Source organism: Vicia villosa, linkage group LG6 (assembly GCF_029867415.1).
Source record: "Vicia villosa cultivar HV-30 ecotype Madison, WI linkage group LG6, Vvil1.0, whole genome shotgun sequence".
NCBI classification, from domain to species: Eukaryota; Viridiplantae; Streptophyta; class Magnoliopsida; order Fabales; family Fabaceae; genus Vicia; species Vicia villosa.
Window position 1 is genome coordinate 7762670 of NC_081185.1, and position 72089 is coordinate 7834758.

The 72089-nt window shown below is 33.6% G+C and overlaps 2 protein-coding genes across 3 annotated transcripts; one reads left to right on the top strand and one right to left on the bottom strand.

Moving 5' to 3' along the window:
- The first annotated feature begins 15469 nt into the window (after positions 1 to 15469).
- On the top strand, positions 15470 to 42673 carry LOC131608821 (ent-copalyl diphosphate synthase, chloroplastic-like). 2 transcript variants are annotated; one of them, XM_058880386.1, is made up of 15 exons: positions 15470 to 15585; positions 15791 to 15862; positions 15952 to 16055; positions 16171 to 16456; positions 16604 to 16787; positions 19460 to 19674; positions 25348 to 25468; positions 25559 to 25671; positions 31625 to 31851; positions 37947 to 38062; positions 38172 to 38270; positions 38364 to 38603; positions 41657 to 41780; positions 41943 to 42137; positions 42409 to 42673. In XM_058880386.1, exons 1-15 carry the CDS (start codon positions 15486 to 15488, stop codon positions 42637 to 42639), a joined length of 2427 nt encoding a protein of 808 aa, XP_058736369.1. In that variant the 5' UTR covers positions 15470 to 15485; the 3' UTR covers positions 42640 to 42673. The 2 variants fall into 2 exon arrangements, with proteins under 2 accessions (XP_058736369.1, XP_058736370.1); XM_058880387.1 differs by having other exon boundaries at positions 16174 to 16456.
- Positions 42674 to 46764: 4091 nt separating this feature from the next.
- LOC131611195 (CSC1-like protein HYP1) lies at positions 46765 to 53951 on the bottom strand. The gene is made up of 11 exons (XM_058883289.1): positions 53830 to 53951; positions 52103 to 52442; positions 51604 to 51753; positions 51263 to 51326; positions 50942 to 51151; positions 50190 to 50378; positions 49749 to 50047; positions 48219 to 48495; positions 47639 to 47914; positions 47309 to 47542; positions 46765 to 47169 (listed from the first exon to the last, which is right to left on the bottom strand). The coding sequence occupies exons 2-11, from the start codon at positions 52381 to 52383 to the stop codon at positions 46969 to 46971; spliced, it is 2181 nt and encodes a 726-aa protein (XP_058739272.1). The 5' UTR covers positions 52384 to 52442; positions 53830 to 53951; the 3' UTR covers positions 46765 to 46968.
- Positions 53952 to 72089: the final 18138 nt, after the last annotated feature.

A 72089-nucleotide genomic window follows, 5' to 3' on the forward strand; every position in this document is an offset into this window, starting at 1 on the left:
AAAATTGCATATGATAGTCCACGTTTTTGAAGAAGGGATAAAAATTCTTGAAATTGCATATGATAGTCCATGTTTTGGGAGAAGAGAAGGAAATTCCAAAAATTGCATATGATAGTCCAAGTTTTTGAAGAAGGGATAGAAATTCTTGAAATTGCATATGATAGTCCATATTTTTGGAGAAGAGAAAGAAATTCCTAAAACTGCATATGATAGTCCGTGTTTTTAGAGAAGAGAAATAAACTCCATAAATTACATATGATAGTCCATGTTTTTGGAGAAAGGAAAGGAATTTTTGAAACTTGCATATGATAGTCCACGTTTATGGAGAAGGGAAAGAAATTTAAAAATTTGCATATGATAGTCCACGTTTTTGGATAAGGAATAGAAATTCCAGAAATTGTATATGATAGTCCATGTTTTGGGAGAAGAGAAATAAATTGCTTAAATTGCATATGATAGTCCATGTTTTTGGAGAAGAGAAAGAAATTACATAAATTACATATGATAGTCCATGTTTTTGGAGAAGGGAAAGGAATTCTTGAAACTTGCATATGATAGTCCACGTTTATGGAGAAAGGAAAGAGATTTCAAAAGTTGCACATGATAGTCCATATTTATGGGGAAAGGGTAGAAATTCCTGAAATTACATATGATAGTCCAGGTTTTTGGGGAAGGGAAAGGAATTATTGAAACTAGAATATGATAGTCCACTTTTTTTGAGAAGGGAATAAATTTCCAAAAATTGCATATGATAGTCCACGTTTTTGAAGAAGGGATAGAAATTCCTGAAATTGCATATGATAGGCCATGTTTTGGGAGAAGAGAAAGAAATTCCAAAAATTTAATATGATAGTCCACGTTTTTGAAGAAGGGATAGAAATTCTTGAAATTGCATATGATAGTCCATATTTTTGGAGAAGTGAAAGAAATTCCTAAAATTGCATATGATAGTCAAAGTTTTTAGAGAAGAGAAAGAAATTCCATAAATTACATATGATAGTCCATGTTTTTGGAGAAGGGAAAGGAATTTTTAAAACTTGCATATGATTGTCCACGTTTATGGAGAAGGGAAAGAAATTTCAAAAATTGCATAAGATAGTCCGCGTTTTTGGAGAAGGGATATAAATTCCTGAAATTGCATATGATAGTCCATGTTTTTGGGGAAGATAAAGGAATTGTTGAAACTTGGGTATGATAATCCATATTCATGGAGAAGGGAATGAAATTCCAAAACTTGCATATGATAGTCCACATTTTTGAAGAAGGGCTAGAAATTCTTGAAATTGCATATGATAGTCCACGTTTAGGGAGATGGGAAAGGAATTCTTGAAACTTGAATATGATAGTCCACGTTTATGGAGAAGGGAAAGAAATTCCAAAAATTGCATATGATAGTCCGCGTTTTTGGAGAAGGGATATAAATTCCTGAAATTGAATATGATTGTCCATGTTTTTGGGGAAGATAAAGGAATTCTTGAAACTTGGGTATGATAATCCATATCTATGGAGAAGGGAATGAAATTCCAAAACTTGCATATGATAGTCCACATTTTTGAAGAAGGGCTAGAAATTCTTGAAATTGGATATGATAGTCCACGTTTATGGAGATGGGAAAGGAATTCTTGAAACTTGAATATGATAATCCACGTTTATGGAGAAGGGAAAGAATTTCCAAAAATTGCATATGATAGTCCACTTTTTTGGAGAAGGGATAGAAATTCCTGAAATTGCATATGATAGTCCATGTTTTTGGAGAAGAGAAAGAAATTCCAAAAATTGCATAAGATAGTCCATGTTTTTGGGGAAGAGAAAGGAATTCTTGAAACTTGGGTATGATAATCCATCTTTATGGAGAAAGGAAAGAAATTCCAAAACTTGCAAATGATATTCCACGTTTTTGGAGAAGAGAAAGGAATTCCATAAATTAAATTATGATAGTCCACGTTTTTGAGGAAGGAAATAAAATTCCAAAAATTGCATATGATAGTCCACGTTTTTGAAAAAGGGATAAAAATTCTTGAAATTGCATATGATAGTCCATGTTTTGGGAGAAGAGAAGGAAATTCCAAAAATTGCATATGATAGTCCAAGTTTTTGAAGAAGGGATAGAAATTCTTGAAATTGCATAAGATAGTCCATATTTTTTTAGAAGAGAAAGAAATTCCTAAAATTGCATATGATAGTCCGAGTTTTTAGAGAAGGGCAATGTTGGGTAATCTCGCGAAGGTTATTTACTTGTCCCAAACCTAACGAGTATGAGGTTTGAAAGCTTAACGAGTATGGGGCTTTGAGGTGGTTATCTTGTCCGTAGAGAGTGGCAATCGGCATGACCAGAAATGATAACAGAGGGATCCACATGCATATCGCATTGAGTCACACTTGAGTCGCACGTGTCTGTGTGAAATGTTATTGTTGGTGTGATTTATGTGATATGAATTGTGTGGAATGATGTTGATAGATATGCATATATGTGGATTTGGTGATTCATTTGATGTGAATTGTTGTTGTGTTATGAATGTGATATATGTGATTTGGAACACATGTGATATAGATGTGAATTTATATGTATTAATGATATATGTACATATATGTGGATATGTGAATCATGTTGGATCACTTAGAATTGAATGAGTTATGTTGTATGACATGAACATGTGAATCTTGATTAATTGCATATGATGCGTGTTTATGGGGAGAGTGATGAATTCTTGAAATGTATTCTTATTGTATTTTACATTTCCCATTATTATGTTTTCTATAAGAAGTTGAATTCTCACCCTTCTGTTTGAATGTTATCCTTTGTTGGTAACGTGCAGGTTTCATGGATAGTGATGCTTCGAAGGAGGATTAGCGTAGAGATTTAAATCTCTAGTAGGGTGTCGTGACTAAGTAGTCACTTGTGCTCTGGTCAGATGTAACACATGGGAGTTGGGTTTTATGTTTTTATGACTCGATGTTATTAGATATTTGTTTACTCATATTGTATTCGTATTTGAATATGTTATTCTGGTTAATGTGTGGCCTTGAGCCAAGATGTTGAGACATGGTGGATGATGTATGGGAATCATCCTATTTTGCCATTTATTTGATGAGATGATTATTCCGCTGTGGTTTGCATGTTGTTTTAAATTCCCGTGTTATTTGGAAATGACCATTGCATGTTTAAAGATAAAATATTTGTTCTATTTTAAAATATGTGTAACGCCCTCGTGAGATGCATGCTTTCTTTACTCTGATATACGCAAATATATGCCTTATTTGTTTAGTATAGAATTGGGGGTGTTACAAAAGGAATTCTTGAAACTTGCATATGATAGTCCACGTTTATGGAGAAGGGAAAGAAATTCCAAAAATTGCATATGATAGTCCTCGTTTTTGGAGAAGGGATAGAAATTCCTAAAATTGCATATGATAGTCCGTGTTTTTGGAGAAGAGAAAGAAATATAAAAAGTTGCATATGATAGTCCACGTTTTTGGAGAAGAGAAAGAAATTCCATAAATTACATATGATAGTCCACGTTTTTAAAGAAGGGAATGGAATTCTTGAAACTTGCATATGATAATACACGTTTTATGGAGAAGGGAAAGAAATTTCAAAAATTGCTTATGATAGTACACAATTTGGAGAAGAGAAAGTAATTCCATAAATTACATATTATAGTCAACGTTTTTGGAGAAGGGAAAGGAATTCTTGAAACTTGCATATGATAGTCCATGCTTATGGAGAAAGGAAGGAAATTCCAAAATTTGCATATGATAGTCCACGTCTTTGGAGAAGGGATAGAAATTCCTGAAGTTGCATATGATAGTCCATGTTTTTGGAGAAGAGAAAGAAATTCCAAAGATTGCATATGATAGTCCACGTTTTTGGAGATGAGAAATAAATTCCATAAATTACATATGATAGTCCACGTTTTCGGAGAAGAGATAGGAAATCTTGAAACTTAAATACTATAGTTCACGTTTATGGAGAAGGGAAAGAATATCCAAAAATTGCATATGATAGTCCATTTTCTGAAGAAGGGATAGAAATTCTTGAAATTGCACATGATAGTCCATGTTTTTGGATAATAGAAAGAAATACCATAAATTACATATGATAGTCCATGTTTTTGGAGAAGGGAAATGAATTCTTGAAACTTGCATATGATAGTCCACGTTTATGGAGAAGGGAAAGAAATTCAAAAAATTGAATATGATAGTCCAAGTTTTTGAAGAAAGGATAGAAGTTTTTAAAATTGCATATGATAGTCCAAGTTTTGGGAAAAGAGAAAGAATATTCATAAATTACATATGATAGTTTACATTTTTTGAGAGAGGAAAGGATTTCTTGAAACTTGCATATGATAGGTCACATTTATAGAGAAGGGAAAGAAATTCCAAAATTTGCAATGATATTCCGTGTTTTTGGAGAAGAGGCAAAAATTCCTGAAGTTGCATATGATAGTCCATATTTTTGGAGAAGAAAAAGAAATTTTAAAGACTGCATATGATAGTCCACGTTTTTGGAGAAGAGAAATAAATTCCATAAATTACATATGATAGTCCACGTTTTTGGAGAAGGGAAGGGAATTCTTGAAACTTGCATATGATAGTCCTCGTTTTTTTAGAAGGGATAGAAATTCCTGATATTGTATATGATAGTCCATGTTTTTGGAGAAGAGAAAGAAATTTCAAAAATTGCATATGATAGTCCACGTTTTTGGAGAAGAGAATGAAATTCCATAAATTACATATGATAGTCCACGTTTTTAGAGAAGGTATAGGAATTCTTGAAACTTGACTACTATAGTTCATGTTTATGGAGAAGGGAAAGAAATTCCAAAAATTACATATGGTAGTACACGTTTTTAAGAAGGGAATGGAATTCTTGAAACTTGCATATGATAATACACGTTTATGGGGAAGGAAAAGAAATTTCAAAAATTGCATATGATAGTACACAATTTGAGGAAGAGAAAGTAATTCCATAAATTACATATTATAGTCAATGTTTTAGGAGAAGGGAAAGGAATTCTTGAAACTTGCATATGATAGTCCACGTTTATGGAGAAAGGAAGGAAATTCCAAATTTTTCATATGATAGTCCACGTTTTAGGAGAAGGGATAGAAACTTCTAAAGTTCCATATGATAGTCCATGTTTTTGGATAAGAGAAAGATTGCATACGATAGTTCACATTTATGGAGAAGGGAAAGAATATCCAAAAATTGCATATGATAGTACACGTTTTTGGAAAAGGGATAGAAATTCCAAAGATTGCATATGATAGTCCATGTATTTGGAGATGAGAAATAAATTCCATAAATTACATATGATAGTCCACGTTTAGGGAGAAGAGATAGGAATTCTTGAAACTTGCATATGATAGTCCACGTTTATGGAGAAGGGAAAGAAATTCCAAAAATTGCATATGATAGTCCATGTTTTTGGAGAAGAAACAGAAATTCCTGAAGTTGCATATGGTAGTCCATGTTTTTGTAGAAGAAAAAGAATTTTTAAATATTGCATATGATAGTCCATGTTTTTGGAGAAGGGAAAGAAATTCCATAAATTACATATGATAGTCCATGTTTTTGGAGAAGGGAAGGAAATTCTTGAAACTTGCATACGATAGTCCACGTTTTTGGAGATGAGAAAGAAATTCCAAAGATTGCATACGATAGTCCACGTTTTTGGAGATGAGAAATAAATTCCATAAATTACATATGATAGTCCACGTTTTCGGAGAAGAGATAGGAATTCTTGAAACATGAATACTATAGTTCACATTTATGGAGAAGGGAAAGAATATCCAAAAATTGCATATGATAGTCCATGTTTTTGAAGAAGGGATAGAAACTCTTTAAATTGCACATGATAGTCCATGTTTTTGGATAAGAGAAAGAATTACCATAAATTACATATGATAGTCCATGTTTTTGGAGAAGGGAAATGAATTCTTGAAACTTGCATATGATAGTCCACGTTTATGGAGAAGGGAAAGAAATTCCAAAAATTGCATATGATAGTCCATGTTTTTTTAAAAGGGATAGAAATTCCTAAAGTTGCATATGATAGTCCATGTTTTTGGCGAAGAGAAAGAAAATCCAAAGATTGCATATGATAGTCCACGTTTTTGGAGAAGAGAAAGAAATTCCATAAATTACATATGATAGTCCACGTTTTTGGAGAAGGTATGGGAATTCTTGAAACTTGAATACTATAGTTCACGTTTATGGAGAAGGGAAAGAAATTCCAAAAATTACATATCGTGGTCCACGTTTTTGGAGAAGAGAAAGAAATTCCATAAATTTCATATGATAGTCCATGTTTTTAAAGAAGGGAATGGAATTCTTGAAAGTTGCATATGATAGTCCACGTTTATGGAGAAGGGAAAGAAATTCCAAAAATTGCATATGATAGTCCATGTTTTTGAAGAAAGGATAAAAGTTTTTGAAATTGCATATGATAGTCCAAGTTTAGGGAAAAGAGAAAGAAATTCCATAAACTACGTATGATAGTTTACGTTTTTGGAGAGAGGAAAGGATTTCTTGAAACTTGCATATGATAGGTCACATTTATGGAGAAGGGAAAGAAATTCCAAACTTTGCAATGATATTCCGTGTTTTTGGAGAAGAGGCGAAAATTCCTGAAGTTGCATATGGTAGTCCATGTTTTTGGAGAACAAAAAGAAATTTTAAAGATTGCATATGATAGTCCACGTTTTTGGGGAAGAGAATCAAATTCCATAAATTACATATGATAGTCCACGTTTTTGGAGAAGGGAAGTGAATTCTTGAAACTTGCATACGATAGTGTACGTTAAGGGAGATGGGAAACAAATTTCAAAAATTGCATATGATAGTCCACGTTTTTGGAGAAGAGAAAGAAATTCCATAAATTACATATGATAGTCCACGTTTTGGGAGAAGGTATAGGAATTCTTGAAACTTGAATACTATAGTTCACGTTTATGGAGAGGGGAAAGAAATTCCAAAAATTACATATGGTATTTCACGTTTTTGGAGAAGAGAAAGAAATTCCATAAATTACATATGATAGTCCACGTTTTTAAAGAAGGGAATGGAATTCTTGAAACTTGCATATAATAATACATGTTTATGGAGAAGGGAAAGAAATTTCAAAAATTGCATATGATAGTACACAATTTAGAGAAGAGAAAGTAATCCCATAAATTACATATTATAGTGAACGTTTTTGGAGAAGGGAAAGGAATTCTTGAAACTTGCATATGATAGTCCACGCTTATGGAGAAAGGAAGGAAGTTCCAAAATTTGCATATGATAGTCCACGTTTTTGGAAAAGGGATAGAAATTCCTGAAGTTGCATATGATAGTACATGTTTTTGGAGAAGAGAAAGAAATTCCAAAGATTGCATATGATAGTAATGTATTTGGAGATGAGAAATAAATTCCATAAATTACATATGGTAGTCCACATTTTCGGAGAAGAGATAGGAATTCTTGAAACTTGCATATGATAGTCCACGTTTATGGAGAAGGGAAAGAAATTCCAAAAATTGCATATGATAGTCCATGTTTTTGGAGAAGAAACAGAAACTCATGAAGTTGCATATGGTAGTCCATGTTTTTGGAGAAGAAAAAGAAATTTTAAAGATTGCATATGATAGTCCATGTTTTTGGAGAAGGGAAGGGAATTCTTGAAACTTGCATACGATAGTCCACGTTTAGGGAATGGGAAACAAATTCCAAAAATTGCATATGATAGTCCTCGTTTTTTTAGAAGGGATAGAAATTCCTGAAATTGCATATGATTGTCCATGTTTTTGGAGAAAGAAATAAATTTCAAAAATTGCATATGATAGTCCCCGCTTATGGAGAAAGGAAGGAAATTCCATAAATTACATATGATAGTCAACGTTTTCGGAGAAGAGATAGGAATTCTTGAAACTTGAATACTATAGTTCACATTTATGGAGAAGGGAAAGAATATCCAAAAATTGCATATTATAGTCCATGTTTTTGAAGAAGGGATAGAAACTCTTGAAATTGCACATGATAGTCCATGTTTTTGGATAAGAGAAAGAAATACCATAAATTACATATGATAGTCCATGTTTTTGGAGAAGGGAAATGAATTCTTGAAACTTGCATATGATAGTCCACGTTTATGGAGAAGGGAAAGAAATTCCAAAAATTGAATATGATAGTCCATGTTATTGAAGAAAGGATAGAAGTTTTTTAAATTGCATATGATAGTCCAAGTTTAGGGAAAAGAGAATGAAATTCCATAAATTCCATATGATAGTTTACGTTTTTGGAGAGAGGAAAGGATTTCTTGAAACTTGCATATGATAGGTCACATTTATGGAGAAGGGAAAGAAATTCCAAAAATTGCAATGATATTCCGTGTTTTTGGAGAAGAGGCAAAAATTCCTGAAGTTGCATATGGTAGTCCATGTTTTTGAAGAAAAAGAAATTTTAAAGATTTCATATGATAGTCCACGTTTTTGGAGAAGAGAGAGAAATTCCATAAATTGCATATGATAGTCCACGTTTTTGGAGAAGGGAAGGGAATTCTTGAAACTTGCATACGATAGTCCACGTTTAGGGAGATGGGAAACAAACTCCAAAAATTGCATATGATAGTCCTCGTTTTTTTAGAAGGGATAGAAATTCCTGAAATTGTATATGATAGTCCATGTTTTTGGAGAAGAGAAAGAAATTTCAAAAATTGCATATGATAGTCCACGTTTTTGGAGAAGAGAAAGAAATTCCATAAATTACATATGATAGTCCACGTTTTTAGAGAAGGTATAGGAATTCTTGAAACTTGACTACTATAGTTCATGTTTATGGAGAAGGGAAAGAAATTCCAAAAGTTACATATGGTAGTACACATTTTTGGATAAGAGAAAGAAATTCCATAAATTACATATGATAGTCCACGTTTTTAAGAAGGGAATGAAATTCTTGAAACTTGCATATGATAATACACGTTTATGGAGAAGCAAAAGAAATTTCAAAAATTGCATATGATAGTACACAATTTGAGGAAGAGAAAGTAATTCCATAAATTACATATTATAGTCAACGTTTTTTTAGAAGGGAAAGGAATTCTTGAAACTTGCATATGATAGTCCACGTTTATGGAGAAAGGAAGGAAATTCCAAATATTGCATATGATAGTCCACGTTTTAGGAGAAGGGATAGAAACTTCTAAAGTTCCATATGATAGTCCATGTTTTTGGATAAGAGAAAGATTGCATACGATAGTTCACATTTATGGAGAAGGGAAAGAATATCCAAAAATTGCATATGATAGTACACGTTTTTAGAAAAGGGATAGAAATTCCTGAAGTTGCATATGATAGTCCATGTTTTTGGAGAAGAGAAAGAAATTCCAAAGATTGCATATGATAGTCCATGTATTTGGAGATGAGAAATAAATTCCATAAATTACATATGATAGTCCACGTTTTCGGAGAAGAGATACGAATTCTTGAAACTTGCATATGAAAGTCCACGTTTATGGAGAAGGGAAAGAAAATCCAAAAATTGCATATGATAGTCCATGTTTTTGGAGAAGAAACAGAAATTCCTGAAGTTGCATATGGTAGTCCATGTTTTTGTAGAAGAAAAAGAATTGTTAAAGATTGCATATGATAGTCCACGTTTTTGGAGAAGAGAAAGAAATTCCATAAATTACATATGATAGTCCATGTTTTTGGAGAAGGGAAGGGAATTCTTGAAACTTGCATACGATAGTCCACGTTTTTGGAGATGAGAAAGAAATTCCAAAGATTTTATACGATAGCCCACGTTTTTGGAGATGAGAAATAAATTCCATAAATTACATATGATAGTGCACGTTTTCGGAGAAGAGATAGGAATTCTTGAAACTTGAATACTATAGTTCACATTTATGGAGAAGGGAAAGAATATCCAAAAATTGCATATGATAGTCCATGTTTTTGAAGAAGCGATAGAAACTCTTTAAATTGCACATGATAGTCCATGTTTTTGGATAAGAGAAAGAAATACCATAAATTACATATGATAGTCCATGTTTTTGGATAAAGGAAATGAATTCTTGAAACTTGCATATGATAGTCCACGTTTATGGAGAAGGGAAAGAAATTCCAAAAATTGCATATGATAGTCCATGTTTTTGAAGAAAGGATAGAAGTTTTTTAAATTGCATATGATAGTCCAAGTTTAGGGAAAAGTGAATCAAATTCCATAAATTACATATGATAGTTTACGTTTTTGGAGAGAGGAAAGGATTTCTTGAAACTTGCATATGATAGGTCACATTTATGGAGAAGGGAAAGAAATTCCAAAAATTGCAATGATATTCCGTGTTTTTGGAGAAGAGGCAAAAATTTTTGAAGTTGCATATGGTAGTCCATGTTTTTGGAGAAGAAAAAGAAATTTTAAAGATTTCATATGATAGTCCACGTTTTTGGAGAAGAGAGAGAAATTCCATAAATTGCATATGATAGTCCACGTTTTTGGAGAAGGGAAGGGAATTCTTGAAACTTGCATACGATAGTCCACGTTTAGGGAGATGGGAAACAAATTCCAAAAATTGCATATGATAGTCCTCGTTTATGGAGAAGAGAAATAAATTCCATAAATTACATATGATAGTCCACGTTTTGGAAAAAGGTATAGGAATTCTTGAAACTTGAATACTATAGTTCACGTTTATGGAGAAGAGAAAGAAATTCCAAAAATTACATATGGTAGTTCACGTTTTTGGAGAAGAGAAAGAAATTCCATAAATTACATAGGATAGTCCACGTTTTTAAAGAAGGGAATGGAATTCTTGAAACTTGCATATGATAATACACGTTTATGGAGAAGGGAAAGAAATTTCAAAAATTGCATATGATAGTACACAATTTGGAGAAGAGAAAGTAATTCCAGAAATTACATATTATAGTCAAAGTTTTTGGAGAAGGGAAAGGAATTCTTGAAACTTGCATATGATAGTCCACGCTTATGGAGAAAGGAAGGAAATTCCAAAATTTGCATATGATAGTCCATGTTTTTGGAGAAGGGATAGAAATTCCTGAAGTTGCATATGATAGTCCATGTTATTGGAGAAGAGAAAGAAAGTCCAAAGATTGCATATGATAGTCCACGTTTTTGGAGATGATAAATAAATTCCATAAATTACATATGATAGTCCACGTTTTCGGAGAAGAGATAGGAAATCTTGAAACTTGAATACTATAGTTCACGTTTATGGAGAAGGGAAAGAATATCCAAAAATTGCATATGATAGTCCATTTTTTGAAGAAGGGATAGAAATTCTTGAAATTGCACATGATAGTCCATGTTTTTGGATAATAGAAAGAAATACCATAAATTACATATGACAGTCCATGTTTTTGGAGAAGGGAAATGAATTCTTGAAACTTGCATATGATAGTCCACGTTTATGGAGAAGGGAAAGAAATTCCAAAAACTGAATATGATAGTCCATGTTTTTGAAGAAATGATAGAAGTTTTTGAAATTGCATATGATAGTCCAAGTTTTGGGAAAAGAGAAAGAAATTCCATAAATTACATATGATAGTTTACATTTTTGGAGAGAGGAAAGGATTTCTTGAAACTTGCATATGATAGGTCACATTTATGGAGAAAGGAAAGAAATTCCAAAATTTGCAATGATATTCCGTATTTTTGGAGAAGAGGCAAAAATTCCTGAAGTTGCATATGATAGTCCATGTTTTTGGAGAAGAAAAAGAAATTTTTAAGATTGCATATGATAGTCCACGTTTTTGGATAAGAGAAAGAAATTCCATAAATTACATATGATAGTCCACGTTTTTGGAGAAGGGAAGGGAATTCGTGTAACTTGCATACGATAGTCCACGTTTAGGGAGATGGGAAACAAATTCCAAAAATTGCATATGATAGTCCTCGCTTTTTTAGAAGGGATAGAAATTCCTGAAATTGCATATGATAGTCCATGTTTTTTGAGAAGAGAAAGAAATTTCAAAAATTGCATATGATTGTCCACGTTTTTGGAGAAGAGAAAGAAATTCCATAAATTACATATGATAGTCCACGTTTTGGGAGAAGGTATAGGAATTCTTGAAACTTGAATACTATAGTTCACGTTTATGGAGAAGGGAAAGAAATTCCAAAAATTACATATGGTAGTTCACGTTTTTGGAGAAGAGAAAGAAATTCCATAAATTACATATGATAGTCCACGTTTTTAAAGAAGGGAATGGAATTCTTGAAACTTGCATATGATAATACACGTTTATGGAGAAGGGAAACAAATTTCAAAAATTGCATATGATAGTACACAATTTGGAGAAGAGAAAGTAATTCCATAAATTACATATTATAGTCAACGTTTTTGGAGAAGGGAAAAGAATTCTTGAAACTTTCATATGATAGTCCACGTTTATGGAGAAGGGAAAGAAATTCCAAAATTTGCATATGATAGTCAACATTTTTGGAGAAGGGATAGAAATTCCTGAATTTGCATATGATAGTCCATGTTTTTGGAGAAGAGAAAGAAATTCCAAAGATTGCATATGATAGTCCACGTTTTTGGAGAAGAGAAAGAAATTCCATAAATTACATATGATAGTCCTTGTTTTTGGAGAAGGGAATGGAATTCTTGAAACTTGCATATGATAGTCCACGTTTATTCATAAGGGAAAGATAATCGAAAAATTTCATATGATATTCCACGTTTAACAAGACCATGTCAAAGTTCCTCTTGTATAACACTTCATTCAGAAAGAAACTGTTAACTAATCTTTTCAAAGTTTTCTTGTCTTTACTGGATGCCCTAGGTGGTATCTCATCCAGACTTCTTGAGTATGAAGGTCAAGCTCATATATCAGAGACATCCTCTCTAACATCTGGCATATTTCTCTAATCAAAGAAGCCCAATGTTTATGATCTTGTTCATTGGAAACAGATTGTTATAATGGAGTTGGAACAGGGAGAATATTGTGTGGATGTGAACTAACCATAGTATGTACTGCTATTAAGTAGGAGAATGATTAATTTTCAAGGTATTAGTAGTTGGCGAAGAAGAATTCCTGATCTGGTGTTGGAGATTCTTGAAGAGATGTATGAGATAATTTCTTGACATCAGTGTAATTGAGAATTTATTTTTCACAATATGTTTGACTGGTGTGTCTCTCAGATAGAATGAATATTGTTTACTTAAATTTGATATCACCTATCAAGTATATGAGAACATTGAACTCTTGTTCTGGTGTAGTGAAAGAGACCATCAAAGGGGTGCGTACTATGGAGATATATCAACCTAAGTGGGTGACTGGTTATTTGCTGAAGGATCATCCGAACCACCTTGGATGAACATTTCAGAACTTTGTTTGGAGCAAGGAGCAGTTGGTAATCCTATTAGGAACAAATGGAGCATGGTTTTTAAGAAAGGAAGTATAATTATCGCCTTCTTGTCATGGGAAGGTTCTCCTTAAGCTTGGGTCTCAATTATGTGGTGTCTTCACATGATAGAACATTTGTTTTGCAAGGATCATTGTGTGTTTAAGGTATAGGAGAAGCAATCTTAATCTAGACAGATTGATTCTGGCCTATGACGATCATTCAATATCATGGCTATTGTAGTCTGCTGAAGGAATCTTTTATTTGGAAAGTAGAAGGATGAAATCCATGAAGTTGATGTTTGAATTGATGTTACATTCAATTTCCAGTAGCTCATATAATAGGATATGTACCACACTAATATAAATATTAAAAAATCATTCAAAAAGTATTCAAGTCTAAACTCCAATATTTTATTAGCAACAGAAAAGCATCAACAACTAATGGTTTTACTTTTCAAACATGAGTTATAACCACAATAATCATAAAAAATTATCAAACATAAAAACTATCCAACAACAAAGATATACATATAGTTTCCTCCCAATATAAACAAAACAACCGTTCTCCCCCAGTGTTACATATCAGAGCAGATATCAACTCAACAAAAGCATAAAGAAGAGCACCCTCTCCCGCTAACTTCCACACCTCTACTCCTGAGAATCTGCATGTTATCCACGTGGAGAAAACATTCAAACAGAAAGGGTGAGAAATCACAATCATAAAAATAAAATTGCATAATAATATGTAAGTATACAAATATCACATATATGACTATCCAACCAACAATTCTCACTCCAAATATTCCAAACAATATATATATATATATATATATATATATATATATATATATATATATATATATATATAAGGCAATGCAATGAGACCAAACTCTATGACTCAATGCATGTGGTGCTAAATATGAATTCTCAGGTTCATTCGCTCCCGACTGTCACCATAGGATCAGAGCACACAAAAAATCGTCTTCATCACCATAGGTAACGCTTCATCGATTCTCACTTGGAACCAGCTACTCACACCCAATCCCCACCATAGGATTAAGGCTCAACAAAAAAGGACCACCGTCCAAACACCTTGCTGCATGATTTATGAATGACATGCAACTACAATAACACATACAAGGGCATTCCCCTTAATCAATTTGCCACACCAAACCAGATACTAATCATCTATTCATGCTTTACAAGCATTCAATATTGGTATTGCAACAACACATCATATAACCATACACCATTCATACATTCATTACATTACACCATGCAAATTATACACCACTTATCACCAAATACCAAAATCAATTATTTTTAGGTTCTCAAACTTATTTTTAAATTAAGTACATTGTGTTAGCTTTCCAACACTTTAAACGACACCTCAAACGGACACCCAGAACTCAAGTTATGAATTTCTAAAATTTTGACATAACAGTGGTAACCGATTACATCAACCCATGTAACGGTTTACATAAATTCCAGTAGTTGAGTATGCAATTTTTCAAAGCACATAAAAAAAAATAGATTGTCAATATGTAAGAGACAAGGTACTAACAGGAAAAATAACCACAAAATTTGTCAAATCAAAAGATTAATTGGCTGATATGTTTACCAAATCTCTCAAGGGTTCTCGAGTGAATTAAATTTGTAACTAACTCGAAGCATACAATATATGCGATCCGACTTGAGGAGAAGTGTTAAGAATCTATTATCAATCAATTAGTATTGATTGATATTCAATTAATCATAAATGTAAATTATATTATTACCTATTGTATACAACCTCTTTTACCTACAAATACATGTGTGATCATATTCAACACATAAATACAATTAAAACACATAAATTAAACCATAAACGTACACATCACAAGTACTAGATTGAATATTCAAGTATTGTATTTGTCGATAAATGGTATTTAACTTGGAATGAACATTAAAAAAAGACAAGAATAACAATATAAAAAGGAAAGAAAAGGACATGAGTGCCCTAAGTGAGTTTGAGAAGATGCCATGCATCCATTAGTAGGAATCTCAAGAGAAGTCATTTTTGTCTCATTGCCTCTTCTTTGACGTTTAAGCACTCGTTTTCTAGCTACCTTCCTTCCATCAACACACACATCATGTCTACTCTTTTCTCCATCCACTCCCATCTTCCCTCTAATTACCATTTTTCTTTCTCTTCTTCTCTGTTCTCTCATCCATTCTCCAAATCCTCTTTATGTAAGTGTAATATCCAATTCATTATATATATATATATATATATATATATATATATATATATATATATATATATATATATATATATATATATATATATATATATATATATATATATATATATGCCATAAGAAATTTTCTTTGTTAACTTTTTATGTTGTGTATTAGGTTTTTTTTTAATTTTATAATGACATTATTCTATATATAGGTTATGTGTCATTTATGGCTAAAGACAAACAACACAAAAGATGCAGAGCTATGTCCAAATCAAGATCTCAGGGTATATATGCAGTTAAGATTCTTAAAACACTGGAAAAAATTTTAATATTATTTACTTAATTTAGTTTAATGTTTCTTTTTACGTTATAGAATATGAAGAAGTATTTCAAACTAATGTAGAAACATTAAAGTTGAGTGAGATTAATGTGGAGGATATCATAGTCATGGATGATGATGAGGAGCAAGATATTAGGGTACTTTTAACTTTTAAGATTAATCAATATTTATTTAGAGTTTCTCTTTGTTTTGTACCTTTTCATTTGGTTACTACAATTCATTAATTAATATTAATTTTTTATTATTATTAAGAAGGTTGGTTTAGTGAACAAAATAAAAACAATATTAAGTTCATTGGAAGATGGAGAGATAACTATATCTGCGTATGATACTGCTTGGGTTGCTCTTGTTGAAGATGTTGATGCTATTGGCACCCCTCAATTTCCTTCTAGTTTAGAGTGGATTGCAAAAAATCAACTTCAAGATGGTTCATGGGGTGATAGTCAACTGTTTTTGGCTCATGATCGAATCATTAACACGTTGGCTTGTGTTATCGCGTTAAGATCGTGGAATATGCACCCAGAAAAGTGCGACAAAGGTAATATACTAATTTTGTCACTTTTTAACTTACTGTCGCAAATACACAATCCTTTTTATTGATAAATGGGATTGTGTCTGCGCGACCGACTAAATAGTGTAATTTTATAATTGTTAATTGATTTTTGGTTATTAATGTCATGTTTAGGAATAATATTTTTTAAAGAGAATCTCGGCAAGCTTGAGAATGATAATGAGGAGCATATGACAATTGGGTTTGAAGTTGCTTTCCCTTCACTTCTTGAAAGAGCAAGAGGATTAAACATTGATGTGCCAAATGATTCTCCAATATTGAAAAACATATTTGCAAAAAGAGATGAAAAACTCAAAAGGTACCTTAGTTGTGGTCATATTTATTCTCATAAGTGATTTCAAAGAAACCCTTATCTTATAATCTTGAAAATTAAATTTAAATATATATTTGTTGTAAACAAAGTGAGGATATATCAGTCCAGTCAAAATATATTTTTATTAATTTTTTTTTAAAAGCAAATATAATATAATATGTTGTATTGGTCGAAGTCTTTTGCACAATCCCTTGTTTATCACATAATGTGTCGAAGTCTTTTTCACTATCATCAATTCTTGGGATCTTGATCTTTCGACCATATATTTAAGGGAAAATACCTCAATCACTTCGCTTTTCTTTTTGATTAGGTTAGTCCATAATTTTCAACTAAAATCATCTATGAATGTGACAAAGTATCTGTTACCTCCAATCGAATCCACCTAGATAGGACCGTACATTTTATAATATATGATTTCAAGAATTACCTTCGACTTGCTTCCTGCATCCTTGCTGAAGTTGTTCTTGTGTTGCTTTGCTTGCACACATTCCTCACACACTTCATTTGGAATGTCGATTTCTGGTAACCCTGAAACCATATTTCTCCTCTTCAGATATCTAATGTCTTTGAAGTTGAGATGGCGAAGTCTATAGTGCCATATATATTCATCCCTACTAACTGGAGTTGCAAGGCACTTATGCTCCATCACATTAAGTTCAATCTTGAAGGTTCTATTCTGAGACATAGAAGCCTTCAAGATTAACCTTCCACTTGAGTCAAGAACATTCATCATCTTATCTTCAATCAACACTTTGTAATTCTCTTCGACCAACTGCCCTATGTTGAGCAAATTACTTTTCATACCTGGTATATATAATACATAAAAAATTAATGACCTTTTGCAATCTTTCTTTAAAATCAAAACATCATCAATACCTTCAACTGCTAGAATGTCATCATTTGCAAATTTCACCATCTTCTTCATCGAGAATTTTAAGTTGATAAATCAATCTTTCCTACCAGTCATGTGTGATGAGCATCCTGAATCCAAGTATCATTGTTCCTTAAATTTTTCTTTATCTCTTGTTGTGACCATCAGCAACATCTCTTCTTCTTCATGCTTTGCAAGCTTTGAATTATTTTCTTGATTCTTTTGTTTTTTAAGACAATAACTAGAGTAGTGGTCATACTTATGATAATTGAAATAGTGAATGTGAGTTTTGTCAAGTTTTCGTCCACCACCTCTTCCTCTACCTGCAACACTACCTATATTGTTGTTTTGGTATGAGGATCTTCTTTGATTCGACGGATTTCCTTCTTGATGGTTTCCTCTACCAGTCGAATTGTTGTAGCCTCCTCTACCTTTGTTATCAAACCATTTTCCTTTGCCTTTCTTTTCTTTTGATGATTGCTCATGCAGAGCCACATCACTCTTCGACTTGCCCGCAGCTCTTTCAGCCATTATTTGCTCATGAGATTCAAGCATCCCTTGAAGCTTTTCCTTTGTCAATGTTGACAAATCTTTCGATTCTTCTATGGCTACTACCACGTGATTGAATGTTGGAGTCAATGACCTCAAAATCTTTACAACAACTGATCTTGATGTTAACATTTCTCCACATACCTTGATTTGATTCATCAGTTTCGAAACTCTAATGAAGAAATCAGTTATGCTTTCACTTTCTTCCATCTAAAGCAATTCATACGTTCTTTGTGAGTTTGTAACTTCACCTCTTTCACCTTCTCAGCACCTCCAAACAATTTTTCCATAATTTCTCACGCTTCTTTCGTTGTTTCAACATCACTAAGCTTTTCAAAGTTATCTAGATCAGCACATTAATGAATTGTAAATAGAGCTTTATAATCTTTCTTCTTCAATTCCTTAGGTGCAGCATTTTGTTCATCCGTCACGTTTTATGCGGGTGTTGTTACTCCTTCTTTCAAAAGATCCCAAAGATATTGATAGCAAAAAAACAATCTTCATTTGATTACACCAATTTTCATAATTCCGACTCTTTAGAATTGAGTTACTCGCCGAAAAAAGTCCAAATGTTATAATTACATTTGGACATTCGCGCTATACTTTCCAAGAATCACACAACCAGTGCTCTAGATACCAAATGTTAGAATTACTTCTAAAACTTGGAGAGTTCCGAATCAATCTTGATGAACAAAAATAAATTCTTCCAATTGATTCCGCCTCTTGTTCTTCACTCTTCACTCGAGTGAATCAACCACGTATTGGTTACAAATTGATTCCGCTACACAATAATTATGAGAGAATAGAAGAAAAGATGAATTGGGGGAAAATGATATTAGTACTTGAGAGAAAAGGAAAAGAAGAAGAATAATATTTATGCATAGTTTCTCTTTGCCTTCCTGAGGGAACACATATATTATCCTTCCGGTAGAATTACGATTAAATTGGTAACCACTAGTGCATTGTAAAAGAGATATTCTTTTCAATTTTGATTGTTCAACTTTATTTTATGGTCTTAGGTTGCATAATTTGGTTAGTATGTTTTTAACCATATAATATAGTTCTATTCAGGTTCATTTGACTTTCATCCTATATTTTTAGGTTTAGTATATTCTCACTCTATTACAAGTTAGTACCTTTTACAAAAATAAATAAATTGTGCAATAGTTAACATGTGTTTGTGTGTCACTATTGCATTGTGTGTGGGCCTAATTGATGTGGTGTGGTGTTGGAATAGAATACCAAGAGAGATAATGCATAAAGTGCCAACGACATTGCTATTTAGCTTGGAAGGCATGTCAGGCTTGGATTGGAAACAACTTCTAAAATTGCAATCACAAGATGGATCATTCTTGTTTTCTCCATCTTCCACAGCTTTTGCATTAATGCAAACTAAAGATAGAAATTGCCTCAAATACTTGAATAATATTGTCAAAAAGTTCAATGGAGGAGGTAACTTATTTTCCCAACTCTTTGCTTCTTTTTTTTTTGCATTTCAATATCATGCATATCCTTTTTCTTAATTAATATTTTTACACATGAATTTGACAACAATAATATATATAGTTGACACGATTTAAATATATGATTAATTATATTTAATAGATAATAAATAAACAATTGCATCAAGGAGAAGAACTAAGATCAAGAAGAACTAAAAAAAACAATTCAAGATTTGTAAAAAAAAACTAGAACACTAAATGACATCAAAAGATGAAGATGTTTAGCTTCATAAATATTTGAATAATTGAAAATCATGTATATTTAAACACAATTTAGATTAATAATGCTCTTAGCTTGACATTCATTAACAAGCTATATTATTAGGCTTCAAGTTACTTCAAGGCAAGAAAACTAACATAACCGCTCCAACTTAAATATAACAAACTGACTAACTAAGTCCTAACTAAATTTGGTTCTAATTGTCTTACTTGCAAAATAAGTAATTTTACTTTTAGCCAAGTAATGTGGTTAAACCTTAACAAATCCTCCTTAAACTAATTATTTACATCAAAAAAATAAGTTTATCAATTCAATATTAAACATCCTTTCAAAAATTTCTTTAGATATGGAATAGAGAGACTGCTATTTCTGAACCAGGGGCCTTTCACTGAGGACCGAAACTATGCAACGGTAGAACACTAAAAATATCGGAGATTTTATGATAAACAACCAACCTTGATTTCTCTACATCTAATCAGAATCCGAAATAGAGAAAATCAATTTGTGTTCCCCTTCCAAACAAAGTCAGTCGTCATGTTCCATTCCTTCTTACATGACTTCTAGGTCAACCGAACTTGAACGGGGAGAAGAAAGGTTAGCCAAACTAACAAAGTAAAGTATGTCGAAGTCTTGTTGTATAAAAATAATACAAGGGATTGCCTCTTGATCTTGAAGGAAAGAAAGACCATTGTCGTTCGCACGCATAATTCCTCTCTCTCTCTAGAGGCCAACTCCCATTTTCAAAGATACTTTTGACTTCCCAAACAAAAAAAAAATTATTGAGAATATCTAAACAAACCTTTGTTTAAGAAGAACATTCAAGAGCATAATTTTGAATTATTGATTGATCGTGAGAGATGGTTTTCCTAGATTCCTTTCACCAAGTCATCACATCTATCAGCTCTCATCCTTTAGTGTGGTGTCAAAGGGCTAGTTTCTTTCGTGTATTGGCTAAAAACTTGTTTTATTCTCATTAGAGAAAGAATCTCCCGCAACATAGTTTTACACATAGGGTCAACTGCGACATGCTGATTTTTCCATTCATTCTTTTATGGATCAGTCATGATCATATAAACCATATCGATAGTATGGAAGAATCCATTAGTCCATTTCTTCCTATACAAACTAATTCTATTAGATCTAGAAATGATACATTGGAAGACTCAAAAGATCCGTTCAATATCAATAGGTTGATTGTTCCATTTCTATCTGGTTCAAAAGAAGAAAAAGATCTCTGAGAGATCCAAGTTTATTCAATTAACGAATTATAAAATTTCTTTGGATTTTTATATTTATGTTCCTTAAGTAGATTATCATGAGACAAACATAATTTTAGGATATTGGTGTAAATTCAGGCCAACTAGCATCTTTTCAATTTTCCACGTGAATAAACATAAAAAAAGGAAGTTTTCCAATCATTCAATCAAATCAATTTTCGAACTGAAATCCACTGAGTGGAATATGGAGGTACTTGTTCTATAGTCGGCTAAGTTGAGACAAACATAGTCGTTTGGCCCTCTTATTGATTATGAATACAATGAAAGATCTTAGAGTATCCTTTAACGCTTTTTTCCTTCTCATAAGAGTTATTCCACAAATACTTATCATGGAGAAAAATATATATAAAAACCTCACAATCTAATTCACCATGGAGAAAAATACTTTTAACATCCAGCTGAAACATATTCAGATCCTTCTTGGCAATTGAGGATATAATGCTTCATATTGTGTTCCATCTTGCTAGTGGTGCAAATAAATCATTGTAGTCCACTCCATATTGTAGAGAGTATCCATTGGGACTGAAGATTTCCAAGTTTTGAAGAGCTCTTGCTTCAATAGATCCATGTGTATAATATTAATTAAGATAGTTAGGCCTTCTTGTCTTCCTCTTTCCAAGTTCTATAATTTCTCCATTGTTGCCTTCTAAGTCAAATTCGCTACTGCTTATTTCTAGTTTATCTTTAACTTCATAGTGTTCTTCCTTTACAAGTCAATATTTCATATTCAGTTCAACCTTATTCTGATTTCTATTATAGTTACTTATGATGTAGATAACATTTTCCTCCTTGTTAGTTTCATAGAAAACTTTACCTTGTTCTATCTGATTCTTCTCATAACTCCATTTATTGGGTTTATCAATTAACACATTTCTGCTTATCACTATTTTCTTCTTAATTGGGTCTTACAACTTGAATGTCTTTCTCTCTCCAATTATCTCCAAAAGAATTCATTTTGTGCTCTTGTCATCATGTTTTCTTCTCGAGTTGTCAGAAACATGAGAAATGAAGCAAAAATTTCAAAGATGGGTATGGAAGACATTCTAGTTGACACTTTCAAGCCTTTTTCTTCATAAAAACACCTTACAAGAGTCATTCTTGAAGATTATGGTGATTCCTTTCTTCAGGCCAGGTAAAAATACATCAGTTAATACTTGCACAATTTCTCATACCTAAAGATTTACATTCCTTTTCACCATCACATACATTTTTAAGTCATTGCCAAATTTGATTAATTCTGTAAATTTCTCATCAAAATCAAAGAGGCATTTCTTTTTTCCTATTATGTGGTTGTTGCATCCCGAATCCGAAACCATTTATCTTTTTTAACATGTGTGATATTAACTTCTTGAGCCATGATAAGTAATTATTATTCCTCATCAAATTCAACATAGTTTGCATTATCCTCTTACATCGAATATTCAGATTGAAAATGTCCAAATTTTTTACACTTGTAGCATTCCATATTTTCTTTATTGAATTCTTATATTCCTCTTACATGACATCTGTTGCGATCATAGTCTATTCCTGCATTGGAAACTTCCAAGACTTGATCTTCATCTTTGTGGTCACGCACATGTTACTCGTGAATAAACATACTGCCTTGTAGTGTTATACGTGAGACTCCAAACACAAGAGCAGGAGGGGTGAATTGTGTGGGTTTAAAAAACCATTTCCATAACAAAATGTATTACAAAAAATATAATTTAAAAAGCTTTTCTAAAACAAACAGAGCAAAAGGAAATGGAAATAATAATATGGAAATGAAAAGGATATAAATAACTTGAAAGTAAAGAGTTGTGGGATGAGAGAATAAAACCAAGTATTTATAGAGGTTTGGTGTAATGAAGTGACTTATACCTCTTCCTAAGAACTCCTTCTTGAGAGTTTCCATTTTAATGATGATGATGATGATGAAAGCTTTTAATGCACTTTTCCCTAGAACCTCCTTCACAAGGATTGGGGTTTTTCAGTGGCTTACTTCCCAACCAACAACGGTTTTTTAACTACAAAGACCTCCACAACCAACTAAAGCTTTTTAACACCAAACTAAGCTTAAAATCAGTCTAAGATTTTTAACTAAGGAGACCTCCCCAACCAAACTGATATTTTACTTGGTTTACCAAAATAACCAAACAATAAATTTTAAATTGTTTTAACTCACAACCAAAATAATTTTTTCTCAAAGAGAAATTACAAATATTCCTTTACATTATACCAAACTACCTCACAGATATAAAGATTTCACTTTCAAAAGCATTAAGGCCAATGTGAGAAAATATATATATATATATATATATATATATATATATATATATATATATATATATATATATAGAGAGAGAGAGAGAGAGAGAGAGAGAGAGAGGTATCCTAAAGTAGATTTATGGTGCGTTAGAAAGTGAAATTATCGACTATTCTTAAGATACTGCTCCAATCAATTTTAGACTTTACAAAGTGAAATTATCGACTATTATTTTGGGCTTATTGACTGTCCTTTTGTAAAATATCCTTTTGATTGATGAGACTGCTCCCCAATCAATTAGTTAGGATTTTAGAACATTTTTAGGTGATTTAAAAAATTATGAGATGCTTTATAAAGGTTTTAAAGTGTGTGTGTAAATTTTTTTAGTAAATTCGAGATTTAATGTTATACCTTTATATATACTAATCACTCAACACAGACTCGGCGAGCTTTCACATTTCCTCTCTTTCACAACTCTAAAGCTTCTGGTTTCTTTCCACGTTATCTTTGACTTTGGCAATTAACTAGAACCTTGAATCTTCTTCTGATAAGACTTGAGATAAATCTTCACGATAACCTCCATCATCAGACAAATTGCTTCATCAGAGATCTTTGATGACTTCACTAAACGCCATTTGACATAAGGTGTTGTGTTCAACGTATATACATATGACTTAATCTCCAATCACCACAAAATTGATCACCATAACTTGGTCAATATAACTTGATCACCATAATTTAAGCACCTTTCTTTGATCACTGCATTAGATGATCTTTAGACACTTCAGTTGCATTCGATCACTGCATCAAATGAACATATCAAGCTCAATCATTGGATCAACATATTAAGCACCATCATTTGATTAACATATAAAGCATTATCACTCGATCAACATATCAAGCATCATCAAGTCAATATATCAAGTACCATCAATTAATCAACATGTCAAGCACCATCACTTGATCAACATATTAGATGATATCATTTAATCCAACGAGCCTTAAATAACAAGACTGGTGAAGACTTCTCTTAAGAGCATTGTCAACATCAAAATTAAACATATCGCTGCAAACATCATACCTGCAAGCACATAGATCCACATGTAGTTCGTTCACTATTATAGTGATTACATCATTGGACTCCTCAATTGAGGATACAAAATAGTTGAATCTCATTATTAATGAATTGAGAATATTTTCAACAATGGTGGTTTTAGTAAGTTTTTAACCATGAGCATTTAGCTTGTTGGAAATGGTTAAGGTTCTTGCAAAGTAATCATCAACAAATTCTCTGATCTTCATGTTGAGAATTTTGAATTTTTGCAGAGGGCATGTAGTTGTGCTTTCTTCACCTTGGTGGAGTCTTAAAATAGAAAATTCTTGGACTTCAAATTGTTAATTTGCTTGTTGATGCAGTCTTGCATTATTAAGGAGTTGCATCTATAAGTGCAACCATCACTCCCTCCTTTAAGAATCCAATACTCCTTCGACCGAAGAAGGTTTACCATTGAATGGACCAATGATCATAGAAGTCTTCAAATCCCGGAATTACATATGGTCCATAGTTGTTTGAATCCCCCATGGTTGAATTAAAACCAAACTTGAAAGAACTAAATCGCAGTTTATGGTTATTCCCAAATTTGAACCCAAGTATGGGCCTCAGATCAGATGTCAATTGTTGGTGTAAAAAAGCTTTTAGCTTGACATTCATTAACAAGTCTTATGAATAGGCTTCAAGTTACGTAAAGGCAAAACAACTAACAACATATTTATATTAATTACATCTAAGTTGTTGTCATAATTTGTGTAAAAAAATATCAATTATGTGTTTCAATAGAATACCGTATATAATATATTATTCTATTTGTCTATATATTTCAGCTCCAAATGTGTATCCTGTGGATTTATTTGAACATGTTTGGGTTGTTGATCGTCTTGAACGCCTTGGAATATCTCGATATTTTCATCATGAGATCAAAGATTTAATGAATTATGTTTTCAGGTAATTTAATTAATACTAATTACCCTTTAATTAATATTTGGGTTTTATATTAAATAAATTTAATTTATAAATAAGTAAATAAAATTTTAGATATTGGACTGAAAAGGGAATTTGTTGGGCAAAAAATTCAAATATTCAAGATCTTGATGATACATCAATGGCTTTCCGGTTACTTAGATTACATGGCCATCCAGTTTCAGCAAGTAAGTATTTTTGAGTTTAACACATAATATAATATATGTTTAAATTTACTTTTTCATGGAACTATAAATGTTAATGGAAGAGTTTGGGAAATGTATTATTAGAGATGGTAATTGGTCCATTTCTAATAAGTATTCACAAAAATATTTAGAGTTAAATATGTCAAGGGTCTCTATAAATATGCAACTATGCATTTTTAGTTTCTATAAAAAAAAAAAAATTAAAGAATGGTCCTTTTAAAGTTTTTATGCATGCAATTTTAGTCCATGTTATTTTCTAAAATTTTGAAAAGTATTTAATTACCCTTTAATTTTAAATTTTTAAACAATCTTTTTTATACATGCTTAGAATACTGCAAAATATTTATTTATCAAATTTTAGAATTTTTAAAATAAGAAGAATTAAATATGAATTTTTAAATTTTCAAAAGATAATAATAAAAGTAACAAAAATCTCGACTTACAAATCAAATTTTGAGTTTTTTTTTTAGGGAACTTTTCAAAACGTCCTAAACATCTCTGCAAAATAATCATTAAAAAATACACATTGGTTTAATAGTAAGGAGTAAAATTACGTGTATAATAATTTTGTAGGGACCAAAACATGTCATTTGTTTTTATAGGGACCAAAAACATAATTTAGTATTTTATAGGGACCAAAAATATATTAAACCCAAATATTTATAACAAATAAGATAGAAACCCACAAAAATATGCAAAAGCATGATCTATATGTGCAAATTCATGTAAAATAAGTGGGTATGAGTATCTTAGTACCCACTATATGTGTGTGTTGAAGTACCTCTTAAAACCTTAAGCGATGAAGAGAAAGATAACATGTTTCGAGATTGTTAGAAATTAAAAAATCGAAAAATTAGCAAAAAAAAGTCTGAGATGATTTGCGGATATCAGATTTGATCTGTTCGATTTCCAAATTTATTCATTAATGTTAGAATATATATATATATATATATATATATATATATATATATATATATATATATATATATATATATATATATATATATAAATTTAAAGATACAATAAATTAATATAAAAAATAGGGTTAAATAAGTTTTTGGTCCCTATAAAAATTGCAGTTTCATTTTTAGTCCCTCTCTGCCTTTAGGCAACGGTTTTAGCTGGTTTTGGCAACGGTTTTCTTGTAAAAACCGTTGCCTAAAGGCAGGGAGGGACTAAAAATGAAAATTGGAATATTTATAGGGACCAAAAAACTTATTTAACCCTAAAAAATATTATAAATATTTATAATATTTTAAGAGATAGTATAAGATATTTATAATATTTTAAGATATATTATAACATATTAATAATATCTTTCATATAACAATTAATGAGATATACTTTGCGATTTGTTATGGATTTATTGAGTATTAGAAATCATAAATATTACCTCTTATTTTAGTGTAAATGTGACAATCTTGAGAACTTTAGAGTTAAAGAGAGAAATAAGGGTTTAGTATTGTTTTATGAAAACTTTGGAGTCATTTAAGGGGATTGGAAAATACTTCTAAACACATTGGATTTGTGTGGTTACTTTCGTGTGAGTTGGAAAGATTGAGAAACACTTGGGTAGAAAATAGGGTTTGTTCTTGGGAACTTGGAAGACTATTTTCTTGTAACTCGTTTGTAATATTTTGTAACAACTTTTGAAGTATGGTGAATTGGAGAGGTGATCTCTCCTCCAGACGTGGATATTTGATCAAATTGGATAAACAAACTTTTTGTGTTTCTCGCATTATTTTATCTTCTTCTGTCAAGTTAATTCATGTCTTACTGCATTGAAAGTTATTATTGTTGAAGGCCATTTATATTGGTTGTCATTATTCTTTGTCACACACATCAAATTCCTTGGTGTGATTGAACTCTGAATAATTTTTCTAAAGTGGTTTTAATTATTCTATCAATTTCACAATAAGTGGCACCCACCATGGGGCAAAGTGATATTGTTTACAAGTGAGCATCATGGCAAAATAGGAGATCGTAAAAATTTTCAGAGACAATGGTTTGGATTGTGGAAAGTGAAATGCAAGCAATTTTAACTCAAGATAAGTGTATTGAAGCTTTGAAGGTTGACGCATCGATGCATGCACGCCTTAGTAAAGAAGATAAGAATGAGATGGTAGATAAGGCTGAAAGTGCCATTATCTTGGGCCTCGGGAATAAAGTTCTAAGGGAAGTCTCCAGAGAGCAGATTGCTGCTTCAATATGGAAAAAAATTTGAATCATTGTATATGACCATGTCTTTGACTCACATGTTGTCTAAACAACAACTTTATTCATTTTGAATGGTGGAAAACAAATCTATAGTGCAATAGTTGACAGAATTTCACAAAGATTATTGACGATCTTGAAAATATTGAGGTGAAGATTAATAATGAGGACAAGACTCTACTCTTGTTGAGCTCATTAAGTAGATCCTTTTAGCACTTTAAGTATGCCCTCATATATGGTAAGGAAAGTACTATTACTTTGGATGAAGTCCAGACGACTGTGAGATTCAAAGAATTTTTAAAGGTAAAATATTTGATGATTATTGATAGTGGTGAAGGCTTGCATGTCTCAAGAGGAGGAATTGAGCGTAGAGTGTAATACCCCATACTGCTTTTAGGATTATCGACTGACCCCACAAACTAACACGGGTCTTTTCAGCATGATTTTTTCTCACTCACACGCTTTCTAAGAAACTTCCCAGACGGTCACTCATCCAAATACTACTCCAATTCAAGCATGTTTAACTGGAGATTTCTTATCTATTAGGCTATCAAAAAGAATATGCATCTTGTTGGTATAGGTAGTATCAATAAATTCTTATAAGTCTTCCTTCAACTATGCATTCTCATACCTGCACAACTTTAGGATTCCTCTCATTCCGATGTGAATTTAAGGACCATTCATCGCCCTCTTCAATCTCGGGAGTGTCTCATTGTCATGTCTCGTGCACCAAAAACCGCTCTCTACCCTCATTGGCCTCGGGTGTTACATGCCCACCAGCTTCCGCTTGGTTTATCCCTGAACCACATCATATTGGAGGAGGTCTGCTCTAGTACCATTTGTAATACCTCATATTGCTTTTAGGATTACCGAATGATCCCACATACCAACACGGGTCTTTTCAGCATGCTTTGTCCTCACTCACACGCTTTATGAGAAACTTCCCTGAAGGTCTCTCATCCAAATACTACTCCAAGTTAAGAACGCTTATTTTTGGAGTTCTTACTTGTTAGTCTATCGAAAAGAAGATTCATCTTATTGGTATAAGTAGTACCAATCAATCTTTATAAGTCTTCCTTCAACTATGCAGTCTCATACCTGCACAGCCTTAGAATCTCTCTCATTCTGATGTGAATTTAACAACCACTCCTCGCCCTTTTTAACCTCAAGAGTGTCTCAATGTCATGCCTCATGTACCTATAACAACTCTCTGCCCTCGTTGGCCTTGGGTCCAAATCAAAGAGGTTTGACAAGTCAAAAGTAAAATATTTTAATTGTTAGAAAATTAGTCACTTCAAGAAGGGTTGTCTTGAGATAAAGGAAAATCATGATTATGTTCAAGTTGTGGTTGTCTTAGATGAGGATGGTTATGAGAGTGATAGTTCACTAGTAGTATCGAGTTTGGAAACTCAAGATAGTTGGGTCATAGGCTCAAGTTGCTTTTATGACATGTGTCCAAGAATAGAATATTTTGAGACTTTGAAGTAGGAGCAAGATGAAGTAGTTTACCTTAGTGACAATAAAGCTTGCAAGGTTTATGGTATTGGTACGGTGAAAATAAAATTGTTCGATGATCGTGAGTTTCTTAATCAAAATGTTAGGTATGTTCTAGAACTCAAGCAAAATTTATTTTCCGTAAGCATGTTTGATGGTCTGGGCTATTGCACTAGAGTTAAATGTGGGTTGTTGAAGATTTTGCATGATGAAGTGATCATAGTTAAAGAGTCTAAAATATGTGCTTTATATATTTTAGAAGGTTCAAATGTTGTTGTTCATTTATCACAGACTAATGAAGACTTTCATAACAAGAACAAGTTATGGGATTTGAGGTCAAGGCATAATGATTTCATAAAAGTTGTTTCAGAACAGTTTAATGAATTTTGCAGAAGACGGGAGATAAAGATGCATGAGACTGCTAAGTTGTCATTGAGTTTTTGGGATAAGGCTGGTGTCAAATAAGCTTACTTGGTTGGTAGAGAGTATTTCAGAGGAAGAATAATAAAAACTAAGGGATGAAGCTTTTAGAAACAATGGTGGAGAAAACTCAGTTTGAGGTGGAGTTTCCTACTATGGATACAAGTAGTAGTAAGGGAACTGTTACAAAGTCATATGATTATCATTTGACTTATGATAAGATAAGGAGGGAGATTGAAACATCCCAGAGGGACAAGTATGCTAGTCTTAGGTGTTATGCTTTGAATGTGGCTAAAGGGTTGTAAAATACAGAAACTTGATGTTTGAATAACCATTCTTGTGGACTTTTTTCAGATTACCTAGGTAGAAAAGGGTAATTGGAAACAAGTGGATGCAAGTGGCGAGATCAAGGTTTAAGGGTGACTTAAAATTGATCGAGGATGTTGAATAGCGTTTTAACATGGTAGATAGCAGCAAGGTGGTTGATGGTTAAATTTGCATCACCACAATTTCAAGTCAAGGTGGAGATTGTTGAAGTGTGTCTTACAACATTAAGTGATGAAGAGAAAAAAAATATTTTGAGATTGTCAAAAATCAGGAATTTCAAAAGCAGCAAGAATGTTTAGTTCTGACAATTCGCGGATATCGAATTTTGTATGTTTGGTTTGCAGATCCGTTCATTATTGTTAGAAGGATATTTTCTTGTAACTCATTTGTAATATTTTGTAACAACTTTTGAAATACAGTGAAGTCATTGTTAAGTCATTATATATTTAATATAAATATTCGTTTATTTTATAAATTAACAATAATTTTTTAAATTTTTTTAAGGTTTTTCAAATGATATTTTATATTTGATATATTTATTTTATTAAAAATGCAAGTAAAGAGTATAAGTAAATGTACTCATATATCCGTAAAGCACGAAGAGTTTAAAGATAGTGCACTGACAGTGTAAATTAACTTTACACATACATCCAATCAAAATTCTTAATTTTGCCATGTCATATCAATTTTTTAATTAAAACTATGTTTTAATTAGATACATGGTTGTGATTGGTTGACAGTGTAAAAGTATTTTACACTGTCAGTGCATATCCTTTTTTCTAAGCACGAATATGATAACGTTAATATTCAAGCGGGTATCAGTTCAAGTATGAAGATTTTTTCTAATAGCAAATATGGGAATGGTACTAGGACCCTACTATAGTATATAATTTGAAAAAACTTTTCTTGCCCGAATTCAAAATGACATAGACTTTAATATTTATAGGTACCATTCCCAAATTCAAAAAATATCTTAATAAGGTAATCATTTATAAATATCTTATAAAATTATTAATATATTATAGGGTAATCATTTATAAATATCTTATAAAATTAATAATATATTACCTAAATACTTGTATTTTTGTTTGTTATTTATATTTTTTTTAAAATAAAAATTCAATCAATTATACAATATAATATCATTTTAAATCGTTAACAATATTAAAATATTTTATTGTTGAATTAAACATTAATATTAAAATATCTAATAATTAAATAATAATATATTTATTAAAATTAATAAAAATACATCTTATATAAAAATATAATTAAAAATATATAAATATATATATATATATATATATATATATATATATATATATATATATATATATATATATATATATATATATATATTATGCAGATATATGAGTTACATTAAATATTTTAAGATAATCAATATACACTTAAGTATCAATTATAGTTAACTGTTTCTTTACGAAATATCAATGAATTCTGATTTCATAATTTTTGATAGATGTATTTAAGCACTTCGAGAGAAATGGTGAATTTTTCTGTTGTGCTGGTCAATCCACACAATCCGTGACAGTAATGTATAATCTGTATAGAGCCACTCAAGTTCTTTTTCCTGGAGAGGAAATTCTTCAACACGCCAAACACTTCTCTACCAAATTTTTGAAGGAAAAGAAAGAAACAAATGAACTCATAGATAAATGGATCATAATGAAGAATCTTCCTGCAGAGGTAAGTCATTATGTCATTGCCACATAAAATAAAATTTTATATATATATATATATATATATATATATATATATATATATATATATATATATATATATATATATATATATATATATATTCTCATAAGCAACTTATAAGCAATTTTAACAAACTCTCATTCTAAAATTACATTTCTTTTCCGACAAACATTATTATTAGTGGTTTTTTAATCCACAAATAGTTCCAGAAGAATATTACTGTTCGTGTTTTTGTTTTCTATAATTAAAAAAATCATTTAGTCGATATTAATATTAAAAAATTGTTTATAAACCTTAAATGAGAAAAGAGAAGGAAAAAACATATTTCAGGATTCACATGTTTTTAGGCTTGTTTGTATAATCGTTTATTAATAGGTCATATTTTGGGTCCGTTAAGGTTTTTCTAGTTATAAATATGATTTTTCTCTCATTTGTTATAAACACGTATAAGATATTAATATCATAGTATACGTGTTTAGAGATTGATAAAGTTCCTTAAAAATATATTCTAAGGATCTGACAGGGGTTATCAAAGAGATTGATAAACACTTTAAATACCTTAAGTTTTTGTGATTTTTATATGGAGAGTTGGAGAGATTGAGAATCACTTGGATAGAAAATAGAGCTTGTTCTTAAAATTTTCAAAGGCTACTTTCTTGCAACTCATATTGTAATCTCTTGTAAGGATGCCCTTTCGGTAAGGAATGAACTATCACTTTGGATGAAGTTTAAACAGACGTAATATCAAAGGAGTTATCAAAGTTGAAAGATTTAAAGATTGACGATACTGGTGAATGCTTAAGTGTGTCAAGAGGAAAGAGCAAGAGTATAGGAAACAAGAAAGGGAATAGATCCAGGTCAAAATCCAAGTCAAAGATATTTTATAAGACAAAGTTTAAATGTTTCACTTGTCACAAAAATGGTCACTTCAAGAAGGATTTCATTCTGAAGGGAATAGAAAACAAGGGTGATTTCATTCTGATTGCAAATTCCTTAGACAAAGATGGTTATGAGAGTGTTGGTGAAGTTGTGGTAACAAGTTTGGAAATAGTGAAGATTTGGGTTGTGGATTTATGTTGCTTTTCTCACATATATTCAAGGAAAAATTCATTTGAAACTTTGAAGCTGAAAGAAAGGTGAAGTCATCCGACTGGAAAATAATAAGGATTTCAAAATTCATAGTATTGTTATAGTCATACTGAAAATGTTCGATGGTAGTGAGTTCCTTCAATGTAATGTGTGGTATGTTTCCGAACTTAAGCGAAATTTGTTATCCATAAGCATGTTTGATGATCTAGGCTATTACATTAGAATTGAAGTATGGTGTTACAAATTTTGTGTGGTGCATTAATAATGGCTAAAGGGTCCAAAAAAATTGGTTTGTACATTTTGGATCGTTCCATTATTATTAGTCATGCATCAGTAGCTAGTCAAGACCTTTTTGATAAATCTAAGTTGTGGTATTTGAGACTAGGGTATGTCAATGAAAGAGATTTAATTGAACTTGCTAAACAAGGTTTGATATGGAGTGAGAAATTAAATAAACTAGAATTTTGTGATAATTGTATTCAAGGCAAACAACACATGGTGAAGTTTGGGAGTGGTGAGCATAATTCTACTATACCTTTTAAATAAGTTCACTATAGGGTCCAGAAATGGGGAAACTCTTGGGGGTGGATTATATTTCCTTTTTATTATTGATGATTTCTCTAGAAGAGTACGGGTCTACATTGTGAAAAGTAAAAGTGACACTTTTAAAAATTTTATTGAATGGTATACTCTTATAACTAATCAATGGGAAACAAAATTGAATGTATGAGCTGGCAATGACCTGGAAATTATTTCAGAGAAGTTTAATGAGTTTTGTAGGAAAAATGGTATTAAGAAGAATAGAAATGTTGTTGGCATATCTAAAAAAAATGGCTTAGCAAAACACGTGAATAGAAACATTTTGAAGAGAGTAAGACGTATGTTGCTGGGAGCTAGGTTAACAAAGAGTTTCTGGGGTGAAGCTGTCTATCCACAAGAATAAACTTCAAGACACATGTAGAAGTTTGGAGTGGAAAACCGGTAGACTACTCAAATTTCAAGATTTTCAGAGTTGGGGAGTATCTCATGTCAAACAAGACAAAAATGATTTCAAGGATGTGAAGTGTGTCTTTATTGCTTAACCTAAAAGGGTGAAGGGTTGAAAACTATGGAGGATAGATCCTGGAGGATCAAAATTTATCATAAGTATTGATGTTACTTTTGATTAAACTCGTATGGGGATGAAGTGCTAAGACCTAGTGATTAAAGAATAAAAAACTATGATGCAAAAAACTTAGTTTGAGATGGAGGTTCCTACTAGTGAGACTAGAGACAGTGAAGTAGATAAGACTCCTATTTCCAGTACTATTGATGGGAAACATACAATGTGTCCTAATTATGAGTTGGTTCGTGATAGAGTTAGGAAGAAGATTGTATCCCATAAAAGGTATGGTTATCCTGATCTCATTTGTTATGTTTTAAATATGGATGAAGGGAAGCTTTTGAGACTACCTAATAAGAAAAGGGTGGTTAGATGCAAGTGGATTCTCAATAAAAAGTAAGGTATTCCAAGGATTTAAGATCCAAGATTTAAGGCAAGATTTGTAGCAATGGGTTTTACTCAAGTGGAATGGATTGATTACAATGAAATGTATTCATATGTTATGAAACATTTTTCTATAAGGTTAATTAAGTTAGAATAAATGGACGTCAAAATAGTTTCCTTACATGGAGACCTTGAAGAGACAATCTACATGGTTTTGTAGAATATAAGGGTGTAGTGTGTTTGTTGAAGAAATCTTTAGATGGTTTGAAACCAAGCCCAAGGCAGTGGTATCGTCGGGTTGATGAATTTCTTCTTAAACATGGTTTTGTAAGAAATAACTATGACAGTTGTGTATACATTTTGAAGAGGAATTAGAAATTCATTATCTACCTTTTTCTATATGTTGATGATATTTTGATGGAAAGCCCTAGCAAAATAAGATTGGTAAGCTCAAGGAGATCTTGAATGGTGAATTTGAGATGAAATATCCTGGTGAAGCTAAAAGAATCATGGTATGGATATCATGAGAAGCTGAAATAAGAGTGAACTGTTATTATCTCAATTTAATTACTTGAAGGAAGTGGTGAAGCGGTTTAGAATGTAAGATGCGAAAACTGTTTACACTCCTTTAAGTCATCACATGAAGGTTTCGATTACACAATGTCCTCAAACGGAGGAAGAGAATAAGATAATGGAGATTACTCTGTATGCAATTGGAGTTGGAAGCATTATGTATGGTATAGTTTAATGGACCGGACTTAGCATATGAAATCAGTATAGTAAGTCAGTTTATGGAAAATCCCGATCAGGTTCATTGGGAAGCTTTAAAGCAGGTGTTCAGATGTTTGAATGTTTCATTAAAAGGTGGTTTAAAGTATACAGGGTCAACTGAAGAGGAAGATGCTTTAGAGTTTTTTGTAGATTCAGTGTATGCAGGTAATCTAGACACTTGAAAAACCCTATTAGGTTTTGTGTTTATGATGCTTGGGACAACTAATAGCTGAAAGGAAAATAAAATAAATCAGTGGTTGTGTTATATAATACTCAAGTAAAATATAATTCCCTTATAGAAGGGGTCAAGGAATCCATATGACTAAAAGGCATCATTTGGGGGTTATGGATTACTCCATAATGTATGAAGATAAATTGTAATAGTTAAAGTGTCATTCACCTAACCAATCATCATGTTTATCATGAGAGGACAAAAGACATTGACATTCATTTACAGTTTATAAGGGACGTGATAGACTCAAAAGAGATTCAAGTTCACAAAGTGACCTCAAAAAAGAATACAACTAATATGCTCACTAAATCATTGTCAAGATTAAGGTTTAAGCGTTGCTTGGACTTGGTCAAATTTGTTGAAGATTGATTCAAGCTTTGAAGAAAGTAGCAAGGTGGTTGGTGGTAAAATTGACATCACTGTCGGCTTAAAGTCAAGGTGGAAAATTGTTGTAATATGTCTTAAAATCTCAAATGTGAAAAGAGAATGAAAAAACATATTTCGATACTGGCAGTTTTTCTGGCTTGATCGCAGATCAATTTGTTAATGGGTCAAATCTTAGGCTCATTAAGGTTTTGGTAGTTATAAATAGGATTTTTCTCTAATTTATTATAAACACGGGTTTCAGAATTTGTATAAAGTAGAAATCCTAGTGATAAGCAAAGGTTAAAATTCTTTATAATTATTTGAGAGTCTTTTTCAATTTCCATGCTAGTTTTTACGTTATCATGAGGACCAGAACCAACACCGATTAGGTCAGCATAAAGAGGGGATTTTGATCAGCCACATTCTTCAAATTCTTCCATTTTAGCTCATTTAGTTTTATTAGAGGAGACCACTTTCGGACTTACCATCATAATTATCTCTAATCACAATACCCTACATGATAATGCCATGGAAATTTTTGTCAAATTTTTTCTTTTTGGAAGCTTTCTTCTTCATCATCTTCTTGTCTTTTTTATTAAGATGATTTTCTTGCCTTTACCACACATATGGGTACCTTGCCTGGTTCCAACCAATGTGTCATAGGGAAGCACATCACCAGAGGGAGATGAAGGGTTGGAGACAGAATTGAGGTGTGGAAGAGATAAAACAAAACATTTAGGCCTACACACTTTTCATCCACATACCCACTAATTGCTACAAGTCAATGATGCTCAAATTTAATATTTGATATAAGGTTCTCAAATTGGATAGCGTCAAGAGCTTTTGAGAAAATATCTACTACTTGTTTGTCTCTTCTGACATGCTCAAGAGTAATTTTTTTTCTTTAACTAGTTATTTAATGAAATGATGATGAATGTTCACATGTTTGGTTGTGCTATGTTGGACAAGATTTTCGGAAATATTGATGACACTGCAGTTGTCATAATATAATGTTATGGAATCTTGTGTTACATTATACTTTTTTACCATTTGTTTCATACATAAAAATTGAGACTAACTACTTCCAACAGCAATGTACTCAACTTCTTAAGTTGAAAGAGAAAAACAATTATGCTTTTTACTGAACCAAGAAATCATATTGTTCCCTAGAAATAAGCAAAAGCATTTTCTATCCTCTGTATTTCCAGCCCAGCCAGCATCACAATATCCAACTAGAGTAAGATGAGCAATCTTAGCATTGGCTTGACAACGAGCTATTCCACCAGTAGAGATATTAATATTTGGACGACTCGCTCGCCATTAGGTATAAGAAGCTACCAATCATACTCCTATAGAGATTTTGATCAACATTCAGTCCTTGATCGTCTTTAGATAGCTTGACATGAGTAGTAGAAGCGACTTCGTAACAGAATCATGAGGAATTGTTAAACAAAAATCATTATCGATAACAAGGTTAAAACATTTCTTGGACCTTATCAAGTTGTTAATTGGATATTCAAGCTTTTGAGAGAGAAGCAAATGGTTAGTGGATAAAGTAGCATCACCTTTATTTTTTAGTCAATATGGAGAATTATGGATGTATGCCTCTAAATCTCAAGTTTTTATAAAGATATCACATTTAATCACAACTTCTTTCGTGAGGCGCACAGGGAGGTGCGAGAGACATACAATGGCATTGGTGTAAGTGATTTTTTCCACCGTCGTGTAGATCTAGTGTGTAAGGCACATGGATGGACCGCAAGGCAAGTAGTCTGGACGCACCACACATGTTTCAGGTGTATGAGGAAGTTTTTTCGATTTTTAGACCAATATAAATGTATTATTCTATCACTTTTGTCTATATAATATATTTTCTAGAGAGAGGAACTTTGAGAGAACGAGAGGGATTTTTAGATTTTTTTTTAGGGAATTGAGAGATCTTTGGAGGTATCGAAAGTGATTGAAAAACACTTATAACACCTTGAATTTTTGTGATTTATATGGGTGACAAAAAATTGGAATTTATGGCCATTCTAGAACCTTATTTATGTTATAGGACCACATTGAAGTACTGGGTGGGTGAAACTCAAGAATGTATACTAAGTACTTCTGAATGTGTTTGTTTTTGTTTAGTAGGTGGCTTATGCATTGGACATTCCATGGTATGCAAACTTAGGTCGTGTGGAGGCAAGATTCTATATTGATCAATATGGTGCTGAGAGTGACGTATGGATTGGCAAAACTCTTTATAGGTAGCTACTTATCATTTTCTTTCTCTTACTAACATCATTTTTCTTTCTTTTTTTGTCTTGATTAAATTAATTTTGCAAACTTTTCTCTAAAAAGTTGTTATTTTTAAAGGATGTCTTATCTGAACAACAACAATTATCTCGAGTTTGCTAAATTAGACTACAACAATTGTCAAGCGCAACATTTGACCGAGTGGAGTATGATTCAAAAGTAAGAGTCTTAAAACTTGGATCGTGTCTGATTCACTATCTGTGTTTTTATTGACCTAACATCTGTTGTTGAAACGATCACTTATTTTTTCAGATGGTACTTAGAATCTAGATTGAGCGAATTTGGATTGAGCAAAAGGGATCTTCTATTGGCCTATTTTTTGGCTGCAGGAAGCATATTTGAGCCTGAAAGATCCCATGAGAGACTTGCATGGGCAAAATCTGCAGCTTTGCTTGAGACAATCACATCTTATATTAAGGATGGAGATTTGAGGAAAGATTTTGTGAAAAACTTCAATGACTACATCAACCGGCGAGACTATCCTATTGACGGGTAAGTTGGCTTATAACAATTTTGCTAATATGGTAGGTAGTATTATGTCTGACATTAGTAGTATGGATTGAGCTCTAAATCTCCTTATAAGTACTTATTTACTTATACAAATTAAAGGTTGGGTTGTTAACCATCTCGACCTCCATAACACTAACACTTTTAATAGAATATATGTGTCGGATATCTGATAGGACACCGACATTGTGTGATTATGCTAGCGGGTCTGATATGATCAATAGAACTATATGAAAATCTTTAAAGTTGAAAGATTGTGTCTCAAAATAATTTTTTTAGAACCCTTCATCATCGGTGCTTTCATTTTCTTCCTCAATGCCTCTTAAACCCACAAACTCTATCCCAAAATACTTTGATAATGGAATTCAACAACTAACTACTGACTTGATGAGTTCATCCTCACCCTCAAACACAACCTTGAAACAACCATGAAAGCCAACAATCAAAACATGGTTCAGCAACTGAGTCGGGTAGATAAAAACATTAATGAGTGTGTGGATGCCAAATTTACAGCACTTAGTCATGAGTCACTCATGACTCACCAATTTTTTACCTTAGCAGCATCTTCTTCATGGAACAGAGTTTCAACAGAAATATCTTCTTCGGTATTGGACTTTTATATCACTAAAAATAGTCTAATTATACTCTACTCACTCAGCTTTCATAATTGTCACAACAACCCTTTTTCACCAACACTCCCATCAACAAGCCCACTTATTTACCTATTCTGTGAAGAATTATAACACCCACATCCCTCATTTAGATCCATGAAAAGTTGATTTACGGATTTTTTTTTACGAGTCTAACATATTAGAGTGGTTATTTTAACCTAGACTATTTTTGTGTGCGCTTAATATAGTATGAATTCCTTTTACATGAAAGGGGTGCTCTTTGTTGGTGCAGTAAAGCGGCAAGCAATAAAGTTTTGGAAATATTTATCCGAGAAATTATCGTCTCCACAGGGACAAGTGCATTGACTGTCATTCAACAGTTTCCAAAGTTATGAGTCTGGGTTAACATGTTTAAAGCATAAAAACGGAAAGGTAAATATTAACACAAAAAGAATTCATTCCTCGGAGAGAAGCAACTTATCAGGCATTGCATATAATCTACTTCTCACAAACTTAAACTTATCGACCAGTTATACTCAACCTACCATACTCGTCAGTATCATCCACCATCGCTCAAACCCTAAGTCATTTCTAACTCAAAGTAGAGAGAACTACTATATCATCTCGGCGACAATCTCCCAGCCAACCTCAACAACATAGTAGACATCCATATCATTTGTATCGAAGATCTCTCAAGCGACACAACTAACACGAAAGAATTAAGCTTCAACACTCATAAAGATTGTTAGCTCTAAATCTATCTCTAGAATCCATAAACTAACAGATAATCATCCTAGATAAAGATTCGAGCAGTATATGTCTATAATAACCCAAACCGCGAGCACTGAGCAAAAACCTAAGACAACAATCAACACGGATTTGTAAAGCATATTTTATATAACGCCATGGGCAACAAACATACATGAGTTCGAAGTAAATGCATATATAAAATCCCACTAAGAGAAATACATATGGAGTAAGAGAAAAAACCACAAATCTTTCGGGTTGTCAACACCGATCAATGAGCAATCCACCTCCGAATCACCAAATGCAAGACCCTAAGTTGTTTTCTAAGCTAATCTAACAAAGGAATAAGGTTGAAGAATTTGGGAGAATAAAAATCACCCCCAAACAACATAACCCTAACAAATGAATTGAAAATGAAATATATACAAAATTCTGTCTAGACACGTTCGCCCGGTGAGCCAATTGCTCGCCTGGCGAACAACTTTATTCTGGACACACACCCTGCGCCACATCCATAAGCTGGCAAAAATATCTGCATTCGTCCAACGAAGGGAAGCTTCGCCCGGTGAATCCTTATTCACTCGCCTGGTGACACTAGGGCGAACCAAGTCAGTAGCCAAAGGAGAAAATTATCTCCACATTCGCCCGGCAAACGAGAGCTTCGTCTGGTGACTCACACCAGAAGCAAAAGGTTCACCCGGTGAATCACACTATTCTGCACTTATTATTTCTTTCAATGGCTTCTTTCTTTTCCTTATTTCTTTATTGATCCAAAATGCATCTTTAAAGCTTTTATTACTCAATGCTCCATACATGCTCAAATACCTACAAAATGAATGAAAAACTTTTAGTCGGTACATAAATGAATCAAAACACGAGTATAAACAAACTAAACGTATTTACACACTAAACGGAGGATTATTCAACGGAATTTACACAAAAACACGATAAGTGCCACAAAACTATATATACAAAAACACGACAAAATGACACTTATCAAACTCTCCCCGACTTATACTTGTTTGTCCCTAAACGAAAATCAACTAGCTCAAGGAAACAAACGCAAAAATCCAAAAATCACTAATCAACAAGTTTTGAAAAATGGAAACAAATGCATGGCTCAAATGAAAAACGGTACACACAAAGAACATACTTACCACTAAGTACGACGACAACATAAACATGACACAAATGTCAAATACAAAGAATATGTCAAACATTATAAAACAACACTAGTTCAAAAAAGAATCACACCTAGCACACAATCATCAGTAGATGAAAAACACAAAAGTGGGGTATTTTCACTCATCCAACAATCTTCCAAACAAAAGACTAAATTATGCAGTCATCCAAAAATCATGTTGAAAACACAAAGGCAAAAATCACAAGGGCTTTTCAAGGTTGTAGCGTGGTCGGGTGAACAAACAAGGGATAATTCCTAAGGCTAATCGAAACAAAAACTTGCCTAAACCTTAGGGAGTGATCGATTCACCAAAGATTCAAACACCAAATTCCAATCAAACTTCTTCCGAATCCCAAATTTCACACCAAAACACATACTTATTCATACAATTTCATCTATCATTTTATTTTAATTATATTTTTGAAACAAATGCATGTATATCAATACCCATGTTTATGCACGGATATTTTAATAGTTTTAAATATGTATGAATGCAGGAGTTTGAGGAGGAACAAAACAAAAAATGAACTTGTTGAGGTCCTAGTTGCAACCATAGATCAAATAGCTAGGGATATATGTTTGTCTTATGGTCATGAAATTGGATATGAAATGCATCAATGTGTGAGTTATTCAATCCTCAATCCTTTCAATCAATATAATGAATGTGGAAAATCATTGATATGATTCTTTTTGACATTTTCTAATATCATATCTATTGATGTGGTTTGGTTTGGTTGAAATTTTTTAAGTATTTTGACTTTTTTTTCTTTCATGATATTGTAGTGGGGAAAGTGGCTTTCAAATTGGCAAAGTGAAGGAGACAGAAGGGAGGGAGAAGGAGAGCTTTTGGTACAAATAATTAACCTAAGTTCTAACCATGGCATTTCTGAGGAACAAATATGCAATCCACAATACAAGCATCTTCTTCAACTCACCAACTCTATATGCCATCAACTTAGTTGCTATCAAAAGGACAAGGTTAGTGACAACACTAACTTTTTGAGTTTTTTCAAAATAATAACTGAAATCTTGTGAATAGTATACATAACTCATATCACTTATATATAGGATAAGGTGCATAGCCTTTAGGCACTACATTATTGAGATTCCAAATAGTTTTTTTTTTTTATCATATCTTTATTATTTAAGTAATGGCATATTTGGTAAAATTAAGTTAGGGTATATTATTTGTTGATTGGTTTAATCTGCTTGATTTTTTATTTGCATTTTGTTGAATGGAATTTACTAGGATCTTGAGAGCAACAGCAGCAATATGCATGAAAACATCACCACTTCAAAAGTAGAGTCCAAAATGCAAGAACTTGTACAAATGGTGTTTCAAAAATATCCAAATGACATTGATTTCAATATCAAGAATACATTTCTCACAGTTGCAAAGAGTTTTTACTACGTAGCTTTATGTGATTCAAGGACCATTAACTTTCATATTTCGAAAGTTCTCTTTGATAAAGTCGTTTAATCAAATTTAATGACTTATAGGTATTAAATTTCACTCCCATTCATGTACATGTATATTTTCCTTTCATATATATTTTTCTAATAAACTTTTCTAGAATTTTTTGTTTTTAATTTACCTGAAATTCATTTCATATATGTTTTTAATTGAATATATATATATATATATATATATATATATATATATATATATATATATATATATATATATATATATATATATATATATATATATATATATATATATATATATATAGTCAATTAGAGACTATATATATAGTCAATTAGAGACTATATATATGAATGATACTCTTTTAATTTAGACACTTTGGGAAAAAATATATTTATTAGAGCACATCGGAATAAGATGAAGACGGAAGAAGAGAGAGAGAAAGTTATAACTAATTTTTACTCAATTGAAAAAACGATTACAAGAATGATTTTACATGATACCAATTACAAAGCAAAAAAGGAATATATACTAAATTGATATTGAGTCAAACTAATTAAAGCCCAACACACATGGTCCAACAATATTGAATGTGCAATTACACTTCAACAGTACTAAGAACTCGTCCATGTAAGAATTGCGAGAGTTCTTATATGTGTTTATATGTGTTTATGAGTGAATTTTGTGATCCCATTTCCCTTTCTAGAATGGGGATATTTATAAGATACTCCTTTGGTATGGGCTATAGAGCCAGAGAGAGATTTCCTTAGTTCCATAATGGAAAACTTGAGCATATATTCTCCCTTAAATTGCAAACACTGCTATAGAAAAAGATTACAATAATGGTTGGGAAAGATATATAATCACGCGGGACCAGACGTTATTATGTAGTGTGTGGTTGTATATGTGTTACTTACAATCACAGTCCAGTGACCGTTGTAGTAAACTGGAAAGTGCGCTTCCTATCACCAAACTTGTTTTTTTTCCACTAAACTTGTTTTTTTTCTCTCGACTTCGATAAGGAACATCAACATCAACAATCAACACACTCTAACACGTTCAAAGCTCATTATAATCGGTAAGCTTTCGAGTATCCGAGGTATTTTCGAGTATTTCCCGTTAGGGGTGTGCATGGTTGGTTATTTTCAAAAACCAAACCATAACCATTTTAAAACCATTTAAATGGTTTGGATTTATAACCATAACCACATTTTAATCAAAACTGGTTATTAAACCGGTTATAAATTTGGTTATGATTATATAACCGGTTTTTTAAAAAAATCCAGTTTTGAAAATTATTTTTTCCGAAAATATTTTTTTTCAATTTTTTTTAATATTTTGAGAATTAAAATATTTGGATTTGGATAATAACCGGATTATAACCGAATCCAAAATAATTTAACCGGTTAATAACCATTTAATTATATCTTGGATTATATGAATGGATAACCAAATCATTAATAACTAAACCGGTTAATAACCATTCAATTATATCCGGATATTTAAAAGTGGTTTAGATTTGGTTATGGATTTGGACATCAAAACCGGATATTTTGCACACCCCTATTTCCCGTAATAGAGTTAGAATACACTTTTAGGTGTATAAATCATTAGATAGTTTTAGAAACATAGTTTAGAGACAGTGTAGGTATTGTTTGTTGTGTAAAACGGACGATCAGGGCCTCAAAAATAGGTTTTTCAAGTTTTTGAACAATACAAACACCACTGTTGCGTTTGAGGAGTTGCAGAATGTTCTGTGTGTGCATCTACGAAACAAGCAAACGTTAGGGTAGTTTCGTAGATGCAGCTCCGAAACAAACCCAATTGTTTTGAATGCTATGTGCTTCCGTAGATGTATCTACGGAAGCATTCCACATGTACATATCTGGAGTTAAAAATGGTTTTTTTTTCTATTGTTTTTATAACTTAATTGTATCTAATTGTAATTTATTAGTTATACCTTGCCGACATTGGCTGATGGGATGGATCCACTCATTCATGGGAGGGTTGCACAGCATGCATCCGTGCGACGTGCACGGGGCCAGATAGTGCCAGAGGGAGTAGACGCCTTTGTTCCAACTATTCCAGCAGAGGCCACAGTTGAGGCTACGCCACAACCTACTCCGCATCCTAATGCACATGCGCCGTCCACTTCCACTTCTTCATCCCAGAGGTATCGGGATGATGGTGAGGGTACATTACAGGCACCGTCCTCCCGCACACTTCGTAGGGACATGTCGGTGCCAACTCCAGCCGATGTTGTTTCTCTTATGCCACCTCTATCCAATGCTGGTTCTCCTGTGCCACCTTCAGTCGATATTGGTTCTCCCGTGCCACCTCCAGAGAATTACCCAGGGGGTCCCTCCGATTTGTCCCTGTTGACAGGGTACGCTTATCATACCGCCAGACATGTTTGGGATTGAGAGGTAACATTGCTTAGACTAATTCTTTATTTATTCCTTGGAAATTTATTATTTGTAACTTTGCTTGTTAATAACATTGTTTTCATTGGAAATTTCCAGGATAGGCCGGCCCAGAAGTTCTATAACCATGGGCGGAAGATATTATCTTTGCAGCAGCCTAAGAAGGCGTGGTTCTAGGATGGCCTTATAGCCTCTAGTTTGAAGGACCTTTGTGAGATTGGGTACTCCATAATCCATGACAAGATGCTCTTGGCATTTGCAGAGAGATGACACCCTGAGACGTCCTCCTTCCATCTACCTCATGGTGAGATTATAATTACCTTGGACGACATCTCATGTCTATTGCATATACCTATAAGGGTTGTCCTCCTCCGTCACGATAGGATGACGAAGGAGGAAGTGGGAGAGCTTCTAGTTGAGGATCTTGGGGATGATCCACTAGACGCGCTTGAGGAGGTGGATAAGACACATGGCGCTCACATAAGGTTTTCCTTCCTGATGTGGAGATATACTGATGCGCTAGCTGCGGCACTATAGGTTGATGGTTCCCCAACCGAGGTGGAGATACATAGACAGCATGTGTTGAGGTGTTTCTTTCTATATTTGATCGGCACTCAACGATTTGTAGGCACGAGCTCCACATATATGAATGTCGCTTACCTCAGGTACGTTTTGGATCCCGCACAGATTCATGAGTACAACCGGAGGGCGGAAACACTGGCGTACACCTATTCGAGGCTTGGGTAGGGATGTCTATGGAAGACCAGGACTGTCGCAGACAGCTGTTCACTATTAGTGGTAACAATCTTATATATTTATACTTTTTCACTATTTTTTTATTCTATATTCGTGATAATGTTTGATCCCGGTGTTTTTTATTTTCATTTCAGGGGTGGATAATACAACATTTCCCGATGATAGTTGGATGGGGATCTATGCAGAAGTACATCGAAGCTTGGCCACTCGCTCGTGCCTTCATCCCCATGAGAAGGAACCAGAAGTACACAGAAATATTATTCTTACACCAAATCTTACACCTACACCATATGTACGGACGATATTGTTCATGTACAGACGTCACTGTTCATATATATATATATATATATATATATATATATATATATATATATATATATATATATATATATATATATATATATATTCTGTCAAAACATCACAAAACTTCCTCTTATCATTGAAGACTTCCTCTTATATTTCATTCTCTTCATAGCATCTCTTACCATTGAAAACTCGTCATCATCATCATCATCATCATCATCATCATCATCCATCAAATATCTCTTGCTACACATGCTCCTTAATGTCTTCATGTTCAATATCAAAAAGAGAATGATACTACCTCCATCAAAAATCTCTTGCTACACATGCTCCTTAATGTCTTCATGTTCAATATCCAAAAGAGAATGATACTACCTCCAGTCCTACATATAGGTCCTACGTACATACATTGAAATCAATGAATCTAAAATGTTAACTTTGTCCTATAAATAGGACAGGAGGGAGTAATTCATTGCAATATCATTAACATTATCAAGGAATTTAAAACATAGGGCTGAATTTTACTAAAGTTTCTAAAACATGTAATTTCTCTCAATATAAGAATAATTAAAGGGCTTAAATCATCTAGTGGTAGCACTATGCAATGATGATGTTCATAAAACAACTACTAGAAGAAACAAAGATCAATTTCGTAGAGATCAAGGTGAACCAGAGACCTTTGTTGGGATAACACTCGTCTTCCAATGTGATGATGCAAGTTTTTTCCAATAAATTACTAAACTATGAATAAATAAGGTCTTGCAAGCATAAACTCTAATTTCTAATAACAAACAAATAAAAAGCAAACATGCAGCACCAAGAAAGAATCAATAAATTTCGATTGGTAGGGGAAAGATCATATACTATAAATGTTGATATAAAAACTTAAAGGAAGATTTCCTTATACAAGATTGTCATGTGATGAACTTTCCCGGACGCTATTTTGAGATTCAGAGCTAAGTAGGGGAGTCCTGCGACTGCGACACCCTCCAGAATACTTGATTGGCATCAGAGCTGGATCAGTATATGCTTTGGTCAATTTATCATAAAATTCAGACATGTTGGGATTATTTCGATCTTGTCTATCTTTCTTGATCAAACACTGCAGGAGACAAGATTTCATAAGAATGCTAAAGAAAAAAACTCAAAATTGGAAAAGGAAAAAAAGCAGAAGAAAATGCTTAAGAAATTATCATCAAAAAAGAATGAGATAAATTAGCATTAAATTTCAACCAACGTACTTCAACGGGATAAGCCTGGAATATAGGAAAGAACCGTTTCTGGCAGTACTCGTTGAAAAGAAGTGTGGCAATAGGAAGAGGAAGAATCAAGCCAGATGCTATTGGAAGCTTCTTCAGCCCAAATATCCCAATTACAATTATGTGCATTAGTATCAATGAAAAAATCGTGTAGTTGTGCACTGTAGGCCAAAATTCTCCTCTCGTCTCGAATTTAGGTACATAAACATATAACAGCTGTCAACAAAAGAGATTTAAGGTATCGTTAGAATTTAGTTAGTACGAACTGGCCATTAAGGAAGATAAGTGTATGTATTGAAAAAACTTGCTAACCTGGTTGCGGTAAATGATGTATCCCAAACAAAAATAGACCAAGAGAAATGGCAGTATCAGAGGAGCAAGGATAAAGTATGTTACACCAAGAAGACCAAAGAAAAGAATCCTAGGAACTTCCTTGTGGTAAGGAATTGTGGGCGCTTCAAAATCATCACCACAATCTCCACCGAAAAATCTATTTACATAATTGTAAAAAAGTGGAATCAATTGAAAAAGTTCTGATGCTATATTAGTCCATCCGAATGCCACAACATATGCCACGAAGAATGATGCCTGCACCAAACACGTGTTAAAAAAAATGAACTGCTTATGCTCCAATGCATGTGATAATATCTCATGCACGAAATAGAAGATACTCAAAATTCAATGAAAGAGATAGATAGATAGGCTCAAAAATGTAAGTTGTCCAATCTCTCCATTATTCAGAAATAGAAAGTTCTCCAATCTCTCCACAATTCTTCATAGCATCAATAAATAAGGCATACGTTATCATTTGTGGAACAGTATTCCTCAAAACAGGGAGACCTATAGAAAATTTTGCTTGAATTTGTGCAACAAAACCAGTCATTATTCTTACCTGTGCTGGTACAGCTTCAGCTAGTACTCTAGGAAACTCTTTGGGCTCAAGAAGGTAATTCAATCGGTAGAGAGCGGACCCTGATAGAACATTTGCGAAGAAAATGTTCCAGATGGTAAACCATAATACTTTAGTGCATGCACTTCTTTGAATCTGACTCCATGAAATGTAGCCTTGCAAGGATGAAAGCATAACCATAAGAGCTGGCACAAAGGACAGAAACACCTGAAGAATCAGAATGGGAAGGTATCCTGTTATAACTTGGCTCACAGCTGTCCTGCAAGTATATAATAGAGCATTACTTCATTTGCAAATCCATGGAAAGATACTAGTGTTATGAATTTTTCCATAACACGCCTTTAGAGGTTCAGTTTCTATATGTTCTATTGCTACTATCAATAGCATCATCTCTAACAGAACCACATAGGCAAAAGAAAATAATGAGAAGCAAGCACAAATTTGAAAGAAACGTGTTTTCTTTCACTTATTTACTCAATACAATCAGAAAAATTACTGGATATATAAGAGGAAAATCACGAAGAGAATTGAAGATCAGATAACTACTCTTAGAATCTAGGTTGGGTCTAACTCAAACATACAAAAATTGGCTTGAAATGTGAAAAATGTCCAAGCCTACTTTGGTTTAATCTCTAGTCGATGTAGGAATCACCATACATCCCTCACACTTAGGAATGGACAATTGGAGTATAGAGTAATATGAGTGGAACAACAGGGATCTCAACATACCCCCCTTCACATTTGGACATTTGGAGCATGAACAATTGAGGGTGAAATAACAAAGATCTTGGCCCAATAAGAGATCTAAGAAAAGCTCTAAAGCGCTGATATAATCTCAGAATATGGATTTTAGGCCTAACTCAACACTGGAAGATGTGAATCTCAGAATATGGATTTTAGGCCTAACTCAACACTGGAAGATGTGAAGATTGCCTAAATAGACTACTATGATCATACCTCTAGTCAATGTAGGATCTCAGAACTTGCTACTTAAGTTCTCACAAATTAATTAAAAATTCATTACCAAGTAGCAGTAGGTCTGTGCTTCATGCACTTTTTAATGGCAAAAGGCCTTCGCATCATAAGGCATAAAATGGGTCTAACTGGATTAGCTTATTTAAATTTATCTAGTGTTATAAGTTGTGAGAGTGTGAGACTGATTAAGAGAACTTATGAAAGCAACTTATAACATTTTCAATAAGTTTTATGAAAACAACTTATAGAATGTACAAAAACAATTTAACTTTATTTCATCTTTTGCTATAGAATGTACAAAAACAATTTAACTTTATTTCAATAACTTTACGTCAAATCATATTTAAACATCTCGTTATAGTGTAAATGGGTTTTTAAAAGTAACATTATGTTACAGTAAAATCTGATTGAACGAGTATGAAAAACGTGTTTACAGATTCAGTGCATAATTACTAAAATCTATCTACATATTAATCTGCATCTTTGGAAAGCTCAAGTATAGAAAGGAAAACTTTAAGATTAATGTTTTCAACTTACAGTCTCAGTATGCTTCTCAGAGTAGGGAACATGCTTTCCAGCTGACCAAGATGGGTAAGACCTTGAACTAGTGCTACTGGGATTAAAAATAGAATTGTAATAGCATTGCAGGCAACATAAGCCACCATCTTGCTGATCCATCTTCTAATGAAAGTAACAGAAAAGAAAGGCCAATAAACATCATGAGGCTGTGGAGCTTGTTCAGTGATCCAGTGTGTGGGATTGACACCTTCTTGCAAGTGCAAAGCTATTGCAGCACCAAATCGTGACTTAAATGAGACAAAGGCAGCTGGAACTTCCTTTTAAATTAAAAGTAGTAATTAAACAAGTGGATGTATTATATATTCAACTCAACTATAAAAAAAAGAGTATATTTAGTGTAGATTAAATGTCCAAATACAAAACTTTACAAAATCTAATACTAGTAGACATGATGGTTACCTTTCCTGCCATGAAAGACTGTTCTATTCTCACATTATCTGCAATGTCTCCCAATGTCTTCTCATAATGATCTAACAGATCAACCTTATGCCCAAAGAGTCCAAAAAACCCATCACGCCTCTGCCTTTGAGGAGAGTTATCTTTGTTTTTCAGTTGGGTAAGCCTTTTGTACAGTCTCTCCGCATCAGTCTACAAGTAATGAACTTTCCACTGTCAAAAGTACAATATATGAAATATTGAAAGAAATAATTGAAGATTAATTTTTATATTTCTAATAAAAAGTTCAAAGCTTCACAAAGATATGCGATGACTGATTCAAATCCAGAGACCCAACACCAGAGCAAAGCTCTGTATGGACATGGCCAACAAAGAATAGATTTTAAGGTTGACTTAATTCTTGTTGTTTTGCAAGTAAAGCATCATTACAAAGTCCAAAGTCAGTTGCACAAAAAATTAAGGATGGCATATTAGGGTGCTAGTAGGATGCATAGCATCATTGCACTAAGCAAGTAGGACTCCAATATGAAAAGAAAGTTGATTTTCTGTTAAAAGATGTTTCTCTTAATTATATGAATGAATACTCCTGGTCTTCCAATGTCGTACTTCATCTCCCTCAATGAATACTTAAAAGACATTCACTTCCAAGATTAAGAATTTGAGGCATTAAATTGAGTAACAAAGAATGAAACATCAAGCAAGTGTCAGGGGAAAAGATTGAATGGCTTAGAAGTAGAACTCAAAAAAATGCTTACAACTAGAATTTGAAGTTTGCTGCTTCGACGGACAACTGAGTGTGATTGATAAGTAGAAGGGTGATACTCCATGAAGAATCGCTCGACAGCATCATTACATGTACTCTCACGAGGAACAGGAATACCTCGTACTAATACAGTAAACTGATGAGGCTCCGGCTTGGATGAATAGAAGCAAGCAATTCTTTTTGATGCAATGTAATCATACTCCTGCATATGATATTAACATCAACCATGAAACTCAATCACTGTCATTATAGGTTAACAGAACAATAAAATTTGAAATTATGTATTAGAAAAAGTTGAGCAATAATAACTTACAAAATAAAGAAGAATGCAAACAACCCCGGTGAAAACATAAGCAGCGCAAAAATGAATCCATAACCTTGATAAAGGCCAAATCTAGCGATCAGAGTTCCCATGTTATAACTTAAGATAAAAATTAAACGAAAAAGAATCAAATTTCAACAACACTTACTACAAATATTTCACTCACATGTGTGGTAGTGTAAATAAAACAGCAAACAGTAAAATTGTCATTTGTTAGGATGAACTTGTATAATTTGGGGAATAAATTAGTATTTCACAATACAATGCATGACAATGGTAAATCATCCTTGATAATCATGTCACAACATCCTCTTCATTTAGGAAGGACTCACCTATGTGAACCATTATTAACGTTTGAAATACTGAAGGTATCCAAGGACTTGTTCGGAAAATCAGAATCATCACGAAGCTGAGTCCCCGTATAATTAATCGGAAGAAGAAAGATTGTCCCAACAATTCCAGCAAATGTAAATACTTTTAAACTGTTCAAAACCACCAAAAAAAGGAAAATTATTGGCTAAACAAAATAAATGCACCCTTCAAACAACACAAAAAGGTAACAGAAAATAGGAACATCATAGATCCTTGATACACGCAATGCAGGAATATCCATCAACATGAGAATACATTTAGTACAATGTTGTCAATGGCAAATCGCATAAAAACGTAGTTTTCTTCATTCTGCTACGCAAATTTGTCACAAACAGTAGCGATTTGTTTGCATACCGATATGATGTAGCACCACTAGAGCCACAATTTAACAATACCGATTTAATAAGAAATGGCATGATGCTTGTTTAAATCTAGAATCAGAAAAATAGTTCAAATTACCTAAATACAAATATACGGATGAAGACAAAAGCATCTAAGCCTGCAGCTGCTATAAATTCATCATCAGAAGGCTCCCATGCTCTTCTCACCCAACCAGCATTAGGTAAAAAGCGTTCCAAGTTAAACTCACCATCGTCTTGGAGTTTCCCTCCAGAAACTAAGCGCGGTGCATAGACAACAATATTACCAGGCTGCTTCCTCAATATAGAGTACAGGGTAACAAATATAAAACAAAGGCCAAGATTAATTCCTACTGAAGTTAGAAGAGCAGAAAGAATCATTATTTAAATCTAGTTCAAAACCAGCAAATCAACTTTGTATGCCTGATAACACTACAGTCCTGAAATCAAATTAAACATGACTATCAGTATTTGAATATGAATAATACACTATCTATGACAGAATTCATGTACAAATTATCTTATATGATAGATATAAGAACGATTATGGTGGTTTCCTTCTATATTGAGAGGTTGAGTATGCTGCCTTACATAATTTCAAGAGTCATTAGTTCATAAGGTGTCAGTTCAGTAGTATGTATGAGTTTGATTTTGTAAATTCAATGGATAGAGTTTAAATTTCATCAATGACAATAAAGATAATCATTAACGTCACTTTATCTAATTATAATTTCTCTTTGTATCAAAAAAAGTGATAATTTATCGCTTCCCCCAACTTTTTACTTTTAAAAAAGAGTCATTTTGCTTTAACAGAGGAACATATTCATCAAAATATTGCTCATCTCATAAAATCACCGAAAACTATTATGTGGATTTCTGAGAATCTGTTCATGCGTAACAACAACAACAATAACCAAGCCTTATCCCACTAAATGGGATCGGCTACATGAATCAACTTTCGCCATAATATTCTATCTAGAACCATACTTCTATCCAAATAGTTAATCTCTAGATCTTTCTTAATAATTCTCTTATAATTTTTCTACATCTTCCTCTATCTCTAGTTGTTTGAATTCTCTCTATCTAATCTACTCTCCTTACCACCAAATCTCCATGTCTTCTCCCTACATATCCAAACCACCTACGTCTATTTTTCACCAACTTTTCTACTATAAGTCTCACCCCAATAAGACTCTCTCTAGTATTGTCATTTTTAACCTTTTCTTACCTAGTCATACAACACATCTAACGCAACATCCTTATCTCTACTACACTTACTTTATTCTCGTGTTGATTCTTAACCTATAAGAAAATCTGAATGCTTAAGTAGAGAATCACTTACATATTTACATATATAAGATATAACCATGAAAAACACTGAACCCTAAATCACAAGGTATATATAATGTATATACAAATAAAATCAATGATACAACAATGTAGAACTATTTAATAGTTATAACATATTCTCACTAGTACTACTATTCTTCATAACCGTAAAATTATCGAGTTTATGAAAATCTAGAAAACAAAAATCTTAAATAAATAATAAATCATTGTGACTCATTCATTATTATCACCATCATCACATAACAATAATAAAAAGCATTTTCAGTTTCCAATTTCAATTGTTTCGATCTTACACATTGATAATAGATCATAAAACGGATCCACACACATTTAAATAAAAAAACAATTCGAGTTTTGAATTTTGCATGCAAGAGTACGTTACTTCACGAATCTGTATTAGCGTGAGTGAATCGAGGATTTAATTAAGCGAATCGAAAGGAAAATGAGAAAAACAATGGAGATTGAATGGTTTCGAACCTGGTGATGATGAAGGGATTAGCATGGTTGAGTAGTGTTCAGGGGGAAATTGAATGATAGAAGGAATGGAATGAAGGAGTTTGTTCGTTAACGTGGAGCATGGTGAATATCAAATGGGTGGGACCCAACGAAAAATGAAATAATAAAATGAATTGCCTAGTTAGTCCTTTTATTTTTTATTTTGAAATTGTGTGGAAATTTGTCAACAAAAACATTCCATGAAGTTAGGGATGGCAGGCAAATCCAAACTCGCGGGGTCCATCCGCACTCAAACCCGAATCAATGGGTAAAAACTCGAGTTAATTTGATTCGGATTCGGGTGTCACCCGATATTTCATGTGTGGATTTGGGTAGTGTGAAATTCGCACCCAAAATCTGAAACCACATCTGCTTGTACACATGAGTTTTAATTTTTTGTGAGACACTATGTTAATTTTGGTGAGACACCATGTTAATTCTGCAGGATTGTTTTAGATTCTGCAAACTTAGACACCATGTTAATTCTGCAGGATTGTTTTAGATTCTGCAAACTTGTACAGATTGTATCACTCAAACTTGTACAGATTCAATAATATATTTTTATTGTTGAATCTTGTTGTTATTGAATGTGTTTAGTGTTGCGGGTTCGGGTGAAAAAACCTGAACCCAACGGGTGTGGGCATGTTCGATAATGGGATCTTATGAACAATTAAGATGAGATTTTGACGTAACAAGCTAAGAGTTTAAGTTTGATAGACGAGTTACGCTTTTCTATTTGAGTTCGGGTTCGGGTGGTGATTTCAGATGTGGGTTTGGGTAGTGTGAAACCCGCACCCGACCCTACCCGTTGTCATCCCTACATGAGGCATAATATTTTCACATTCGATAATGGGATCTTATGAACAATTAAGATGAGATTCTGACGTAACAAGCTAAGAGTTTAAGTTTGATAGACGGGTTATGTAACACCCTTCTAATCCCCGCGGCAATTTAAATAAATAATCAGAGTAAAAACATACACACAAGGGCGTCACAATTATTTAAAACAGATAATTCAACTAAGGTCAAAGTCATGCTTCATTAGGAAACGGTTCATCAAAACATAATCATGTTTATCACAGCGGAATACGAAACATCATCAAATACAACCAAAAGGAAATATAATCCAACACCAAATAAAATAGAGTAATCTCATAAAACTCTAAAACTATCGTTCCCCAGTGTTACAGATCAGAGCATGACCATCACGACCCAACATAAACGGATAAACTCTACGAGTCATCCTCACCAAGCACTAATGCCGCTACTCCTCAATCTGAAAATGACAACATGTAAGGGTGAGTCTCATTCTCAATTAGTAAATATTATGCAATTCATAAATAACAAACTTCATAATATACCGTTCACCCAATTATACATATTTAGATTCACATCTATTATTCATCAATTCACACAATAATAGATTACAACACATAACACAGAAATCCATACAATCATGTTATGACAAAATGCATATGACACAACTGACACTATGCATGTGGTACCAATAAACCGTGGAATCAATCCACCTAACCGATCTACGCCTCATCGAGATACGGCCCACCGACACAATTTCCTCACAATGGAAAATATGTCCACCAACGATCCAAACATCACCGGGATCCAACATCAAATGCATATGAATGAATGAAAACACACATAACATACTTACAAACATCACCGAATCACGATGAACAATTCATCTCAACACCACATCACCGAATAAGTATGTACATGTTTTCAACATCATTCAAATAGTCATGCATTCATCACAATCATAATAATAATCACAACTAATTCATCATCACATCAAATACATTGTCACACCTATCTCATATGCACACAATGTTCAATTCTCGTCAAGTAATTAAATCGAGTTTTAAAGAAATAAAGTCGGCCACTGCCCATATTCATCATTCATCATATAAAGCATTTAATTACTTGCACAACGCCCAAAACGGCACTAATAAATGATTCACGGATCAAAAGATACGTTGTTTTAAAGTTTTAGAAAATTCTCGCTCAACGAAGCAAGGCAGAAGCGAAATCCTTCAGACCTCCGCTCAGCGGACCTCTAGCGACGTCAAACAGAAGTGAACTACGTTGGGACCTCCACTCAGCGGACCCCCCTCCGTTCAGCGGACCTGCGATTTCAGCAAACCCCAAGTTTGTGACAGACCCTGCGATTTCACATTCTTTTCACCCAAAAACGATTCCAGATATCACATACAGGCATATAATCAGCATACATTCAATTATACACCACAAAACATCATTTAAACTCATTATTAACCAAAAAGTTCACACAATCATCATCAATTTAATCCAAATTAGAACACCCTAACCTAATAATCCCTATGTCTAATTGAATCAAACCATACACATAAGAGATACTAAAAGAAAGAGTCCCCCCTTACCTCGATGAATCTCTTGAATGCTCTCCTTCCGGTTTCACGTTCTTGCCTCTTTCTCTTCTCTTGCATTTTTCACGCGTTCTTCCTTTTTCCCCCAAATGGTTCCTTTTTCTTATTTTATGAAAAATAAAATAAAATAAATTAACCACAACTTAGTAAAAGGCCTAACTAATTAGCACCCCCTCTTTTACTAACATAACACCATAAGCCCAATAGCTCTTACTCCATCATTTTCCAATTAAATCCGATTAAAATACTAAAATTCCAATTATTTAATTTAAATACAAATTAAATTAATAAACTGAAATTATGGGGTGTTACAGGTTATGCTTTTCTGTTGTAAACTAGCCCTAGGCAGATATCAGTCAACAAAAATAAACCATCAAGCCCAATGTTTCCTCGTTCGATAATGGAGTATTATGAACAACTAAGGCGAGATTATAGCAAGCAAAAAGTCCTAAGTATGATAGAAGAATTAAGCTTTTATGTTGTAAATTAGCCTTAAGTATTATGTTCCATATATCTAGAATCCGTAAGAGAAAATTTGGAGTCGAGGCATTTCTCAGCAACCTATAAAGGGGAAGTTGAAGAACTATCTCAACAATGAGAGGATTAAAATCCTTAATTGATAGAAACGATCGTTAGATTAGACCATCATCACAGATGAGGTCACACAAAATAAACCCCCCTCTTTGGGTTAGTGAAACATGTCAGGAAAAGTTTGAAGGAATGAGCGACCCTTCGGAGCATGTCGCCTCTACAACAATTAAATGACTATAATCGATATCAGTGACTCTTTAAAGTGCAAGTTACTCTCTAGCATCTTTAAGAACTTCATGTTAAGGTGGTACATGAATCTACATTATCTTCCGTTCACTAGTTACCAGGACCTGGTGAAGAAATTAACCCATCATTTCTTCGCAAACAAATACCGAAAAGTATAAACCACAAGCTTGTTCAATGCCCGTCAAAGGTCCTTTAAATCGTTGAGGGAGTATCTCGTTCGCTTCAACAAATGTATACATACACCCTAGATCACGTATGTACCAAGACTCACAAGCAAGCAATCATAGAGACACCTTAAAGGATGTACAAAAGCAAAACTCACCTATGGTCAAAAGCCTACGTACGTCCAATCTTAACTATTCAAGTGGGAACCTCATTTTTCATCAAGACTTTGGATTTTTAAGGCAAAATACACTTTTGAGAGCAATAACAAACAATAAAAATTTAACAGAACCGAATTTCACAAATTTCTAGAATGAATTTGTCTTATACTTATATATTTATTACCTCTATAATTCATTAAATTTTTTTGTTTAGAATTATGAGTAAGGAATTAGTTTATGTAATTGAATAACATCTACAATATAAGAAAAAAAGTTGTTCTGGAAAATACCTAAATACCCCTTTGCTTCTATAATGTGACACGTGGACACCTTCACCATCTTCCACTATTTGTTCTTGCTTTCTTTTGTTTCTTTACTTTCTACTCACTACTCATCATCATCACGTTTCATTCTGCTGCATGATTTTTCAACTGCTTCTTGAAAAGACAAATATAATATCAATATAACTTGTCTAATAAAATACAATATATCTTTTGTTGGGAAAACACATATATTAATTATTATTTTACATGTCCCAACACAACTTGCCTTTCCTAGAAATAAATCATATGTCAAAATATTCATCTATTTTTTCTTCTATCTTTCTCTCTCAATCACCACCACTCATTGCTTCCTTATTCCACTTCTTATTCTTCCTTCTTAGGGGTGTTCGCGGTGCGGTTTGGTTTGATTTTGAGCATAAAAGTCATCATAACCGCGAGATAAAAATGTATGCGGTTCGGTTTGGTTCGGTTAATTTTTAAAAAGTCATCCAAACCAAACCAATGCGGTTAGGATCGGTTCAGTGGGTTGCGGTTACACCATAAAATAAAAATGTAGTGAAATAAAAAAAATAATAATTCATTCTTCCATACATATATTACATATATTACAGTACCATAAAAATGAAGTTTTTCATACTAATTATACCAAAATAATTTATTGGCAAAATACCCTTTTTCGTCCCTTAACTTTCACTCGGGGTCCATTTTGGTCCCTCAATTTTTAAAAAGTTCACATAACTCCCTTATCTTTTAAAATGGTGCCACGTTTATCCTTCTGTTTGGTTCCGTTAGTTGTCTCATTATTTTATCATATACGTGGCATTTTAAGAGTGCTGATGTGTCAAATACAGTATTATAGGGTTATATTCTCATTTCCACGAAGTACCATTTTCCAGAATACTTCATTTCTCTTGTCCATAGTAGACGAAAAGCTTGAAGAAACTCGGGGTACCCTTCTCGTCTATGCATTGCAATCTGAAGGAATAGCGAGGATTGACACCACTGAATCACAACAGGTATGTCATTTAGGGTTCGTATTTATGTTTCGTATCTAGGTTTCGTTTTTAGGGTTCGTGTTTAGGGTCCGCTTTTAGGGTTCGTGTAGTTGTTTCTGATTGGCTGTATTTTTTGGTAAAACAATTAGTGTTTTATCATGTCAAACCTGGTGTCATGACATGCATTGTTCTGAAGGTTTTTTTCTTGAAGTTGTTTTTTGTGCAGGCTTTTACCTGATGTCAAGACCGATGTCATGACATCCGAAGCTGCTGTGTTTTACTATGTTCGCGTTATGGTTATTTGATCTGTTAAGTCTTTGCGCGCCTCTTTTGGAAACTTTGGATATTGTTTTGTTTCAGAACAACGTTATGCGATGGATCTTTGTCTTATGGAATTGGTTTTAATTTGGTTAAAATTTATTATTGGATCCAAGGCCCAGCTGCTGCAAGGTTATTTATATCAAATGAAGAAGCTGCTGGAAATGTGGTTTTGGTTTTAGGGTTTGCCGTCCAGAAGTTTGTGGTGTTGTTCGTCTGTGTATTAGATTTCTTGTAAGCCAAACAATCATCATGATGATTGTCTTGGTCTAGGAGTTTCTGTTTTGAGTTGTAAAAGGTACTCAAAGCTTTTAAGCAAGAGTACTATTGTTCTTGATCAAAGCTTTTAAGCAAGATCAAGGTGTGTTTTTGAAGAGTGTCTTCTTTTTCTTTTCGTCTGTTAGTTTTTCATCACTGCTGTGATTGAGGGGGAGTGAGTAGGAGCTATGGTCTAGCTGTTTAGATTGAAGTTGCATTGGGTAGATATTAAGTGAAAGGCGTAATATTGAGTTGTATTACCTTGAATTAATATTACTTATAGTGGACTTCCTCCCTGGCTTGGTAGCCCCCAGATGTAGGTGTGTTTGCACCGAACTGGGTTAACAATTTTCCTGTGCTGTTTACTGTTTACTGTTTACTCTTTGTTCATTTGTTTAAAAACAGTCAGATAGTGATGTCGTGACATCGTGTAAGACATCGCGTGTCTGAGTCCAGAATTTCAATTGGCATCAGAGCAGGCACCCTGCCTGTTTTTACTGGGTGAGATCTAGGGAAAGTATTTTCTGGTTCGATGGACAAAGAAGGTGGTGGATTTATAATGAGACCACCCATTCTGGATGGCTCTAATTATGATTATTGGAAACCTCTCATGGTGGCTTTTCTGAAATCTGTGAATAGCAAAGCATGGAGAGCTGTGAACAAAGGATGGGAACATCCTGTTATTACTGATAAAGATGGCAACAAAACTCTTAAACCAGAGGAAGAGTGGGACAAAGATGAAGAGGCATTGGCGCTTGGCAACTCTAAAGCTCTAAATGCTTTATTCAATGGAATTGACAAAAATATATTCAGATTGGTGCACCAGTGTGAACTAGCCAAAGATGTCTGGGATATCCTAAAGACTACTCATGAGGGCACCTCCAAAGTGAAGATGTCAAGACTTCAACTGCTAACTACAAAATTTGAGAATCTAAGGATGAGGGATGATGAAAGTATTAAGGATTTTCATATGAATTTACTCGATATTGCTAATACCTCAGGAGCTTTGGGAGAAAAAATGTCTGATGAAAAGCTGGTAAGGAAAATTCTTAGATCCCTACCTAAGAGATTTGATATGAAAGTTACAGCTATAGAAGAGGCACAGGACATCAGCAAAATGAAGGTAGAAGAGTTAATTGGATCTCTTCAAACCTTTGAGATGGGAATCAGTGAAAATTCTGAAAAGAAGAACAAGAGCATAGCCTTTGTGTCCAACTCTCAAGAGGAAGTTGAGGAAAGTAGAGAAGAGAATCTATCTGAATCTATAGCTATGCTTGGCAAACAATTCAACAAAATTATAAGAAGAATGGATCAGAAGCCAAGACCTAATGTCAAGAACATCTCATCTGACATCAGTAGATCTTATGACTCTGGGAGAGGAGTTAAACCAGAAGAAAAGTACAACCACAACAAAGGGATTCAATGTCATGGATGTGAAGGGTATGGACATATTAGAGCTGAATGCCCTACCTATCTCAAGAAACAAAAGAAAGGATTGTCAGTCTCCTGGTCTGATGAAGATTCAGAGAGTGATTTTGAAGAAGAATCAGCCAAACATGTCACAGCCCTTACTGGAATTTGCAATTCTAATGAAGATTCTAGGAAAGACGAGCTAACCTTTGAAGAACTGGAAGGTTCCTACAGAAAGTTGTGTATCAAATGTGCAGAAGTGTGTCAACAAGGTGAAAAGCAGAAGAAATACATAGCGCAGTTGGAGGCTGATAACAAAGAGCTTAATGAAACTATATCTGAACTGAATGGTGAAACTATCCTGCTACAATCCAAACTTGATCAGATGTCAAAATCAGTTAAAATGTTGAACAGTGGCACGGACATGTTGGAGGAGATCTTGCAGGTTGGAAAAAGTTCAAGAGATATGTCTGGTATAGGATTTGTTGGTGCAAAGAAAGATGTCCAAGATAGTAGCAGAACTAAACCTGAAGCTGAGATGTTGAAGCCGATGTCAAAACATGTGACTCAACATCACGAGAAAGGTCAAATGAAGAGAAAGTTTCAAAGATGGAGATGTCATTACTGTGGAAGATTTGGACACATTAAGCCTTTCTGCTTCAGACTATATGGATACCCAGATCAAGCTCCTTCTTACAAACCTAAGCAGATCATGCCCATCCAGAAGCAACAATGGAAACCTAAAAGTATGGCTTTAATAGCACATACATCTCTTAGAGTTTCAGCCAAAGAAGACTGGTATTTTGATAGTGGATGTTCCAGACACATGACAGGACTCAAGAATCTGCTTGTTGATATCAAAAGTCATTCTACTAGTTATGTAACCTTTGGTGATGGAGCTAAAGGAGAAATCAAAGGAGTTGGAAAATTAGACTGTTCAGGAGTGCCAAGTTTAGAAGGTGTTTTGTTGGTCAAGGGCCTGACAGCTAACCTCATAAGCATCAGTCAACTATGTGACCAAGGATACCAAGTCAACTTCACTAAAGCTGAGTGTGTGGTTACTAATAAAGAAAAGGAAGTAGTTATGAGGGGTGTCAGATCCAAAGATAACTGCTACTTGTGGGTGTCTCATGAATCCAGCTACTCTACTGTTTGTTCTAAAGAAGAAGAAGCAAAGCTGTGGCACCAAAAACTTGGTCATCTTCATCTAAGAGGTATGAAAAGAATTATTTCTCTGGAAGCTGTAAGAGGAATTCCTAAGCTACAAATTGATGAAGGAAAAATATGTGGTGAATGTCAGGTAGGAAAACAAACCAGGATGTCACATCCAAAGGTTAAACACTTGACTACTTCCAGAGTTCTTGAACTTCTACATATGGACTTGATGGGACCAATGCAAATAGAAAGTCTTGGAGGAAAGAAATATGCTTATGTGGTTGTGGATGACTACTCCATGTACACTTGGGTAAACTTCATCAGAGAAAAGTCAGATGTGTTTGATGTTTTCAAGGACCTATGTCAAATAATTCAAAGAGAAAAAGAAAATGGTGTTGTGAGAATTAGAAGTGATCATGGAAAGGAATTTGAGAATCAAAAGTTTGCTGAATTCTGCTCCTCTGAAGGAATACATCATGAATTCTCTTCCCCTATTACTCCACAGCAAAATGGGGTTGTTGAAAGAAAGAATAGAACTATTCAAGAATCAGCAAGAGCCATGATCCATGCTAAGAATCTTCCTATCTACTTCTGGGCTGAAGCCATGAATACTGCTTGTTATGTCCATAATAGAGTTACATTAAGAAAAGGAACTTCTACCACTCTATATGAGATCTGGAAGGGAAGAAAACCCACTGTCAAATACTTCCATGTGTTTGGTAGTAAGTGTTACATTCTTGCTGATAGAGATCACAGGAGGAAGATGGATCCCAAGAGTGATGAAGGAATCTTTCTGGGCTACTCTACAAACAGTAGAGCCTATAGAGTATTCAACTCAAGAACCAAAATAATAATGGAATCCATAAATGTTGTGGTTGATGATGTTCACAATCAAGCAGATGTCACAGAAGATGTCGGAACATTCTGGGACTTTACAGCTGAAGGTTCTACAAGAGAAGATGATTGCAGTCCCACTACCACAGAAGCTGAAACTGAACCCCCTAACAAGAGTCCCTCTATAAGAATTCAGAAAGATCATCCTAAAGATCTTATTATAGGAGATCTCAACAGTGGAGTTATTACAAGATCAAGAGAAGTTGTCTCAAACTCTTGCTTTGTGTCAAAAATTGAACCTAAAAATGTCAAGGAAGCTTTAACAGATGAGTTCTGGATTAATGCCATGCAGGAAGAATTAGGTCAGTTTGAAAGAAATGAAGTATGGGAGCTGGTACCAAGACCTAAAGGTACTAATGTCATTGGAACTAAATGGGTTTACAAGAACAAGTCAGATGAACAGGGAACTGTTATCAGAAACAAAGCAAGGCTGGTTGCTCAAGGATACACCCAAGTTGAAGGAATTGACTTTGATGAAACCTTTGCCCCTGTTGCCAGACTTGAGTCAATTAGGCTATTGTTAGGAATTGCTTGTATTCTGAAATTCAAACTATACCAGATGGATGTGAAGAGTGCTTTCTTGAATGGATATTTGAATGAGGAAGTCTATGTGGAACAACCTAAAGGTTTTGCAGATCCAAACCACCCTGATCATGTATACAAATTAAGAAAAGCTCTTTACGGTCTGAAACAAGCCCCTAGAGCTTGGTATGAGAGACTAACTGAGTTTCTTACTAGCAATGGATACAGGAAAGGAGGGATAGATAAAACTCTCTTTGTTAAAGATGAAGGAGGGAAGATTCTGATAGCTCAAATCTATGTGGATGATATTGTATTTGGTGGGATGTCAGACAAGATGACTAGACACTTTGTTGATCAGATGCAATCTGAATTTGAAATGAGTCTAGTTGGAGAATTAACCTATTTTCTTGGGCTGCAAGTCAAACAGATGGAAGACTCAATCTTTCTCTCTCAGAGCAAGTATGCTAGAAACATTGTCAAAAAGTTTGGAATGGAAAATGCTTCTCACAAAAGGACACCAGCACCTACCCATTTGAAGTTGACCAAAGATGAAAAGGGAACCAGTGTTGATCAAAGTCTATACAGAAGCATGATAGGAAGTCTGCTGTATCTTACAGCCAGTAGACCTGATATTGCCTTTGCTGTTGGGGTATGTGCCAGGTATCAAGCAGAACCCAAAACCAGCCATATCAATCAAGTCAAGAGGATCCTGAAATATGTGAATGGTACTTGTGAATATGGAATGCTCTACTCTCATGGGTGTGAACCCATTCTCACTGGATATTGTGATGCAGACTGGGCAGGAAGTGCTGATGACAGAAAAAGTACTTCAGGAGGATGTTTCTTCTTGGGTAATAATCTTATTTCATGGTTCAGCAAGAAACAAAACTGTGTGTCTCTATCCACTGCAGAGGCAGAATACATTGCAGCAGGAAGTAGTTGCTCTCAGCTTGTTTGGATGAAACAGATGTTATCAGAATACAATGTCACACAAGATGTCATGACATTATATTGTGACAATTTAAGTGCCATTAACATTTCAAAGAATCCTATTCAGCATAGCAGGACCAAGCACATTGATATTAGACATCATTACATTAGAGATCTTGTTGAAAATAAAACAATTGTCTTGGAACATGTTGCTACAAACCTTCAACTAGCTGATATTTTCACAAAAGCCTTGGATGCAAATCAATTTGAAAATCTAAGAAGCAAACTAGGCATTTGTCTTTGTGAAGGATTATAGCAATTAATTGGGTGTGGAATCAGCACTATTTCTTTCTTGACTATCAAGGATACTCTGCTGATGGTGGTCATGATCATTCTGTTGGTAGTGATGGCTGAGGAGGGTGAGGATGCTCGGACTAGTAGCTTCAATGATGTGGAGATGAGTAAGGATAATGATTCTGAAGTGTAAATCTTCATCTGTTGTTTGGCTTCTATTGTGGCTAGAAAGGGGGAGAAGTGATAGATGATGATTTGGCTGCTGCGTGTACTCTGATCTCTGATGGTATCATCTATTATTGTTTTAGCCAAAAAAATTCGCCAAAGGGGGAGTTTGTAGTTGTTTCTGATTGGCTGTATTTTTTGGTAAAACAATTAGTGTTTTATCATGTCAAACCTGGTGTCATGACATGCATTGTTCTGAAGGTTTTTTTCTTGAAGTTGTTTTTTGTGCAGGCTTTTACCTGATGTCAAGACCGATGTCATGACATCCGAAGCTGCTGTGTTTTACTATGTTCGCGTTATGGTTATTTGATCTGTTAAGTCTTTGCGCGCCTCTTTTGGAAACTTTGGATATTGTTTTGTTTCAGAACAACGTTATGCGATGGATCTTTGTCTTATGGAATTGGTTTTAATTTGGTTAAAATTTATTATTGGATCCAAGGCCCAGCTGCTGCAAGGTTATTTATATCAAATGAAGAAGCTGCTGGAAATGTGGTTTTGGTTTTAGGGTTTGCCGTCCAGAAGTTTGTGGTGTTGTTCGTCTGTGTATTAGATTTCTTGTAAGCCAAACAATCATCATGATGATTGTCTTGGTCTAGGAGTTTCTGTTTTGAGTTGTAAAAGGTACTCAAAGCTTTTAAGCAAGAGTACTATTGTTCTTGATCAAAGCTTTTAAGCAAGATCAAGGTGTGTTTTTGAAGAGTGTCTTCTTTTTCTTTTCGTCTGTTAGTTTTTCATCACTGCTGTGATTGAGGGGGAGTGAGTAGGAGCTCTGGTCTAGCTGTTTAGATTGAAGTTGCATTGGGTAGATATTAAGTGAAAGGCGTAATATTGAGTTGTATTACCTTGAATTAATATTACTTATAGTGGACTTCCTCCCTGGCTTGGTAGCCCCCAGATGTAGGTGTGTTTGCACCGAACTGGGTTAACAATTTTCTTGTGCTGTTTACTGTTTACTGTTTACTCTTTGTTCATTTGTTTAAAAACAGTCAGATAGTGATGTCGTGACATCGTGTAAGACATCGCGTGTCTGAGTCCAGAATTTCAGTTCGTAAATCAGGGATTGTTAATTTAGGGATTGTTTGTTCAGATTTAGGGTTATTAAAACACGATTTTTATTTAGGGTTTGCTTTGCTTCAGGTGTAATGGACGAGTTTCTGAATTTAACCATTCACCATAGTGGTGGATTCGTTGATATTAACAATGGTCAGTATGAAGGAGGAGACGTTGCAAAGTTGAGAATAGATGCAGATACGTGGGGTTATTTTGAATTTGTTGGTGTTCTTAAGGAATTAGGTTATAGAGAGTTTGAGAGAATTTGGTACAGAGATCCTACTGAAGGCATGCTTGAATTAGTTGATGATAAAGGAGCCTTAGATATAGCTGATCTTTATAGGGTGCACTTAAGGGTTGACATATATATTCAACACACAGTAGCTCAGCCAGAATTTTGTGATATTCCTATTGAAGCAGAAGAGTTAATGTCAAAAATTAATGAGGAATTTGCTGTTCTGGATGAAGATAATATTGTGAGGGCAGAAGATAATGTTTTGATGGATGATGACAATGTTGTGAGGGATGAAGAGACTATTGTGAGTGAAGACTGCACTACTATGAGGGATAAAGAGACTATTGTGGGGGAAGATTGCACTACTGTGAGGGAAGATTGCACTACTGTGAGGGATGAAGAGACTATTGTGAGGGAAGAGGTACATACTGTGAGGGATGAGGACAATGTGGGTGAGGTGAATGATGGGTCTACTACTGATAGTGGAGATGATAGTGCTGATGAAAATTATGAGAGTGCTATTGAAGTGGGATTTGATGATTCATCAGATGGCTTTGATGATTTAGAGGAAGAAGATTTGGATGATCTTTTTGAAGATCTAGAGGGGGAACAAAGCAAACAACAGTTGGATAAAGATGGTTTGGAAGAGGAAATAGCAAATGATAGTGAGGAACTTGAAAGTGGCTGTGATAGTGAAGAAGGTGATGTTAAACATAAGAGTTACCCAATGTTTAATGTGAAGAAGGACATGGCAGATTACAAGTGGGAAGTAGGAGTGTACTTTAGGTCAAAGGATGACTTCAAGGAAGCTATAACATCATATGTTATGCAAAGTGGAAGAAATATGAGGTTTACAAATAATGACAAAGTGAGGGTGAGGGTTAAATGCAAGGATGGGTGTCAATGGGAAGCATATTGTGCTAAATTGCCAAATGAAGAAACATGGCAACTAAGGAAATTGGTTGAAAAGCATGAGTGCGGTAGAGAGTATAATGTGAAATTGTTGACCACTAAATGGATGAGTAAGAGAATTCAAAACTCTCTGAAAACCAATCCAAGGATGAAGATTAAGGACATAAAGGCAAAGGCTCAAAGGAAGTGGAATGTGGGTGTTAACAAGACTAAGGCTATAAGGGCAAGATTTAAGGCTAGAGACATGGTTGATGGATCTTTCTTAGGGGATTATACAAGGATTTATGATTATTGCCATGAGTTGCTAAGAGCTAACCCAGGGTCTACTATCAAGATTAATGTTGATCCATTCCCAGATGGTAGTGAGGACCAAAGACCATATTTCAAAAGGTTGTATATGTTTGCTTTGCAGCATGTAAGGAAAGCTTTAAGTTATCTAGGCACATCATTGGTCTAGATGGTTGCTTCTTAAAGGGGTTGTATGGTGGACAAATTCTGGATGCAATAGGGAGGGATCCAAATGACCAGATGCTTCCAGTTGCATTTGCAGTTGTAGAAGGAGAAAACAGGGATAGCTGGACCTGGTTTTTGCAGTTGTTGATTGATGACCTAGGTGGTCAAGAAGAGTGTTTGACATACACATTCATCTCAGACCAACAAAAGGTCATGGTTTATTTTGTTTGTGCAGAATTATGCCTTTAGTACTTATTACACTTGTTTATTGATGCATTATATTCTTATGTGAATTTTCAGGGTCTACTACCAGCAATGGATGAACTTTTGCCAGGGGTTGAACAAATATTTTGTGTGAGGCACCTTTATAATAACTTCAGGAAGAAGTATCCTGGTAAAATGTTGAAAGATGCTATCTGGAAAGCTGCAAGGTCAACCTATGTACAAGCTTGGGAGAGAGAAATGAGGTCTATGAGACTTATTAGTGATGAGGAATATTTACATATGATGAAGACATCTCCAAGATTCTGGAGTAAATCACACTTTAAGGTAACTTGCTATTACTTGCTATTACTTGTTTGATAAGATGTATATGTTTGATAATAAGAACCTGTTCATATGCTGTGTTTAGGTAACTAACAAATGTGATACTCTACTCAATAACATGTCTGAGGCATTCAATAGTGTGATCCTTGAGTCAAGGACCAAGCCTTTAGTAACAATGCTGGAAGAGATCAGGACCTAGTTTATGGAGAGATGGGCTAAGAATAGGATGTGGTTTGAGAATTTACCTGATGATGCAGTGCTGCCAAACATTAGAAAACAAGTGGAGAAAAAAAGTACCTACACCAACACATGGATTGTAAGGTATAAACAAGTGTGATCTCTTGTATTTAATTAATTATGCATGAGTTGTAATGTGATACTTGGTTATTCTATTGTGTAGGATGTCTGATGAACATATTTTTGAAGTTAAGCATGTGCAAGATCCAGCTGACATGTTCATTGTGAACTTGAAGGACCACATATGTTCATGTAGGAGGTGGGAGTTGTCTGGTTTGCCATGTGTTCATGCATTGTCATGTATGAAGAGTAGGAACTTTAGATTTGAAGATTTCATTCCAGAGTACTATAGGAAGAGTAGGTACATTGCTGCCTACAAACCAGTTATATATCCTGTGAATGGTTCTAACCTATGGGCAAGGACACAATACCCAGATGTACATCCTCCTAAGTTCAGAAAAATGCCTGACAGACCAAAGAAGAAGAGGAATCTTGAACAAGGAGAGCTTGATGATACTGACAGAAAACTTAGGAGGACAGGTCTGATTGTGAAATGCAGTAGATGCAAAAAGTCAAGGCACAACAAAGCTACATGTAAGGTGACAGGGCCTGCACAGCCAACTACTCAACAAGCATCACAACAAACTACTCAAGGGCCTGCACAACCAAGTACTCAACAAACATCACAAGTAACAACTTCACAGCCAACTACTCAACAAGTTAGTGCACAACCAGCTACTCAACAAAGTCAACCAGCTTCTCAGACATCCAGAACAAGACAAAGTCCTGCAAAAAAGGCAACAACAAGCAAGGCAAAAAAGCTGGGTGTGAGAAGGCCACAGACTCCTTGGGTACCACCAGGACCAACCACAAGACTAGGTGCATCAAAAATTGGGCCAACAACTAGGAGGACAACACCAACAAAGAGAGCCTCATTCAAGAAGAATGTCTAGCACTTTAGATTTTATATTAGTTATTTAGCACTTTTGGAACTTATTAACACTTATGGTTTTATGTAATTTGTCTGGTAATATGCAAGTCTTAGGTAATGTTGTTTATGAACAACTTTTGTAATCTGCAAGTCTTAAGTAATGTTTGTAATCCTAACTGGTGTATTATAAGTACTCTGCAAGTCTAATGTATCTTTTGAACCTCTATGGCGTAGCTTGTTTAATGTGATGCTCTGTTCTGGTTGCATTATAAGCATTTTGTTGTGATACTCTGTTTTCAAAATCACAACACTAAACTGAACTGGTACATAATTCTGAACTGGTACATAATTGTACATAATTGATACATAATTGATACATAATTGATACATAATTGAACACAACATAATGCTTTCAATTTGTTCATAAAACTGGTACATAACTGGTTATAATTGGTTCATAAGACTGGTGCATAATTGGTACATAATTGAACACAACATAATGCTTTCAATTTGTTCATAAAAATGGTACATAAGTGGTTCATAAAAATGGTACACAGTGCTATTTCACTAACACAAAACCTAATCCTTAATAAAACAGGTTACAAACAAAATTATGATAATCGTCAAGCTACAACATTTTCCATATTTCATCATCTTCTTAAATTGACCTGTATGTGATCAGTCTCTTTCTTTATTTCTTCAGTTGACAATCTAATTTTGACAAACTCCTCTTGTATGTGTTCAATATTCTTTCCAAGCTTCTCCAACCTAACCATCATGATTTGCCCATTGTTTTCTTCAGATTCTTCGCAGAACCACTCGAGAAACCCACACACAGGATGATCAGGTCCCTACATGTCACACACCCTCATGTTCAATTTCATAAATCTAATAAACCAACACTATAAACTAACACTCTGTGAAAAATAACGTACCTTAAAATGAGGACACCCCCAAAATTGTCTTCCAAAACTCTTAGTGGTCTTTGCCCTTCTTAGAACGGCCTTATCTCCACAATAGCAAACTGGTTTCCATGGCAGTTCCGACTTCGTACCAAGCTGAGAGATGAAACTTTCATGGCTTCCTTGTAACATAGATGACGAAGAAGTGGACGATTTCATTGTTCTGGATTTCTGGAAAACCCTAGCAGCCCGTAAATTATTCTCACGATGGTGTTTATTCAACAAACCCTAGCCCCCAAATTGTTCAGAATTCGTTTTCCAGAAGTAACATTCCTTTTAATGAAGGAGAAGAACATCCAGGTCATATGCCACGCTGGCAACTCTAAACGGACGTTTCAATGAAATAGACGGAAAGGATAAACATGACACCATTTTAAAAGATAAGGGAGTTATGTGAACTTTTTAAAAATTGAGGGACCAAAATGGACCCCGAGTGAAAGTTCAGGGACGAAAAAAGGTATTTTGCCTAATTTATTCTTCCATACATGTATTTTAAACAAAAATTACTCCTATAAAATTGTATCATGTATTTTACAGTACCATACCATGTATTTTACATATACTACATACTATATATAGTTTTTTCATACTAATAAACTACATACTAACTAATAAACTACATACTACATATACAAGTATCAGATAACTTCAGTTATAAATATTAATACAACATTACAACTTCAGGACTAAATATTATCAGTACTACATATAGAAATGTTGAATAGGAAGGAAGAATAAAGGAATAGTGAGTCACGTGACGTGAGTGTACAATATTGCAATTGGATTGGAAATATAATAAATTAATTATAAAAAAAAAGAAAGACAAACAAGGAAAGGAAGGCAATGCGAAACAAACATATATTTTTTATTATTATTATTTTAATGTTTTTGGTTTATGTTGTCATTAACTAAGATATGGACAAAGAAAATCATATCTGTAGCATAGTTTCTAAAATAACATAATCATTTTCATAAAGGAAATAACAACTTGTATTATATAGAGAAATATTTTCAGGGTACGTTATATTTTAAAACAACTTTAAAAAAACCAACCAATCCCAACTTTTTATATTGTCAGTATCTTTGTGGTTTTTCCCTGTTAACATAGAAGCATATAATCTTAAACACTAGAAATTCGATTGCAACTTAATTAGAATAATCTCTTTATTATCTAAGCTAATAAAAGGGTATTATTATGAATTCTAGAACATCAATTTTTCTTATATTATAAATTATATTTATAATCCAAATATAAATAAAAATATATCTCCCTTTTAAAAATAATAAACTTTTTTGACTATGCAATATTGATTATTAACGGGACATGAAGTTAGTGATCAAAATACTCTTTTGCTAATTATACATTCAATTATTATTTTTTCACGGATAACCAGATATTTTTCTATTAAAAAATATATATCTGAAACAAATGCGCGTTCCGTACCAGAACCTGTGCATCAACATATTTTTTTCTTAATTATACATTCAATTAATATTTTTTCTTAATTATACATTCAATTAATATTTTTTCACGGGTACCAGATATTTTTCTATTAAAAATATACATCTGAAACAAATGTGCATCCCGTACCAGATATGCTTCTAAAATGAAATTAATCATATTTTTTAAGTTAGTTTTAGTGTATAAAATGTGATACAAAAATACGATTATATTTTACTAAACCTTTTGTACACGGGAACATGAAGTTATTGATCAAAATATTGATTATTAACGGGACATGAAGTTACTGATTAAAATATTCTTTTGCTAATTATACATTCAATTATTATTTTTTCACGGATAACCAGATATTTTTCTATTAAAAAATATACATCTGAAACAAATGCGCGTTCCGTACCAGAACCTGTGCATCAACATATTTTTTCTTAATTATACATTCAATTAATATTTTTTCTTAATTATACATTCAATTAATATTTTTTCACGGGTACCAGATATTTTTCTATTAAAAATATACATCTGAAACAAATGTGCATCCCGTACCAGATATGCTTCTAAAATGAAATTAATCATATTTTTTAAGTTAGTTTTAGTGTATAAAATGTGATACAAAAATACGATTATATTTTACTAAACCTTTTTGTAC

Excerpts from the sequence above, each read along its gene's own strand:
- LOC131608821 (XM_058880386.1), top strand. The coding sequence starts at position 15,486 with ATGTCTACTCTTTTCTCCATCCACTCCCATCTTCCCTCTAATTACCAT. Across the intron at positions 25,672-31,624 it reads TGGCCATCCAGTTTCAGCAA|ATGTATTTAAGCACTTCGAG; the intron begins GTAAGTATTTTT and ends AATTTTTGATAG. Across the intron at positions 38,271-38,363 it reads GAGTGGAGTATGATTCAAAA|ATGGTACTTAGAATCTAGAT; the intron begins GTAAGAGTCTTA and ends TTATTTTTTCAG.
- LOC131611195 (XM_058883289.1), bottom strand. The coding sequence starts at position 52,383 with ATGATTCTTTCTGCTCTTCTAACTTCAGTAGGAATTAATCTTGGCCTT. Across the intron at positions 51,327-51,603 it reads GTTAATAATGGTTCACATAG|GTTATGGATTCATTTTTGCG; the intron begins GTGAGTCCTTCC and ends GCCTTTATCAAG. Across the intron at positions 47,915-48,218 it reads CTGAAGCTGTACCAGCACAG|GCATCATTCTTCGTGGCATA; the intron begins GTAAGAATAATG and ends TGTTTGGTGCAG.